The 66,427-nt window shown below is 44.5% G+C and overlaps 1 protein-coding gene across 4 annotated transcripts; it reads right to left on the bottom strand.

Annotated features, from left to right (window-relative positions):
* Positions 1–35,605: 35,605 nt before the first annotated feature.
* On the bottom strand, positions 35,606–65,886 carry LOC118936317 (dehydrogenase/reductase SDR family member on chromosome X-like). Of its 4 annotated transcripts, none has more exons than XM_036983001.1 (7): positions 65,626–65,886; positions 54,317–54,424; positions 53,785–53,853; positions 44,139–44,240; positions 42,525–42,732; positions 40,807–41,014; positions 35,606–38,163 (listed from the first exon to the last, which is right to left on the bottom strand). In XM_036983001.1, the coding sequence occupies exons 2-7, from the start codon at positions 54,369–54,371 to the stop codon at positions 38,020–38,022; spliced, it is 786 nt and encodes a 261-aa protein (XP_036838896.1). In that variant the 5' UTR covers positions 54,372–54,424; positions 65,626–65,886; the 3' UTR covers positions 35,606–38,019. The 4 variants fall into 4 exon arrangements, 3 of the variants coding, with proteins under 3 accessions (XP_036838896.1, XP_021464515.2, XP_036838897.1); XM_021608840.2 differs by lacking the exon at positions 65,626–65,886 and adding an exon at positions 58,923–59,103; XM_036983002.1 differs by lacking the exon at positions 65,626–65,886 and adding an exon at positions 58,812–58,936.
* Positions 65,887–66,427: the final 541 nt, after the last annotated feature.

Raw genomic sequence — 66,427 nt, 5'->3', positions numbered from 1 at the left:
TATGACAGTCTCTCTCCATATCTATTTATGATTCAGGTTTTAAGCCATGTCTAAATTCTTCCACTGAATCCTGTCAGACTGATAAGAAGGTCTGACAGGATCCAGTAGATCCTTGATATGTTGAATGTCATTTTACTTCTGTTCAAGCCTCAGCCTGCACATCTCCTTTGAATTACCAGTCCAATGCGTTAAATATATTGTTCGGGCGTTACCTTAATAGTCTACTCCACCTACATGACTCAAACCATGTGTTTTGGTTACCTCCAAATACAGACTTCCATCTAGTTTTCCATACCCTTGAAACACTCTTTACCACATCAATTGGTTCATAAGACCTCAAGGCCTTTGTTTTTGCACAATCCAAGGTTACTATACTCAAGAGGTTTTTATGACCTATTTTACAAATGAAACTGGTATAGTTGACATTTACAGTGAGATATAAATCTGACCTTGACTTGGTGCTTTCTGAGTAAGACACTGAACTGCTCTAGCAAGTCCACAAGGTGGCACTGAATGGCAAAGCCATTCTCTCGCTCTCTCTGCATCTCTTGCTCTCTCTTTCCCCTCTCACTCTCGGTCTCTTTCTCCCCACCCCTTCTTTCCTCTCTCTCTTCCCCCTATCCCTCTCTCTCCCTCTTTCTGTCTGTCTGCCTCTCGCCACTCTTTCTCGCTGGTTAATATCATAGATGAGATGGGAGTGTATCATAAATTCAGCGGGAGGTGTAATAAATCCTATGTGGCTTAGCCTTCACATTGTCACGGACAGTCGCTAGCTGTGTTAATGAGGACACTTAATCTGACACCGCTGGGGACTGAAATGGGATGTAGGCTACATGAATCAACCGCTCTGATGACTGTGTATCCCAAATGGCACCCTATTCCGTATATACTGCACTACTTTTGAGGGCTCTGGTCAAAAGTAGTGCACTATATGGAATAGGGTGCTATCTGGGATGTTTACTATGACCCTGACTAGACTAGACTAACTGAGCTATACCGTATATGCCCTTATTCGATTTAATCAAGTCTCTCTGATCTAAAGTAAAAATACAATTTCATTTGTTGCCGTCTACCAACGTGTACGGCTTACCATTAGGCAGACGAGTCAATTGCCTCAGGCTACACATCATTAAGGGGCCTCGTGAGCTGGGCATAAAATAAAATAATTTCTCGCCTCTTCTTGAGGCTCCCCCATGCTCCACTCGAGACATAATAAAAAAATCCCCCTCAAAATATTTTTTGTTTAAGATAGAGATATTTTTGCATGGACTGCGTCTCAATTCGCCTGCGTCGGCCTTCCGCATCTGCGGTGGAAGGTGGTAGAGCTACAGCGGTGATTGTCAGACACAGGAGGTTGGTGGCACTTTAATTGGGGAGAACGGGCTCGTGGTAATCACTAGAGCAGAATCAGTGGAATGGTTTCAAATACATCAAACACATGGTTTCCAGGTGTTTGATGTCATTCCATTTGCTCCTTCCCAGCCATTATTATGATCCATTCACCCCTCAGCAGCCTCCACTGTTGTCAAACCAGGAGATATCGCGAAAATCCGTCTTCTCACGAAAGCGATGGTGTTCTCCATTTTTCTATCTGACACCCACAAGTGTCAACCTGGAACTGGTCCGAAAAATGAATGGATGCGAAAGGGCATTACCACGTCAAAGGTGTACAGGTAATTCCAGGATAAAAACGATTTGTGCACATTTTTTTCCCTGAGCGTTCTTATATCTCTCAGATATAGGACAGACACTTCAAAACATACTTCCCTTTGACTACATGTTTGACTATCTGTTTTTCCATGTATGAATCTGTTACTGAATGCGTTTCTATGGGCTAATAGAAGCAAGGCCAAATTCAATGTCTCATCCAATATTTGTTTTATATATATATATATATTTATACCTATAGGGGTCCTGAAATTCTAAGTTATCCTTGGTATGACCATCTTAAAGCAATTCCATATGTTACTTTAGTAGGAGTCTCACATTGCCATACATCCAAAATCACAACGCTCTCACGACTCCCTTGGAGGTTTGAATGGTACACAGGCTCCCAGCAGCAAGATTATGATTGGATGTAACATTTAAAAAACCCTCCCCCCACACGCCCGTTGGTTCTTCGTAATATGTTCGTCATTGTTGTAAGACTAGAAAGGACACATTTTGCAGAGAGTTGGACCGTATGCTAGTTTGCAACATTGCAGAAAATGGAAGAAAACCTGAAGGAAAAACTGAACTGTGTTTCGTCAGACGTGTGCTCTATACACACATTCGACATTAACACATTTTGATGGGATTGTAATCAGTGATTTTCCGGTCATCCTCACCATAGACTGTCAAATGAATCGCCACGCACTGTTGCACCTACGACACTAATCCAGTGAGCACTATTGGAGCGCCGGACAAGCAAGGCATTTGATTGGTTTGGCGTGTAGCAAGGAGTCACTGATTTACACTGGGTCTACACCCTTGTTTAGCTATTTTTCTGCCATGAACATCTCCAGGCTTTCCTGTATTAGGGAAGCCTGGTTCTCGACGAGGCTAGCTTAGTAGAAACCCAGCCTCAAGGTCATTAGACTCTAGGGCAGAACCCTGCTGGTGGCCCATGGGCTGAATTTGGCCCGCGGGTGATTTTATTTGACGCCCCAAGTCTTCTGAGCAAAAAAACAAACCAACTAAAAAAGATATATATTGTAATGAAACAGGCAGGGAGCAGGTCTCGATCCCTCGACCTTCGAGCCCGAGGTCCGGTGTGTTATCGATTGTGCCGCAAAAACATGCTCGTGCGGCAGAGTCGATTTCCGCGCTTATAAACCCAGGGTCGTTACACTACTCCCTCTTTTCAAAGAGCGCGTCCTCGCGACTCTACGTCTTACAGGAACGTGCTCACCGGCCAAGCACACGCACTGTCGTGGATGCAAGGTCCGATCCCTTCTGACACCAATGTAATGAAACAGCAGGGAGCAGGTCTCGAAAGGTCCGGAGCGCTATCGACTGTGCCGCAAAAGCATGCTCGTGCGGCAAGATGCCGATTTCCGCAGTTATAAACCCAGGGTCGTTACAATATATACAGTGCATTCTGAGAGTATTCAGGCCTCTTGACTCTTTCCACATTTTGTTAAGTTACAGCCTTATTTTAAAACGTGTGACGTTTTTTGCCTCATCAGTCTACACACAATACCCCATAATGCCAAAGTGAAAACAGAAGAAACAAAGTATTCAGACCATATGCTATGAGACTCGAAATTGAGCTCAGGTGCATCCTGTTTCCATTGATCATCCTTGAGATGTTTCTACAACTTGATTGGAGTGCACCTGTGGAAAATTAAATTGATTGGACACAATTTGGAAAGTCACACACCTGTCTAAGGTCCCACAGTTGACAGTGCATGTCAAATCAAAAACCAAGACATGAGGTTGAGAAATGTCCATAGAGCTCCGAGACAGGATTGTGTCGAGGCACAGATCTGGGGAAGGGTACCAAAAAATGTCTGCAGCATTGATGTTCCCCAAGAACACAGTGGCCTCCATCATTCTTAAATGGAAGAAGTTTGGAACCACCTAGAGCTGGCCGCCTGGCCATACTGAGCAATTGGGGGGAATGGTCAGGGAGGTGACCAAGAACCCGATGGTCACTCTGACAGAGCTCCAGAGTACCTCTGTGAAGATGGGAGAACCTTCCAGAGGACAACCGTCTCTGTAGCACTCCACCAATTAGGACTTTATGGTACAGTGGCCAGATGAAAGTCACTCCTCAGTAAAAGGCACATGACAGCACGCTTGGAGTTTGCCAAAAGGTACCTAAAGGACTCTCAGACCATGAGAAACAAGATTCTCTAGTCTGATGAAACCAACATTGAACTCTTTGGCCTAAATGCCAAGCTTCCCGTCCAGGCCAATACCATCCCACGGTGAAGCATGGTGGTGGCAGCATCATGCTGTAGGGATGTTTTTCAGCGGCAATGACAGGGAGACTAGTCAGGATCGAGGGAAAGATGAATGGAGCAAAGTACAGAGAGATCCTTGATGAAAACCTGCTCCATAGTGCTCAGGATACTCCCCATCCAACCTGACAGAGCATAAGAGAATCTGTAGAGAAGAATGGGAGAAACTCTGCAAATGCAGGTGTGCCAAGCTTGTAGCATCATACCCAAGTAGACTTGAGGCTGTAATCGCTGCCAAAGGTGCTTCAACAAAGTACTGAATAAAGGTTCTGAATACTTATGTAAATGTGATATTTCAGTTTTTTATTTGTTATACATTTGCAAACATTTCTAAAAACCTGTTTTTGCTTTGTCATTATGGGTTATTGTGTGTAGATTGATGAGGGAAAAAAACAATTTAATTAATTTTAGAATAAGGCTGTAACATAACAGAATGTGGAAAAAGTCAAGGGGTCTGAGTACTTTCGGAATGCAGTGTATATACAGTACCAGTCAAACGATTGGAGACACCTACTCATTCAAGTGTTTTTCTTTATTTTTACTATTTTCTACATTGTAGAATAATAGTGACGATATCAAAATGATGAAATAACACATCTGGTATCATGTAGTAACCAAAAAAGTGTGAAACAAATCTAAATATATTTTAGATTTGAGATTCTCCCAAGTAGCCACCCATTGCCTTAATGACAGTTTGCACACTCTTGGCATTCTCTCAACCAGCTTCATGAGGTAGCCACCTGGAATGTATTTCAATTAACAGGTGTGCCTTAAAAGTTCATTTGTGGAATGGCTTTCCTTCTTAATGCATTTGAGCCAATCAGATGTGTTGTGACAAGGTATGGGGTATACAGAAGATAGCCCTATTTGGTAAAAGACCAAGTCCATATGATGACATGAACAGCTCAAATAAGTAAAGAGAAATGACAGTCCATCATTACTTTAAGACATGAAGGTCAGTCAATCCGGACAATTTCAAGAACTTTGAACGTTTCTTCAAGTGCAGTCACAAAAACCATCAAGCACCATGATGAAACTGGCTCTCGTGAGGACCACCACAGGAAAGGAAGACCCAGAGTTACCTCTGCTGCAGTGGATACTTTCATTAGAGTTACCATCCTCAGAAATTGCAGCCCAAATAAATGCTTCACAGAGTTCAAGTAACAGACACATCTCAACAGCAACTGTTCAGAGGAGACTGCGTGAATCAGGCCTTCATGGTCAAATTGCTGAAAAGAAACCACTACTAAAGTACACCAATAATAAGAAGAGACTTGCTTGGGCCAAGAAACGCGAGCAATGGGTGGAAATCTGTCCTTTGGTCTGATGAGTCCAAATGACAGATTTTTGGTTCCAACCGCCATGTCTTTGTGAGACGCAGAGTAGGTGAACGGATTATCTCCGCATGTGTAGTTCCCACCGTGAAGCATGTAGGAGGAGGTGTGATGTTGAAGGGGAGCTTTGGTGGCGACACTGTCTGTGATTTATTTCGAATTCAAGGCACACTTAACCAGCATGGCTACCACAGCATTACGCCATCCCATCTGGTTTGCGCTTTGTGGGACTATCATTTGTTTTTAAAAAGGAAAATGACCCAACACACCTCCAGGCGGTGTAAGGGATATTTCACCAAGAAGGAGAGTGATGGAGTGCTGCATCAGATGACCTGGCCTCCAGAATCACCTGACCTCAACCCAATTGAGATGGTTTGGGATGAGTTTGACAGCAGAGTGAAGGAAAAGCAGCCAACAAGAGCTCAGCATATGTGGGAACTCCTTCAAGACTGTTGGAAAAACATTCCAGGTGAAGCTGGTTGAGAGAATGCCAGGAGTGTGCAAAGCTGTCATCAAGGCAAAGGTTGGCTACTTTGAAGAATCTAAAAAACAAATCTAAAATATATTTAGATTTGTTTAACACTTTTATGATTCCATGTGTTATTTCATAGTTTTGATCTTTTCACTATTATTGTACAATGTAGAAACTAGTAAAAATAAAGAAGAAAACAATTGAATGAGTAGCTGTGTCCAAAATTTTGACTGGTACTGTATATATTTTTTTTATATTTTATTGTTGGACATTAAAGACTGTAAAAACACCAGCAAATCAGCTCCAAGTGATTGTAATTTTGGAAATCTGTTCCAAAGTATTCCCATGCATAATAAAGAGCTTTACAGTATGTAATCGTATACAATTTTATATCCGTTTAGGCTTCTTGCGGCCAATTTATAGTTGACAAATTATTAGTAATTATGGTCCGGCCCCCTGACCATCCGCTCAAGAGAAACTCGGCCCGCGGCTGAATCTAGTTGATAGTCCCTGCTCTAGGGGGATACAATACACATTTATTTTGTAAAAAGACAGGTGCTGCTGATAATACTGCCATCGTCGTCAAGGCAGAGGACATGTATGTATAACCCATGTATCTGATGCTGTCTGGCCAAAAAGAGTATGGTATGTCAGAGTATGGCATGGGTTTACATATAGTAAGACTAGGGTGCTGTTTCGCTTGCTCGGATGCTTTCTCCGGTGAGATAGTTTCAGCGGCTTGCAAATTGACAGAAAGTTGGCGGGCGCACAGTTTGGATGCTGGAATTATTTGGGATGAACGTGCGAAGGTAACCTACTCTTTTGATGTGATTTGTTTGACAATCAGATGAAAACATCATGACTCGTTGTGTTTATGGTACATTTAAAAAGGTAATACATTTTTTCCCAAAAAAATGTAGGTGGGGGGAGCTCAGATTGGCCTCCAAATCACATGGGCCTCCCTGCCCATTCATCATAGTATCAATGGGGGTCATACATGTCTAACCTAGGCTCTGTGTATGTCCATTCTGCTCAAACCAGAAATGCACAATACCATATGAAATCCACAATGAGACCAATTCTGCGTCCATGTTCATGAATTATTCCGTATCATCAGAGGCATCATCTGTTGGCTGGCACAGACTTCAATACATCCTTGACCATCCGGTGCCCCCGCACATTGACTCTGTACCCTGTACTGTATATAGCCTCGCTATTGTTATTATACTTAATTATTTGTTATTTTTATTTCTTATTTAGGTATTTTTCTTAACTGCATTGTTGGTTAAGGTCTTGAAAAGTAAGCATTTCACTACACCTGTTGTATTCGGCGCATGTGACAAATAACATTTGATTTGATCTACCATTTACCTTACCATGACCTCCCCTTAACCTTAGTTGTGAACATAATGAACGTATTGGATTATCTGTGAAATGTTCTCTGACACTGATGTTTGGCAGAAACCAGAGCCATGAGAAGGACATACACTCCTTTCCTCTAGACTTGAGAAGGTTCTGAGGCTGGTTCTGAAGCTGACTTAGGATATAAAGCCCTCAATGTGCCTGTACTGCATGTTCACTAACAGAGGGTGCTGTGGCTGTCACAGATGATGTGTACATCTATTCCCTGGATAACGACAAATCCTATTTTACAGTCTGGCCATGCCGTATTGAAATATCTGCCCGAGACACAATCCATTTCCTCTGAAAAGGCATCACAAGGGAGAGTGGTGTGTGTGTTGGAGGGGATTTCCAAGAACAGTCTTTCAGCCACAGAATAGGCTAGACCCATTTTCTACATGAGCAGATTCATTATACTGCTATTCCTTGTTGCATTACACATCTAATTAACTTTAAATAGGCCCTCTACTCAAGTATGCTAAATTGAATCCTGAGCTGACATGGTTAAGTAAATCTCCAGTGGTTCAAGAGAACATTGCATAAATTGGAAAGAGGATGCATGTGAATGGCTGTGTCAGGATTGTTTAAATTATGGCAGAGTTTGTGTAAGTAATTGTAATAGGAAACAATGTATTGTGGATGTAATTAGTGAGGCAAGAATGCTGTTTGTGCGAGTGTGCTTGTACAAAAATGACAGAGTTTTCTGTTTGAACTGAAACACATATATATAAAAAGCATAAATGTTCATGCAAAGGCATAACTTCTTACACGATCATTGATGCAGAGGCTTCTTCTATCATGCTCTTCTTTAAACACATTGGGCCTGATTCCAACCCGAGTTAAGTGCAGGTAAATGGAATGTTTTTTTTCTCTTTTTGTGCACTTGTTAATTCTGACCTTGAACTTAAGTGTGAGAACAACATGCGTGCTATTCACCCGCTATTCGTTTTGGGTGGAGATTGAATAAATAAACGAAGGTGTGGCGGATTCCATAATAATTCCACCACCTTGGCGCACGAGGAAACCATGAATGAGGTCTAGTGAACCTACCAGTTTCAAGAGAAAAAAAGCATCCACCTAATTTTTTCCAATAGAAATAACATAATTCTCCATTCCCTGTCATTTACAACTTGATAAGCGCTATCGATAAGAGCTAGGTAAATTAGTCATCTGTTTGGAGAAGGGAATTGTGAATATAAATTACACTTGTTTTTAGATATATTTGACCTTATAATCACTGGAGACGTGAAACCAGTCATATGGCAACAAACTGTAGCATATCAAAAAAAAAAAAAGTTTTCCAGTTTGAGGTGAGTAATCGCTGTTCTGACATCCAGAAGCTCTTTTCGGTCATAAGAGACAGTAGCAGGAACATTATGTACAAAATAAGTTACAAACAATGCAAAAAAAAACCTAACAAAATAAGCACAGTTGGTTAGGAGCCTGTAAAACGGCCGCCATCTCCTCCAGCGCCATTATATGATACTATCTACTATCAGTATCAACCGTCAGTAGGCCTAACCAAACATTTTCAACTGCCAATTTACTGTTAGTTCCCTTCAGTTGGTATAGCCTACATTCATTTGCTTCCTCTGTAAACGCTGTCACTGCCAGTGTGATTGTTGATGAGGATCATTAGTAAAAGTTAACAGTATAAAAAACAACATGTAGGCTTACGAAAATGAAGCGGAGCGCAGACCAATCCGTGAGAGTTTGAGCCCAATGCATGGCGCAATACTTGGCTGTCACCACACAGTTCCAGGGTTAGTGCAGGCAATAGACGAGGGTATATTCTTGCTATTATAATTCTATGTACACTCATCTTTCAACATTACCATGGGTTGAAGAACTGAATGTGCCAATTTTCTGAATGAATCAAACCAATGTTTTCTTCATTTTGTGTGTAAAGGCTCTCCGGACTTGTTTTTTTTTTATGATTCTTAATTACTTTCCTAAACCTAAATAATATACAAGAGTATCTTTTTTATCTACCAATTGGTGCTAAAACAGAGACGAATATGCGTATATTTAGATGGATTTCTTTCATTGATCCCTAATTTTCTGAACCCGTTCTCTCGATATATTCTAGTGAGTCGGTCAACACAATTCTAGCTAAAAGCTACACCATATTTAAAGGTAGGGCTTTGGATAAATGCACTGAAACCACTATTCAATGAAAACTCCCATGAGAAAATCTGTTGGCCAGCAAGTGGGAGCGTCTTCAGCAGTTGAATTCAAATTATTCAGAGCACAAAGTAGCCACACCTGCAGAGCGTGTTACTTGTCTGAATACCAAGTACTGAGAAGGGCGTAGGAAAGGCGTACATTTCCTATATCTGAATTGCCCCCCTAGTGACAGACTGTTGCCTATTGGAAACAGATCACTCATCATCACTGTCTATTAGCATTTGATCTGAGAGCTCCTCTCCCTCCTTTTTACAGAGAGGAGACAGCGAGAGAAGGAAAGAGAGAAAATGAGAGAGGGGACATGGGGGAGGAGCCCACCGTACAGACCACCCTATTGGTGGAATGACATGAGATTAGATGATGAGATTATTCATTGTTGCAATACTTTCTGATTGACCTTGAAAAGCCTTGTTGGATGTCATTGTTGGATGATAAACATTTTTAGGTCTTAATTGTATGGCCTTGAAAATGTCATTAGACCTACCTACCTACCTACCTAACTAACTAACTAACTAACAACATTTGTCAACATCTAATAGACCACAGGGAGGAAGAGGGCTTTGGTACACTTCATCATTGTGGAATTTAGCATTCACAGCCTGTTCAAAAGGGATGGATTCTCTTCCCATGACTCTAGGCTGTCTCCAACACAAAGATGTACTCAGTTGCCCTTTTTAAAAGGGGATTCATCATAATATAGATAAATTAAAGGTTCAGTCCTCAATGGATTGTACCAGTGACTCACACTACGGGCCGGAATCAGTCTGTATTGCGGAAGATCCGCATTAAAATGTAAAGGTAATTTCCGATGCAACGTTTACTGTGCAGCATTTACCGTGAATGCAGTCTCCGCAAACGCGGGAACATTGCCTTTAAATTCCAATGGAGCGATACTGATTGAATCCAGCCGTAAAACAAGTTACGGTACTGCCAGCAATGCAGATAGCAGATTGTGCATTCTCTTTTTAAATGATGGTTATTTGATTGGGTGTTTTTCCATGACAGGAAATATAATCATTGAAGCTTTTAGCACGAGCTCGTTTGAATAATCAGAACGGTAAGGTAGCTTCAAAATCCACAGGGATCTTTGTCCCAACTCGGCTTTATTTTCTGCTTGATTTTAATCTCACTCTTGCACAAATTTGAGGAATGAATCAATAAAATGCCTGAATGAATAACACAGGGTTTAATCAGCCCTATGCTCTCACTAGGACTAACATCCACTCACACACAACAGCCATATTAATAATAATTAAACCAACAGCCACACAATACATCAGTGTCCCTTTCCTGCAGTCAAATGACCTAGGGGCCTCATGGGTGGAATGTTTATATTTTTCATAATTTAATAATTCATTTAAATAAATAAAAAACGCCCCAAATCCAGTGTTTCTATGTCAAATGGTTTTGTAATATTTCAGTCTTCTGTGATGTACATAAAGTGTAATATTGGGATGCAAACTCAAAATGAAATACCCTTCAACTCTATATCTGACATGGTACAGCGGTCTTCTTTTTTTAAGCCCATGATCATGTGTGTGAGGTGTATACTTCTGTTTCAAAGCAGATTTGTTTAAGACTACCAAGAATCACTCTGTGACCCTGATTTAGCCCACTGCAGTGAAAGGTTAACAGGTTGAGCAACTCATGATAGAGTCATTACACTCTTTGCAGGTTAATTAAACTTAAACCTTAACTCAACCCTAAATTTATCCCTTACCCTAATCTTGCCATCTAGGATGAACAATGCATCTGGACTTTCCTTGAGCAAGAAACCTCACAGTAGAAGCACAGGGAAATGGAATCCCTCTCCTAACCTAACCCTAGCTTCATGTCCACATCCTGGTTCAACCCTAACCCTAGCTTCATGTCCACATCTGGTTCAACACTAACCCTAGCTTCATGTCCACATCCTGTTTCAACACTAACCCTAGCTTCATGCCCACATCCCGGTTAAACCCTAACCATGGCTTCATGTCCACATCTTGGTTCAACACTAACCCTAGCTTCATGTCCACATCCTGTTTCAACACTAACCCTAGCTTCATGTCCACATCCCGGTTCAACCCTAACCCTACCTTCATGTCCACATCCCAGTTCAACCCTAAGCCTAGCTTCATGTCCACATCCCGGTTCAACCCTAACCCTAGCTTCATGTCCACATCCTGTTTCAACACTAACCCTAGCTTCATGTCCACATCCTGGTTCAACCCTAACCCTAGCTTCATGTCCACATCCTGTTTCAACACTAACCCTAGCTTCATGCCCACATCCCAGTTCAACCCTAACTCTAGCTTCATGTCCACATCCTGGTTCAACACTAACCCTAGCTTCATGTCCACATCCTGGTTCAACCCCAACCCTAGCTTCATGTCCACATCTTGGCTCAACCCTAACCCTAGCTTCATGTCCACATCTTGGCTCAACGCTAACCCTAGCTTCATGTCCACATCCTGGTTCAACCCTAACCCTAACCCTAGCTTCATGTCCACATCTTGGCTCAACCCTAACCCTAGCTTCATGTCCACATCCCAGTTCAACCCTAACCCTAGCTTCATGTCCACATCCTGGTTCAACCCTAACCCTAGCTTCATGTCCACATCCCAGTTCAACCCTAAGCCTAGCTTCATGTCCACATCCTGTTTCAACCCTAACCCTAGCTTCATGTCCACATCTTGGCTCAACACTAACCCTAGCTTCATGTCCACATCCTGGTTCAACCCTAACCCTAACCCTAGCTTCATGTCCACATCCTGGTTCAACCCTAACCCTAGCTTCATGTCCACATCCTGGTTCAACCCTAACCCTAGCTTCATGTCCACATCCCAGTTCAACCCTAAGCCTAGCTTCATGTCCACATCCTGTTTCAACCCTACCCCTAGCTTCATGTCCACATCTTGGCTCAACACTAACCCTAGCTTCATGTCCACATCCTGTTTCAACACTAACCCTAGCTTCATGTCCACATCCTGGTTCAACCCTAACCCTAGCTTCATGTCCACATCCCAGTTCAACCCTAAGCCTAGCTTCATGCCCACATCCCAGTTCAACCCTAATTCTAGCTTCATGTCCACATCCTGGTTCAACACTAACCCTAGCTTCATGTCCACATCCTGGTTCAACCCTAACCCTAGCTTCATGTCCACATCTTGGCTCAACACTAACCCTAGCTTCATGTCCACATCCTGTTTCAACACTAACCCTAGCTTCATGTCCACATCCCAGTTCAACCCTAACCCTAGCTTCATGTCCACATCCTGGATCAACCCTAACCCTAGCTTCATGTCCACATCCCAGTTCAACCCTAACCCTAGCTTCATGTCCACATCCTGGTTCAACCCTAACCCTAGCTTCATGTCCACATCCCAGTTCAACCCTAAGCCTAGCTTCATGTCCACATCCTGTTTCAACACTAACCCTAGCTTCATGTCCACATCTTGGCTCAACACTAACCCTAGCTTCATGTCCACATCCTGTTTCAACACTAACCCTAGCTTCATGTCCACATCCTGGTTCAACCCTAACCCTAGCTTCATGTCCACATCCCAGTTCAACCCTAAGCCTAGCTTCATGTCCACATCCCGGTTCAACCCTAACCCTAGCTTCATGTCCACATCCTGGTTCAACCCTAACCCTAGCTTCATGTCCACATCCTGGTTCAACCCTAACCCTAGCTTCATGTCCACATCTTGGCTCAACCCTAACCCTAGCTTCATGTCCACATCCTGGATCAACCCTAACCCTAGCTTCATGTCCACATCCCAGTTCAACCCTAACCCTAGCTTCATGTCCACATCCTGGTTCAACCCTAACCCTAGCTTCATGTCCACATCCCAGTTCAACCCTAAGCCTAGCTTCATGTCCACATCCTGTTTCAACACTAACCCTAGCTTCATGTCCACATCTTGGCTCAACACTAACCCTAGCTTCATGTCCACATCCTGGTTCAACCCTAACCCTAACCCTAGCTTCATGTCCACATCTTGGCTCAACCCTAACCCTAGCTTCATGTCCACATCTTGGCTCAACGCTAACCATAGCTTCATGTCCACATCCTGGATCAACCCTAACCCTAGCTTCATGTCCACATCCCAGTTCAACCCTAACCCTAGCTTCATGTCCACATCCTGGTTCAACCCTAACCCTAGCTTCATGTCCACATCCCAGTTCAACCCTAAGCCTAGCTTCATGTCCACATCCTGTTTCAACCCTAACCCTAGCTTCATGTCCACATCTTGGCTCAACACTAACCCTAGCTTCATGTCCACATCCTGGTTCAACCCTAACCCTAACCCTAGCTTCATGTCCACATCCTGGTTCAACCCTAACCCTAGCTTCATGTCCACATCCTGGTTCAACCCTAACCCTAGCTTCATGTCCACATCTTGGCTCAACCCTAACCCTAGCTTCATGTCCACATCCTGGATCAACCCTAACCCTAGCTTCATGTCCACATCCCAGTTCAACCCTAACCCTAGCTTCATGTCCACATCCTGGTTCAACCCTAACCCTAGCTTCATGTCCACATCCCAGTTCAACCCTAAGCCTAGCTTCATGTCCACATCCTGTTTCAACACTAACCCTAGCTTCATGTCCACATCTTGGCTCAACACTAACCCTAGCTTCATGTCCACATCCTGGTTCAACCCTAACCCTAACCCTAGCTTCATGTCCACATCTTGGCTCAACCCTAACCCTAGCTTCATGTCCACATCTTGGCTCAACGCTAACCATAGCTTCATGTCCACATCCTGGATCAACCCTAACCCTAGCTTCATGTCCACATCCCAGTTCAACCCTAACCCTAGCTTCATGTCCACATCCTGGTTCAACCCTAACCCTAGCTTCATGTCCACATCCCAGTTCAACCCTAAGCCTAGCTTCATGTCCACATCCTGTTTCAACCCTAACCCTAGCTTCATGTCCACATCTTGGCTCAACACTAACCCTAGCTTCATGTCCACATCCTGGTTCAACCCTAACCCTAACCCTAGCTTCATGTCCACATCCTGGTTCAACCCTAACCCTAGCTTCATGTCCACATCCTGGTTCAACCCTAACCCTAGCTTCATGTCCACATCCCAGTTCAACCCTAAGCCTAGCTTCATGTTCACATCCTGTTTCAACCCTACCCCTAGCTTCATGTCCACATCTTGGCTCAACACTAACCCTAGCTTCATGTCCACATCCTGTTTCAACACTAACCCTAGCTTCATGTCCACATCCTGGTTCAACCCTAACCCTAGCTTCATGTCCACATCCCAGTTCAACCCATAAGCCTAGCTTCATGCCCACATCCCAGTTCAACCCTAACTCTAGCTTCATGTCCACATCCTGTTTCAACACTAACCCTAGCTTCATGTCCACATCCTGGTTCAACCCTAACCCTAGCTTCATGTCCACATCCCAGTTCAACCCTAAGCCTAGCTTCATGCCCACATCCCAGTTCAACCCTAACTCTAGCTTCATGTCCACATCCTGTTTCAACACTAACCCTAGCTTCATGTCCACATCCTGGTTCAACCCTAACCCTAGTTTCATGTCCACATCCCAGTTCAACCCTAACCCTAGCTTCATGTCCACATCCTGGTTCAACCCTAACCCTAGCTTCATGTCCACATCCCAGTTCAACCCTAAGCCTAGCTTCATGTCCACATCCTGTTTCAACACTAACCCTAGCTTCATGTCCACATCTTGGCTCAACACTAACCCTAGCTTCATGTCCACATCCTGGTTCAACCCTAACCCTAACCCTAGCTTCATGTCCACATCTTGGCTCAACCCTAACCCTAGCTTCATGTCCACATCTTGGCTCAACGCTAACCCTAGCTTCATGTCCACATCCTGGAACAACCCTAACCCTAGCTTCATGTCCACATCCCAGTTCAACCCTAACCCTAGCTTCATGTCCACATCCTGGTTCAACCCTAACCCTAGCTTCATGTCCACATCCCAGTTCAACCCTAAGCCTAGCTTCATGTCCACATCCTGTTTCAACCCTAACCCTAGCTTCATGTCCACATCTTGGCTCAACACTAACCCTAGCTTCATGTCCACATCCTGGTTCAACCCTAACCCTAACCCTAGCTTCATGTCCACATCCTGGTTCAACCCTAACCCTAGCTTCATGTCCACATCCTGGTTCAACCCTAACCCTAGCTTCATGTCCACATCCCAGTTCAACCCTAAGCCTAGCTTCATGTCCACATCCTGTTTCAACCCTACCCCTAGCTTCATGTCCACATCTTGGCTCAACACTAACCCTAGCTTCATGTCCACATCCTGTTTCAACACTAACCCTAGCTTCATGTCCACATCCTGGTTCAACCCTAACCCTAGCTTCATGTCCACATCCCAGTTCAACCCTAAGCCTAGCTTCATGCCCACATCCCAGTTCAACCCTAATTCTAGCTTCATGTCCACATCCTGGTTCAACACTAACCCTAGCTTCATGTCCACATCCTGGTTCAACCCTAACCCTAGCTTCATGTCCACATCTTGGCTCAACACTAACCCTAGCTTCATGTCCACATCCTGTTTCAACACTAACCCTAGCTTCATGTCCACATCCCAGTTCAACCCTAACCCTAGCTTCATGTCCACATCCTGGATCAACCCTAACCCTAGCTTCATGTCCACATCCCAGTTCAACCCTAACCCTAGCTTCATGTCCACATCCTGGTTCAACCCTAACCCTAGCTTCATGTCCACATCCTGTTTCAACACTAACCCTAGCTTCATGCCCACATCCCAGTTCAACCCTAACTCTAGCTTCATGTCCACATCCTGGTTCAACACTAACCCTAGCTTCATGTCCACATCCTGGTTCAACCCTAACCCTAGCTTCATGTCCACATCCTGGTTCAACCCCAACCCTAGCTTCATGTCCACATCTTGGCTCAACCCTAACCCTAGCTTCATGTCCACATCTTGGCTCAACGCTAACCCTAGCTTCATGTCCACATCCTGGTTCAACCCTAACCCTAACCCTAGCTTCATGTCCACATCTTGGCTCAACCCTAACCCTAGCTTCATGTCCACATCCCAGTTCAACCCTAACCCTAGCTTCATGTCCACATCCTGGTTCAACCCTAACCCTAGCTTCATGTCCACATCTTGGCTCAACACTAACCCTAGCTTCATGTCCACATCTTGGCTCAACCCTAACCCTAGCTTCATGTCCACATCCCAGTTCAACCCTAAGCCTAGCTTCATGTCCACATCCTGTTTCAACCCTAACCCTAGCTTCATGTCCACATCTTGGCTCAACACTAACCCTAGCTTCATGTCCACATCCTGGTTCAACCCTAACCCTAACTTCATGTCCACATCCTGGTTCAACCCTAACCCTAGCTTCATGTCCACATCCTGGTTCAACCCTAACCCTAGCTTCATGTCCACATCCCAGTTCAACCCTAAGCCTAGCTTCATATCCACATCCTGTTTCAACCCTACCCCTAGCTTCATGTCCACATCTTGGCTCAACACTAACCCTAGCTTCATGTCCACATCCTGTTTCAACACTAACCCTAGCTTCATGTCCACATCCTGGTTCAACCCTAACCCTAGCTTCATGTCCACATCCCAGTTCAACCCTAAGCCTAGCTTCATGCCCACATCCCAGTTCAACCCTAATTCTAGCTTCATGTCCACATCCTGGTTCAACACTAACCCTAGCTTCATGTCCACATCCTGGTTCAACCCTAACCCTAGCTTCATGTCCACATCTTGGCTCAACACTAACCCTAGCTTCATGTCCACATCCTGTTTCAACACTAACCCTAGCTTCATGTCCACATCCCAGTTCAACCCTAACCCTAGCTTCATGTCCACATCCTGGATCAACCCTAACCCTAGCTTCATGTCCACATCCCAGTTCAACCCTAACCCTAGCTTCATGTCCACATCCTGGTTCAACCCTAACCCTAGCTTCATGTCCACATCCCAGTTCAACCCTAAGCCTAGCTTCATGTCCACATCCTGTTTCAACACTAACCCTAGCTTCATGTCCACATCTTGGCTCAACACTAACCCTAGCTTCATGTCCACATCCTGTTTCAACACTAACCCTAGCTTCATGTCCACATCCTGGTTCAACCCTAACCCTAGCTTCATGTCCACATCCCAGTTCAACCCTAAGCCTAGCTTCATGTCCACATCCTGGTTCAACCCTAACCCTAGCTTCATGTCCACATCCTGGTTCAACCCTAACCCTAGCTTCATGTCCACATCTTGGCTCAACCCTAACCCTAGCTTCATGTCCACATCCTGGATCAACCCTAACCCTAGCTTCATGTCCACATCCCAGTTCAACCCTAACCCTAGCTTCATGTCCACATCCTGGTTCAACCCTAACCCTAGCTTCATGTCCACATCCCAGTTCAACCCTAAGCCTAGCTTTATGTCCACATCCTGTTTCAACACTAACCCTAGCTTCATGTCCACATCTTGGCTCAACACTAACCCTAGCTTCATGTCCACATCCTGGTTCAACCCTAACCCTAACCCTAGCTTCATGTCCACATCTTGGCTCAACCCTAACCCTAGCTTCATGTCCACATCTTGGCTCAACGCTAACCCTAGCTTCATGTCCACATCCTGGATCAACCCTAACCCTAGCTTCATGTCCACATCCCAGTTCAACCCTAACCCTAGCTTCATGTCCACATCCTGGTTCAACCCTAACCCTAGCTTCATGTCCACATCCCAGTTCAACCCTAAGCCTAGCTTCATGTCCACATCCTGTTTCAACCCTAACCCTAGCTTCATGTCCACATCTTGGCTCAACACTAACCCTAGCTTCATGTCCACATCCTGGTTCAACCCTAACCCTAACCCTAGCTTCATGTCCACATCCTGGTTCAACCCTAACCCTAGCTTCATGTCCACATCCTGGTTCAACCCTAACCCTAGCTTCATGTCCACATCCCAGTTCAACCCTAAGCCTAGCTTCATGTTCACATCCTGTTTCAACCCTACCCCTAGCTTCATGTCCACATCTTGGCTCAACACTAACCCTAGCTTCATGTCCACATCCTGTTTCAACACTAACCCTAGCTTCATGTCCACATCCTGGTTCAACCCTAACCCTAGCTTCATGTCCACATCCCAGTTCAACCCATAAGCCTAGCTTCATGCCCACATCCCAGTTCAACCCTAACTCTAGCTTCATGTCCACATCCTGTTTCAACACTAACCCTAGCTTCATGTCCACATCCTGGTTCAACCCTAACCCTAGCTTCATGTCCACATCCCAGTTCAACCCTAAGCCTAGCTTCATGCCCACATCCCAGTTCAACCCTAACTCTAGCTTCATGTCCACATCCTGTTTCAACACTAACCCTAGCTTCATGTCCACATCCTGGTTCAACCCTAACCCTAGTTTCATGTCCACATCCCAGTTCAACCCTAACCCTAGCTTCATGTCCACATCCTGGTTCAACCCTAACCCTAGCTTCATGTCCACATCCCAGTTCAACCCTAAGCCTAGCTTCATGTCCACATCCTGTTTCAACACTAACCCTAGCTTCATGTCCACATCTTGGCTCAACACTAACCCTAGCTTCATGTCCACATCCTGGTTCAACCCTAACCCTAACCCTAGCTTCATGTCCACATCTTGGCTCAACCCTAACCCTAGCTTCATGTCCACATCTTGGCTCAACGCTAACCCTAGCTTCATGTCCACATCCTGGAACAACCCTAACCCTAGCTTCATGTCCACATCCCAGTTCAACCCTAACCCTAGCTTCATGTCCACATCCTGGTTCAACCCTAACCCTAGCTTCATGTCCACATCCCAGTTCAACCCTAAGCCTAGCTTCATGTCCACATCCTGTTTCAACCCTAACCCTAGCTTCATGTCCACATCTTGGCTCAACACTAACCCTAGCTTCATGTCCACATCCTGGTTCAACCCTAACCCTAACCCTAGCTTCATGTCCACATCCTGGTTCAACCCTAACCCTAGCTTCATGTCCACATCCTGGTTCAACCCTAACCCTAGCTTCATGTCCACATCCCAGTTCAACCCTAAGCCTAGCTTCATGTCCACATCCTGTTTCAACCCTAACCCTAGCTTCATGTCCACATCTTGGCTCAACACTAACCCTAGCTTCATGTCCACATCCTGGTTCAACCCTAACCCTAACCCTAGCTTCATGTCCACATCCTGGTTCAACCCTAACCCTAGCTTCATGTCCACATCCTGGTTCAACCCTACCCCTAGCTTCATGTCCACATCTTGGCTCAACACTAACCCTAGCTTCATGTCCACATCCTGTTTCAACACTAACCCTAGCTTCATGTCCACATCCTGGTTCAACCCTAACCCTAGCTTCATGTCCACATCCCAGTTCAACCCATAAGCCTAGCTTCATGCCCACATCCCAGTTTCAACCCTAACTCTAGCTTCATGTCCACATCTTGTTTCAACACTAACCCTAGCTTCATGTCCACATCCTGGTTCAACCCTAACCCTAGCTTCATGTCCACATCCCAGTTCAACCCTAAGCCTAGCTTCATGCCCACATCCCAGTTCAACCCTAACTCTAGCTTCATGTCCACATCCTGGTTCAACACTAACCCTAGCTTCATGTCCACATCCTGGTTCAACCCTAACCCTAGCTTCATGTCCACATCCTGGTTCAACCCTAACCCTAGCTTCATGTCCACATCTTGGCTCAACCCTAACCCTAGCTTCATGTCCACATCCTGGTTCAACCCTAACCCTAGCTTCATGTCCACATCCCAGTTCAACCCTAACTACAGCTTCATGTCCACATCCTGTTTCAACACTAACCCTAGCTTCATGTCCACATCTTGGCTCTACACTAACCCTAGCTTCATGTCCACATCCTGGTTCAACCCTAACCCTAACCCTAGCTTCATGTCCACATCTTGGCTCAACCCTAACCCTAGCTTCATGTCCACATCTTGGCTCAACGCTAACCCTAGCTTCATGTCCACATCCTGGATCAACCCTAACTTCATGTCCACATCCCAGTTCAACCCTAACCCTAGCTTCATGTCCACATCCTGGTTCAACCCTAACCCTAGCTTCATGTCCACATCCCAGTTCAACCCTAACCCTAGCTTCATGTCCACATCTTGGCTCAACACTAACCCTAGCTTCATGTCCACATCCTGGTTCAACCCTAACCAAAACCCTAGCTTCATGTCCACATCCTGGTTCAACCCTAACCCTAGCTTCATTTCCACATCTTGGCTAAACCCTAACCCTAGCTTCATGTCCACATCTTGGCTCAACGCTAACCCTAGCTTCATGTCCACATCCTGGATCAACCCTAACCCTAGCTTCATGTCCACATCCCAGTTCAACCCTAACCCTAGCTTCATGTCCACATCCTGGTTCAACCCTAACCCTAGCTTCATGTCCACATCCCAGTTCAACCCTAACCCTAGCTTCATGTCCACATCTTGGCTCAACACTAACCCTAGCTTCATGTCCACATCCTGGTTCAACCCTAACCCTAACCCTAGCTTCATGTCCACATCCTGGTTCAACCCTAACCCTAGCTTCATGTCCACATCCTGGTTCAACCCTAACCCTAGCTTCATGTCCACATCCCAGTTCAACCCTAAGCCTAGCTTCAAGTCCACATCCTGTTTCAACCCTACCCCTAGCTTCATGTCCACATCTTGGCTCAACACTAACCCTAGCTTCATGTCCACATCCTGTTTCAACACTAACCCTAGCTTCATGTCCACATCCTGGTTCAACCCTAACCCTAGCTTCATGTCCACATCCCAGTTCAACCCTAAGCCTAGCTTCATGCCCACATCCCAGTTTCAACCCTAACTCTAGCTTCATGTCCACATCCTGTTTCAACACTAACCCTAGCTTCATGTCCACATCCTGGTTCAACCCTAACCCTAGCTTCATGTCCACATCCCAGTTCAACCCTAAGCCTAGCTTCATGCCCACATCCCAGTTCAACCCTAACTCTAGCTTCATGTCCACATCCTGGTTCAACACTAACCCTAGCTTCATGTCCACATCCTGGTTCAACCCTAACCCTAGCTTCATGTCCACATCTTGGCTCAACCCTAACCCTAGCTTCATGTCCACATCCTGGATCAACCCTAACCCTAGCTTCATGTCCACATCCTGTTTCAACACTAACCCTAGCTTCATGTCCACATCTTGGCTCTACACTAACCCTAGCTTCATGTCCACATCCTGGTTCAACCCTAACCCTAACCCTAGCTTCATGTCCACATCTTGGCTCAACCCTAACCCTAGCTTCATGTCCACATCTTGGCTCAACGCTAACCCTAGCTTCATGTCCACATCCTGGATCAACCCTAACCCTAGCTTCATGTCCACATCCCAGTTCAACCCTAACCCTAGCTTCATGTCCACATCCTGGTTCAACCCTAACCCTAGCTTCATGTCCACATCCCAGTTCAACCCTAACCCTAGCTTCATGTCCACATCTTGGCTCAACACTAACCCTAGCTTCATGTCCACATCCTGGTTCAACCCTAACCCTAACCCTAGCTTCATGTCCACATCCTGGTTCAACCCTAACCCTAGCTTCATGTCCACATCTTGGCTAAACCCTAACCCTAGCTTCATGTCCACATCTTGGCTCAACGCTAACCCTAGCTTCATGTCCACATCCTGGATCAACCCTAACTTCATGTCCACATCCCAGTTCAACCCTAACCCCAGCTTCATGTCCACATCCTGGTTCAACCCTAACCCTAGCTTCATGTCCACATCCCAGTTCAACCCTAACCCTAGCTTCATGTCCACATCTTGGCTCAACACTAACCCTAGCTTCATGTCCACATCCTGGTTCAACCCTAACCCTAACCCTAGCTTCATGTCCACATCCTGGTTCAACCCTAACCCTAGCTTCATGTCCACATCCTGGTTCAACCCTAACCCTAGCTTCATGTCCACATCCTGGTTCAACCCTAACCCTAGCTTCATGTCCACATCCCAGTTCAACCCTAACCCTAGCTTCATGTCCACATCCTGGTTCAACCCTAACCCTAGCTTCATGTCCACATCCCAGTTCAACCCTAAGCCTAGCTTCATGTCCACATCCTGTTTCAACCCTACCCCTAGCTTCATGTCCACATCTTGGCTCAACACTAACCCTAGCTTCATGTCCACATCCTGTTTCAACACTAACCCTAGCTTCATGTCCACATCCTGGTTCAACCCTAACCCTAGCTTCATGTCCACATCCCAGTTCAACCCTAAGCCTAGCTTCATGCCCACATCCCAGTTCAACCCTAACTCTAGCTTCATGTCCACATCCTGGTTCAACACTAACCCTAGCTTCATGTCCACATCCTGGTTCAACCCTAACCCTAGCTTCATGTCCACATCCTGGTTCAACCCTAACCCTAGCTTCATGTCCACATCTTGGCTCAACCCTAACCCTAGCTTCATGTCCACATCCTGGATCAACCCTAACCCTAGCTTCATGTCCACATCCTGTTTCAACACTAACCCTAGCTTCATGTCCACATCTTGGCTCTACACTAACCCTAGCTTCATGTCCACATCCTGGTTCAACCCTAACCCTAACCCTAGCTTCATGTCCACATCTTGGCTCAACCCTAACCCTAGCTTCATGTCCACATCTTGGCTCAACGCTAACCCTAGCTTCATGTCCACATCCTGGATCAACCCTAACCCTAGCTTCATGTCCACATCCCAGTTCAACCCTAACCCTAGCTTCATGTCCACATCCTGGTTCAACCCTAACCCTAGCTTCATGTCCACATCCCAGTTCAACACTAACCCTAGCTTCATGTCCACATCTTGGCTCAACACTAACCCTAGCTTCATGTCCACATCCTGGTTCAACCCTAACCCTAACCCTAGCTTCATGTCCACATCCTGGTTCAACCCTAACCCTAGCTTCATGTCCACATCTTGGCTAAACCCTAACCCTAGCTTCATGTCCACATCTTGGCTCAACGCTAACCCTAGCTTCATGTCCACATCCTGGATCAACCCTAACTTCATGTCCACATCCCAGTTCAACCCTAACCCCAGCTTCATGTCCACATCCTGGTTCAACCCTAACCCTAGCTTCATGTCCACATCCCAGTTCAACCCTAACCCTAGCTTCATGTCCACATCTTGGCTCAACACTAACCCTAGCTTCATGTCCACATCCTGGTTCAACCCTAACCCTAACCCTAGCTTCATGTCCACATCCTGGTTCAACCCTAACCCTAGCTTCATGTCCACATCCTGGTTCAACCCTAACCCTAGCTTCATGTCCACATCCCAGTTCAACCCTAACCCTAGCTTCATGTCCACATCCTGGTTCAACCCTAACCCTAGCTTCATGTCCACATCCCAGTTCAACCCTAAGCCTAGCTTCATGTCCACATCCTGTTTCAACCCTACCCCTAGCTTCATGTCCACATCTTGGCTCAACACTAACCCTAGCTTCATGTCCACATCCTGTTTCAACACTAACCCTAGCTTCATGTCCACATCCTGGTTCAACCCTAACCCTAGCTTCATGTCCACATCCCAGTTCAACCCTAAGCCTAGCTTCATGCCCACATCCCAGTTCAAACCTAACTCTAGCTTCATGTCCACATCCTGTTTCAACACTAACCCTAGCTTCATGTCCACATCCTGGTTCAACCCTAACCCTAGTTTCATGTCCACATCCCAGTTCAACCCTAAGCCTAGCTTCATGCCCACATCCCAGTTCAACCCTAACTCTAGCTTCATGTCCACATCCTGGTTGAACACTAACCCTAGCTTCATGTCCACATCCTGGTTCAACCCTAACCCTAGCTTCATGTCCACATCCTGGTTCAACCCTAACCCTAGCTTCATGTCCACATCTTGGCTCAACCCTAACCCTAGCTTCATGTCCACATCAAGGATCAACCCTAACCCTAGCTTCATGTCCACATCCCAGTTCAACCCTAACCCTAGCTTCATGTCCACATCCTGGTTCAACCCTAACCCTAGCTTCATGTCCACATCCCATTTAAACCCTAAGCCTAGCTTCATGTCCACATCCTGTTTCAACACTAACCCTAGCTTCATGTCCACATCTTGGCTCAACACTAACCCTAGCTTCATGTCCACATCCTGTTTCAACACTAACCCTAGCTTCATGTCCACATCCTGGTTCAACCCTAACCCTAGCTTCATGTCCACATCCCAGTTCAACCCTAAGCCTAGCTTCATGTCCACATCCCGGTTCAACCCTAACCCTAGCTTCATGTCGACATCCTGTTTCAACACTAACCCTAGCTTCATGTCCACATCATGGTTCAACACTAACCCTAGCTTCATGTCCACATCCTGGTTCAACACTAACCCTAGCTTCAGGTCCACATCCTGTTTCAACACTAACCCTAGCTTCATGCCCACATCCCAGTTCAACCCTAACTCTAGCTTCATGTCCACATCCTGGTTCAACACTAACTCTAGCTTCATGTCCACATCCTGGTTCAACCCTAACCCTAGCTTCATGTCCACATCTTGGCTCAACACTAACCCTAGCTTCATGTCCACATCCTGTTTCAACACTAACCCTAGCTTCATGTCCACATCCTGGTTCAACCCTAACCCTAGCTTCATGTCCACATCCCAGTTCAACCCTAAGCCTAGCTTCATGTCCACATCCCGGTTCAACCCTAACCCTAGCTTCATGTCCACATCCTGGTTCAACACTAACCCTAGCTTCATGTCCACATCCTGGTTCAACCCTAACCCTAGCTTCATGTCCACATCTTGGCTCAACACTAACCCTAGCTTCATGTCCACATCCCAGTTCAACCCTAACTCTAGCTTCATGTCCACATCCTGGTTCAACACTAACCCTAGCTTCATGTCCACATCCTGGTTCAACCCTAACCCTAGCTTCATGTCCACATCCTGGTTCAACCCTAACCCTAGCTTCATGTCCACATCTTGGCTCAACCCTAACCCTAGCTTCATGTCCACATCTTGGCTCAACGCTAACCCTAGCTTCATGTCCACATCCTGGTTCAACCCTAACCCTAGCTTCATGTCCACATCCCAGTTCAACCCTAACCCTAGCTTCATGTCCACATCCTGGTTCAACCCTAACCCTAGCTTCATGTCCACATCCCAGTTCAACCCTAAGCCTAGCTTCATGTCCACATCCCGGTTCAACCCTAACCCTAGCTTCATGTACACATCCTGGTTCAACCCTAACCCTAGCTTCATGTCCACATCCCAGTTCAACCCTAAGCCTAGCTTCATGTCCACATCCCGGTTCAACACTAACCCTAGCTTCATGTCCACATCCTGTTTCAACCCTAACCCTAGCTTCATGTCCACATCTTGGCTCAACACTAACCCTAGCTTCATGCCCACATCCCAGTTCAACCCTAACTCTAGCTTCATGTCCACATCCTGGTTCAACACTAACCCTAGCTTCATGTCCACATCCCGGTTCAACCCTTACCCTAGCTTCATGTCCACATCCTGTTTCAACACTAACCCTAGCTTCATGTCCACATCCTGTTTCAACCCTAACCCTCGCTTCATGTCCACATCCCAGTTCAACCCTAACCCTAGCTTCATGTCCACATCTTGGCTCAACACTAACCCTAGCTTCATGCCCACATCCCAGTTCAACCCTAACTCTAGCTTCATGTCCACATCCTGGTTCAACACTAACCCTAGCTTCATGTCCACATCCCGGTTAAACCCTAACCCTAGCTTCATGTCCACATCTTGGCTCAACACTAACCCTAGCTTCATGTCCACATCCTGGTTCAACCCTAACCCTAACCCTAGCTTCATGTCCACATCCTGGTTCAACCCTAACCCTAGCTTCATGTCCACATCCTGGTTCAACCCTAACCCTAGCTTCATGTCCACATCCCAGTTCAACCCTAAGCCTAGCTTCATGTCCACATCCTGTTTCAACCCTACCCCTAGCTTCATGTCCACATCTTGGCTCAACACTAACCCTAGCTTCATGTCCACATCCTGTTTCAACACTAACCCTAGCTTCATGTCCACATCTTGGCTCAACACTAACCCTAGCTTCATGTCCACATCCTGGTTCAACCCTAACCCTAACCCTAGCTTCATGTCCACATCCTGGTTCAACCCTAACCCTAACCCTAGCTTCATGTCCACATCCTGGTTCAACCCTAACCCTAGCTTCATGTCCACATCCCAGTTCAACCCTAAGCCTAGCTTCATGTCCACATCCTGTTTCAACCCTACCCCTAGCTTCATGTCCACATCTTGGCTCAACACTAACCCTAGCTTCATGTCCACATCCTGTTTCAACACTAACCCTAGCTTCATGTCCACATCCTGGTTCAACCCTAACCCTAGCTTCATGTCCACATCCCAGTTCAACCCTAAGCCTAGCTTCATGCCCACATCCCAGTTCAAACCTAACTCTAGCTTCATGTCCACATCCTGTTTCAACACTAACCCTAGCTTCATGTCCACATCCTGGTTCAACCCTAACCCTAGTTTCATGTCCACATCCCAGTTCAACCCTAAGCCTAGCTTCATGCCCACATCCCAGTTCAACCCTAACTCTAGCTTCATGTCCACATCCTGGTTGAACACTAACCCTAGCTTCATGTCCACATCCTGGTTCAACCCTAACCCTAGCTTTATGTCCACATCCTGGTTCAACCCTAACCCTAGCTTCATGTCCACATCTTGGCTCAACCCTAACCCTAGCTTCATGTCCACATCCTGGATCAACCCTAACCCTAGCTTCATGTCCACATCCCAGTTCAACCCTAACCCTAGCTTCATGTCCACATCCTGGTTCAACCCTAACCCTAGCTTCATGTCCACATCTTGGCTCAACACTAACCCTAGCTTCATGTCCACATCCTGTTTCAACACTAACCCTAGCTTCATGTCCACATCCTGGTTCAACCCTAACCCTAGCTTCATGTCCACATCCCAGTTCAACCCTAAGCCTAGCTTCATGTCCACATCCCGGTTCAACCCTAACCCTAGCTTCATGTCGACATCCTGTTTCAACACTAACCCTAGCTTCATGTCCACATCATGGTTCAACACTAACCCTAGCTTCATGTCCACATCCTGGTTCAACACTAACCCTAGCTTCAGGTCCACATCCTGTTTCAACACTAACCCTAGCTTCATGCCCACATCCCAGTTCAACCCTAACTCTAGCTTCATGTCCACATCCTGGTTCAACACTAACTCTAGCTTCATGTCCACATCCTGGTTCAACCCTAACCCTAGCTTCATGTCCACATCTTGGCTCAACACTAACCCTAGCTTCATGTCCACATCCTGTTTCAACACTAACCCTAGCTTCATGTCCACATCCTGGTTCAACCCTAACCCTAGCTTCATGTCCACATCCCAGTTCAACCCTAAGCCTAGCTTCATGTCCACATCCCGGTTCAACCCTAACCCTAGCTTCATGTCCACATCCTGGTTCAACACTAACCCTAGCTTCATGTCCACATCCTGGTTCAACCCTAACCCTAGCTTCATGTCCACATCTTGGCTCAACACTAACCCTAGCTTCATGTCCACATCCCAGTTCAACCCTAACTCTAGCTTCATGTCCACATCCTGGTTCAACACTAACCCTAGCTTCATGTCCACATCCTGGTTCAACCCTAACCCTAGCTTCATGTCCACATCCTGGTTCAACCCTAACCCTAGCTTCATGTCCACATCTTGGCTCAACCCTAACCCTAGCTTCATGTCCACATCTTGGCTCAACGCTAACCCTAGCTTCATGTCCACATCCTGGTTCAACCCTAACCCTAGCTTCATGTCCACATCCCAGTTCAACCCTAACCCTAGCTTCATGTCCACATCCTGGTTCAACCCTAACCCTAGCTTCATGTCCACATCCCAGTTCAACCCTAAGCCTAGCTTCATGTCCACATCCCGGTTCAACCCTAACCCTAGCTTCATGTCCACATCCTGGTTCAACCCTAACCCTAGCTTCATGTCCACATCCCAGTTCAACCCTAAGCCTAGCTTCATGTCCACATCCCGGTTCAACACTAACCCTAGCTTCATGTCCACATCCTGTTTCAACCCTAACCCTAGCTTCATGTCCACATCTTGGCTCAACACTAACCCTAGCTTCATGCCCACATCCCAGTTCAACCCTAACTCTAGCTTCATGTCCACATCCTGGTTCAACACTAACCCTAGCTTCATGTCCACATCCCGGTTCAACCCTTACCCTAGCTTCATGTCCACATCCTGTTTCAACACTAACCCTAGCTTCATGTCCACATCCTGTTTCAACCCTAACCCTCGCTTCATGTCCACATCCCAGTTCAACCCTAACCCTAGCTTCATGTCCACATCTTGGCTCAACACTAACCCTAGCTTCATGCCCACATCCCAGTTCAACCCTAACTCTAGCTTCATGTCCACATCATGGTTCAACACTAACCCTAGCTTCATGTCCACATCCTGGTTCAACACTAACCCTAGCTTCAGGTCCACATCCTGTTTCAACACTAACCCTAGCTTCATGCCCACATCCCAGTTCAACCCTAACTCTAGCTTCATGTCCACATCCTGGTTCAACACTAACTCTAGCTTCATGTCCACATCCTGGTTCAACCCTAACCCTAGCTTCATGTCCACATCTTGGCTCAACACTAACCCTAGCTTCATGTCCACATCCTGTTTCAACACTAACCCTAGCTTCATGTCCACATCCTGGTTCAACCCTAACCCTAGCTTCATGTCCACATCCCAGTTCAACCCTAAGCCTAGCTTCATGTCCACATCCCGGTTCAACCCTAACCCTAGCTTCATGTCCACATCCTGGTTCAACACTAACCCTAGCTTCATGTCCACATCCTGGTTCAACCCTAACCCTAGCTTCATGTCCACATCTTGGCTCAACACTAACCCTAGCTTCATGTCCACATCCCAGTTCAACCCTAACTCTAGCTTCATGTCCACATCCTGGTTCAACACTAACCCTAGCTTCATGTCCACATCCTGGTTCAACCCTAACCCTAGCTTCATGTCCACATCCTGGTTCAACCCTAACCCTAGCTTCATGTCCACATCTTGGCTCAACCCTAACCCTAGCTTCATGTCCACATCTTGGCTCAACGCTAACCCTAGCTTCATGTCCACATCCTGGTTCAACCCTAACCCTAGCTTCATGTCCACATCCCAGTTCAACCCTAACCCTAGCTTCATGTCCACATCCTGGTTCAACCCTAACCCTAGCTTCATGTCCACATCCCAGTTCAACCCTAAGCCTAGCTTCATGTCCACATCCCGGTTCAACCCTAACCCTAGCTTCATGTACACATCCTGGTTCAACCCTAACCCTAGCTTCATGTCCACATCCCAGTTCAACCCTAAGCCTAGCTTCATGTCCACATCCCGGTTCAACACTAACCCTAGCTTCATGTCCACATCCTGTTTCAACCCTAACCCTAGCTTCATGTCCACATCTTGGCTCAACACTAACCCTAGCTTCATGCCCACATCCCAGTTCAACCCTAACTCTAGCTTCATGTCCACATCCTGGTTCAACACTAACCCTAGCTTCATGTCCACATCCCGGTTCAACCCTTACCCTAGCTTCATGTCCACATCCTGTTTCAACACTAACCCTAGCTTCATGTCCACATCCTGTTTCAACCCTAACCCTCGCTTCATGTCCACATCCCAGTTCAACCCTAACCCTAGCTTCATGTCCACATCTTGGCTCAACACTAACCCTAGCTTCATGCCCACATCCCAGTTCAACCCTAACTCTAGCTTCATGTCCACATCCTGGTTCAACACTAACCCTAGCTTCATGTCCACATCCCGGTTAAACCCTAACCCTAGCTTCATGTCCACATCTTGGCTCAACACTAACCCTAGCTTCATGTCCACATCCTGGTTCAACCCTAACCCTAACCCTAGCTTCATGTCCACATCCTGGTTCAACCCTAACCCTAGCTTCATGTCCACATCCTGGTTCAACCCTAACCCTAGCTTCATGTCCACATCCCAGTTCAACCCTAAGCCTAGCTTCATGTCCACATCCTGTTTCAACCCTACCCCTAGCTTCATGTCCACATCTTGGCTCAACACTAACCCTAGCTTCATGTCCACATCCTGTTTCAACACTAACCCTAGCTTCATGTCCACATCTTGGCTCAACACTAACCCTAGCTTCATGTCCACATCCTGGTTCAACCCTAACCCTAACCCTAGCTTCATGTCCACATCCTGGTTCAACCCTAACCCTAACCCTAGCTTCATGTCCACATCCTGGTTCAACCCTAACCCTAGCTTCATGTCCACATCCCAGTTCAACCCTAAGCCTAGCTTCATGTCCACATCCTGTTTCAACCCTACCCCTAGCTTCATGTCCACATCTTGGCTCAACACTAACCCTAGCTTCATGTCCACATCCTGTTTCAACACTAACCCTAGCTTCATGTCCACATCCTGGTTCAACCCTAACCCTAGCTTCATGTCCACATCCCAGTTCAACCCTAAGCCTAGCTTCATGCCCACATCCCAGTTCAAACCTAACTCTAGCTTCATGTCCACATCCTGTTTCAACACTAACCCTAGCTTCATGTCCACATCCTGGTTCAACCCTAACCCTAGTTTCATGTCCACATCCCAGTTCAACCCTAAGCCTAGCTTCATGCCCACATCCCAGTTCAACCCTAACTCTAGCTTCATGTCCACATCCTGGTTGAACACTAACCCTAGCTTCATGTCCACATCCTGGTTCAACCCTAACCCTAGCTTTATGTCCACATCCTGGTTCAACCCTAACCCTAGCTTCATGTCCACATCTTGGCTCAACCCTAACCCTAGCTTCATGTCCACATCCTGGATCAACCCTAACCCTAGCTTCATGTCCACATCCCAGTTCAACCCTAACCCTAGCTTCATGTCCACATCCTGGTTCAACCCTAACCCTAGCTTCATGTCCACATCTTGGCTCAACACTAACCCTAGCTTCATGTCCACATCCTGTTTCAACACTAACCCTAGCTTCATGTCCACATCCTGGTTCAACCCTAACCCTAGCTTCATGTCCACATCCCAGTTCAACCCTAAGCCTAGCTTCATGTCCACATCCCGGTTCAACCCTAACCCTAGCTTCATGTCGACATCCTGTTTCAACACTAACCCTAGCTTCATGTCCACATCATGGTTCAACACTAACCCTAGCTTCATGTCCACATCCTGGTTCAACACTAACCCTAGCTTCAGGTCCACATCCTGTTTCAACACTAACCCTAGCTTCATGCCCACATCCCAGTTCAACCCTAACTCTAGCTTCATGTCCACATCCTGGTTCAACACTAACTCTAGCTTCATGTCCACATCCTGGTTCAACCCTAACCCTAGCTTCATGTCCACATCTTGGCTCAACACTAACCCTAGCTTCATGTCCACATCCTGTTTCAACACTAACCCTAGCTTCATGTCCACATCCTGGTTCAACCCTAACCCTAGCTTCATGTCCACATCCCAGTTCAACCCTAAGCCTAGCTTCATGTCCACATCCCGGTTCAACCCTAACCCTAGCTTCATGTCCACATCCTGGTTCAACACTAACCCTAGCTTCATGTCCACATCCTGGTTCAACCCTAACCCTAGCTTCATGTCCACATCTTGGCTCAACACTAACCCTAGCTTCATGTCCACATCCCAGTTCAACCCTAACTCTAGCTTCATGTCCACATCCTGGTTCAACACTAACCCTAGCTTCATGTCCACATCCTGGTTCAACCCTAACCCTAGCTTCATGTCCACATCCTGGTTCAACCCTAACCCTAGCTTCATGTCCACATCTTGGCTCAACCCTAACCCTAGCTTCATGTCCACATCTTGGCTCAACGCTAACCCTAGCTTCATGTCCACATCCTGGTTCAACCCTAACCCTAGCTTCATGTCCACATCCCAGTTCAACCCTAACCCTAGCTTCATGTCCACATCCTGGTTCAACCCTAACCCTAGCTTCATGTCCACATCCCAGTTCAACCCTAAGCCTAGCTTCATGTCCACATCCCGGTTCAACCCTAACCCTAGCTTCATGTCCACATCCTGGTTCAACCCTAACCCTAGCTTCATGTCCACATCCCAGTTCAACCCTAAGCCTAGCTTCATGTCCACATCCCGGTTCAACACTAACCCTAGCTTCATGTCCACATCCTGTTTCAACCCTAACCCTAGCTTCATGTCCACATCTTGGCTCAACACTAACCCTAGCTTCATGCCCACATCCCAGTTCAACCCTAACTCTAGCTTCATGTCCACATCCTGGTTCAACACTAACCCTAGCTTCATGTCCACATCCCGGTTCAACCCTTACCCTAGCTTCATGTCCACATCCTGTTTCAACACTAACCCTAGCTTCATGTCCACATCCTGTTTCAACCCTAACCCTCGCTTCATGTCCACATCCCAGTTCAACCCTAACCCTAGCTTCATGTCCACATCTTGGCTCAACACTAACCCTAGCTTCATGCCCACATCCCAGTTCAACCCTAACTCTAGCTTCATGTCCACATCCTGGTTCAACACTAACCCTACTTCATGTCCACATCCCGGTTAAACCCTAACCCTAGCTTTATGTCCACATCCTGGTTCAACACTAACCCTAGCTTCATGTCCACATCCTGTTTCAACCCGAACCCTAGCTTCATGTCCAAATCCTGTTTCAACACTTACCCTAGCTTCATGTCCACATCCTGGTTCAACACTAACCCTAGCTTCATGTCCACATCCTATTTCAACACTAACCCTAGCTTCATGTCCACATCCCGGTTCAACACTAACCCTAGCTTCATGTCCACATCCTGTTTCAACACTAACCCTAGCTTCATGTCCACATCCTGGTTCAACACTAACCCTAGCTTCATGTCCACATCCTGGTTCAACACTAACCCTAGCTTCATGTCCACATCCTGTTTCAACACTAACCCTAGCTTCATGCCCACATCCCAGTTCAACCCTAACCCTAGCTTCATGTCCACATCTTGGCTCAACGCTAACCCTAGCTTCATTTCCACATCCTGGTTCAACCCTAACCCTAGCTTCATGTCCACATCCCAGTTCAACCCTAAGCCTAGCTTCATGTCCACATCCCGGTTCAACCCTAACCCTAGCTTCATGTCCACATCCTGGTTCAACCCTAACCCTAGCTTCATGTCCACATCTTGGCTCAACGCTAACCCTAGCTTCATGTCCACATCCTGGTTCAACCCTAACCCTAGCTTCATGTCCACATCCCAGTTCAACCCTAACCCTAGCTTCATGTCCACATCCTGGTTCAACCCTAACCCTAGCTTCATGTCCACATCCCAGTTCAACCCTAAGCCTAGCTTCATGTCCACATCCCGGTTCAACACTAACCCTAGCTTCATGTCCACATCCTGTTTCAACCCTAACCCTAGCTTCATGTCCACATCTTGGCTCAACACTAACCCCAGCTTCATGTCCACATCCTGGTTTAACACTAACGCTAGCTTCGTGTCCACATCCTGTTTCAACACTAACCCTAGCTTCATGTCCACATTCTGGTTTAACACTAACCCTAGCTTCATGTCCACATCCTGGTTTAACACTAACGCTAGCTTCGTGTCCACATCTCGGTTTAATCCTAACCCTCAACTCTAGCCCTACACCAAAAGTGAAATAAGAAAATAACGTCCTTCTTAATAAACATCCGTCTTTCCGCCACATAATACTCTGGAGTTGGCAGCTATTTCAACCATGCTGTATGAGTGAAGCTGACAGAGCCAGATGTGCTTCCCTGTGGCACCGGCTACATTGCTAATGCTAACAAGCCCCCAGTGCCTAAACCCTGTCACTTACCCCCCTCCCCCCCTTTTTACTTTTTAAGGACTTCTACTCTTCTACAGTACAGTTCACAGAGGCAAGTTAACTCTGTGACTGCTAAGTAGTTAACTAGCAGACAATCTTTAGGGCCAAACGACTGGTCTCTGTGAATTAGTTTCATATTATCGTTATTCAGATACATGCCACATACTGTATGTGTATAATCCCTGCGGGACTTGAACCCACAACCCGCGGGACCACATGGAGCTATTACCTAGCTGAGGTGTCCCAGGACCCGGTCTTATCTACGCTGACTATCAGGTCTGCTGGAACGACCGCAGGGAACAAGGCGATAAGTGCTCGTCTACAGCTCCCCTGCACCACCCTGTGACAGAACAAGAGGATGTCTTTTGCATATATAACTAGAGACGGCTGACTTCCCCCAAATCACTACAGTCAATGGAATACTATTCAGTATTCACTATATATCACATAGCACACATAAACATAGAAACACATCTGAACACTGGGTTAGGGATCTTGTGGCTCTAAATCTTTAGCTGTCTGCTTGAGACTGTAATAAATTGTACTGATGCAAAATAAAAGCGCTAGGAAAGGAAGCAACCTGATGCAGAGCTACGGGTCGAAGCGTCTTCTCCGTAACACATGCATGGGATCACAATGACTTCCTTTTTGCTCAGACCTGATGCAATTCTTTCTTCTTAAAAATAAAGAGAGGAAGAAAAAGAAAAACACAAAGACCAAATAATTGACTCTTTATCCTCTGGCGATTGAGACATGGCTGTGCTGCTGAGGCCGACCCAGTATAGTTTATAGATTCACACTGATATGACTCTCCTCTCTCAGCATGGATTTATAGAAGAGCCTTACCCAATCTCAGTAATAATATGGAGACAGAGACGTGGTAAAAATCCTTGTGTAACTCGTGAATAAAACATTGGATTCCCCAACGTGTGTGTGTGTGTGTGTGTGTGGCCTACTCTACTCATGGTGCCTGAAGAGCACAGTGTTCTAAGCCGTCCTCTTTGACACACATTAGGTATGACGGGCGAGTCTGAAGAATAACAGATTGGTTTGTCAGATGCTTCGAAAAGACTGATGCCCTGCTTGCAAGCTGTAGGGGTATTACTTCCACACAGTAACATAATAAATGTCATGGCCTGTCACACACACACACACAGAGACAGAGAGAGAGAGAGAGAGAGTCCCCGTGGTTATGAGAGTAATTGGATCCTTCTTACTTACCTTTACACACAATGAATGTCCTTGAATGAATCATCTCCCATCATTCTGACAGTGCCTGTGTTTGACTTGAACAAGACACCCCCCCCCCACACACACACTATTGTCAATATGTTGAAAATTATAATACAATTTCGTCAATCATCATGCATTACTGCACATAGTAGATTTGAGATACAAGGTAAAAACAAATCGGGGATAGCAATTAATTTACAATAGATTTTTATTTAGATTTGTGTCCAATGTGGACATCCTTCTCTATGACATGAGTGAGGACAACACAGTCACATCTAAGAATCACTCAATGACTTGAAACTCAAATTAATAACTACTTAATTAATTAGTACAGTACAACTAAAGAAAACTTGGAAAACAAGGCATCGTTCACAGTGATTGTGGTAATACAATGGACAACCGAATGACTTCAGATGAAAATGTCCTACTGAAATGTTTACACCTTGGATGTATTATATCTAATGTTTACGCTGTTTATTATTTGTTATTCTTCTCTTACTTTTTTGTTGTTGTTGGTATTTTCTTAAAACGGCATGGTTGGTTAAGGGCTTGTAAGTAAGCATTTCGCAGTAAGGTCCTGTCGTATTCGGCGCATGTGACAAATACAATTTGATTTTCATTTGGTGTCTCTTATGTCTGCCTTTTATCCAGCATTAGACTCATAACACGTGTTGTATCATAACAAAAGCAGATGGAAGCTTGGAAGAGAGTCCTCTTCTCTTCAAACCTTCCACATTAGTATTCTAAAGAGCATGTAAGTATTGGCACTGTTGTTATTGAATAACTGTTGTCTTGGGGCATGTACAGAACTGAACCGTACACTGCTTAGGCATGCATACACACATACAGTACTTGAACACAAAACACCTAAGACAAAACGTCGACGATATCCTGTATGAGAATTTCGACACGCACACCTACAATGGATTGTAGACACCTAGAAGAAGTTAGATAAATGAAGATGTGCAGTCCCTATTAACCATCGCAATTAAAAAAGATGTCATAGCAAGTGTTTGTGATTCCAGCAGCCATCGAACACGAGCACAAATTACAGGCAGCGCCCAAGTTAGAACTCTCCACACTAGAGACCTCTTATCATGAGAATCACTTACAGTAATTTAAAGATTCAGAATCTAAGACTGAGAATGGCGTGTCTGAAAATACGATCCACCAACCATTAACATGTTATTACTGTTTCAGAACACTTAAAGATAAGCATCATTTTGTCATCACAGTATGCCACAGAGACATCAAAAATCACGACAACATTTCACATCAGTCACAGTGAAGTGGAGATAGCAGGGCAGAACATCCCCTCTGGGCACAGTAAGTCAAACAAGGCAAAGGCATCTACTGTACTATGAGGAAGCTCGTTGTCAGTTTTTTTCCTGGATGACGACAACAACAAGGATTGGACACACGCATTAAATGAGGCAAGTGCAAATTAAGCGGGAATAAGGCTAACCAAGTTTGAGTCTCATGGTGGTCATTGTTAGCCCTTCACCAAAGCATATTTGATATGATATTTTTGATCACAGCTATGAGGCAGTACATCTACAGATATTTGGTCCAGTCCTTGATGGGAGTCAGGGGTGGACTAGGACCAGAAATGGCCTCTGGCATTATTCTAACACAACATAATTTTTTTCCCTTTTGGCCCCCATTATTAGCCAGATAATGAGCATTTTGTTTAAAAAAAAAGATTTACACAGGCCCACTAGGATAAAAATGGACCAGCCCATCTGGCATTTACCCGAAATGCCAGATGGCCAGTCCGCCCCTGATGGGAGTCCAAGTACGAGAAAAAGAATGGACAGGGGGTCCAATTTTAGACAGAAAAAAAGATGGGTCTGTTTCGAAGAGATATTAGTAGCTCCGATGTTGTTCTTTGTGTTCTTCAATGTTTTGTTATCTGCGATTCCAGAAGAGGGAGCTACAGACCAAAGCTTAATACATTTGGCAGCAGAACTTGTATTGCAATATAAAAAACATCAATTCCATCACTCAATGTGCAGTTCAGCATGTGTTTAATAGAGCTTGTCGCATGGTAGAATGGGTGTCTTCAGAACTGTTGTTGCGGAGGAGGAGCTATGTTAGAAGATATGAAATGCTGAAGAGTCGATTCCATTGCTGGTGTGTTACGCAGTACTATGAGGACAGAGGTCAAGAGAGGACAGTTACTGTAGAGGCAACACAACCAAGGTTTGTGCTGTAGCTAGATGTTGCTAAGTAATCAGGAAGCCTAAGTCCACAGGCTGTCGCTGTATGTAGTGCTGGCTGGGGCTGACTTGGGCTGTATCCCGACACTACTAAAATATGCACTTGTGCTCTCCTCCCCATGAATTTAAAAGCATTGGATTGGTGTCAGCCTAGGCTAGAAGGAGTTGCACCATATTTCCTATACCAGTGCTTTTAAATCCATGAAGGGAAGGGAACAAGTGCACACTTGGGGCCGAAGGGAAGGCTTGAGAATTGGGACGCAGCTTGGTTGTTGTTGACGCTGGAGGGAGGTGTCATGCCACTGATCTTGGCATACTTCTAAGATCATGGTTCCTGGTTCCTCCTCTAGGACTCCCGAAGACCAACCAGCGCACAGCTCTGTTGCTACAGCTCAGCCCTCACGTTGTGATCGTAAGTAATGTCAGCGGATTCAGTTCTCTCCCCGTTATAGAAGTAGCAGCCTCCGACCCCCTCCAGCTGCGACGCAGTGGCAGCCAGGATAGATGTAGACGCTCCCTCGGCTGGGGTCTGGAGATGACACAGAAATAACACTTTAAAAAAGAATGGACAGGCAGGGACAGGCTTGTTCTTCAGAAACATAGTGGTCCTCTGTTCCATTTTCAAAATTGTAAACTGAAGCCCAGTTCTATCAATCATTCGAACCGGCAACATCAACGCTTTCATAAACAGGATGGTGTCCCCTGTTCCATTTTCACAATGTAAAATACATTTCACAGCTGAATTGCTAAGCAGCTTCAGTTAGTTACACCTTGTCCCCAATTGCTGGAGAGGCGGCTGGGCGGACGAGATTAGAATTAGGCTATTTAGATATATGACAAACAGTTGTTACAGCAATCTAAGGCGTCTGTGAGCTCTCAGGTGAACTAACACGTCTGTCTGGCAGCAGCAGCCTGTGGTGAGTGATGTGCAGCAGGCCGGGCAGCAGCAGGCAGGTTAAGTGGAGGAGGTTAGAGAGGAGGAAGCAGAGCCAGACTGATCTATTGCAGGCCATGCCTACTGCTCTGGAAAGCCAGGAGCTTATATAAGGCGCATATGGCGGCTCCTAAATGGGCCCACTGCACTGGAGGAGAAACAAACGCCAACACAGAGCTTTTAAACACTACACTCGCTGCCCGTGGGAATCTGAATTCACGTCCCTTTTTTAAACACACAAACACAATCAACAACACATAGAGTGTGAGTGAGTGTCTTTGCTAATGGGGACTTGAATGGAATGTCCCTTGAATGGAAAATGTGAATGAAGACACTGGCAGACAGGCCGGCTTGATTTCCAAACAGCAGATATGAAATAGCCCCTAATAAAATACGTCAACAGTCCAGAAATGTGTATATAAAACGAATATTCGCCTTAGACAGCACACATACGTCTCACTTATAAAATAAATACTTGTAGAGAAAGGAAAAGTGACGAACATCGAACGAAACAATATTTCATGCAGGTCCATATTTCTTAGGGTGATCATCACTTGTAATATGGACAAAGGATTGAGCAACCATCTGTGGCCAGTCGGCATCACATAGCTGCCATCCATACTGCAGTTAGTTGGCCAAACAAGTGCTGCAATACTAAATGCTGCAATACTTGGCAATCCAAACCTCAGTGGATATGAGACATCTTTCCAAACACACAAAACCCGAACAATCAGACAGATAATGAAATACGATTCGGCGCTAGACCCCAGGTCCAAGATAAAAGCCTCCAAAAAGGAAATTATGACGGAGATAAATATCAATGTCTGACAATATCAACTCACTATCTTTGTGGAATATGAGTATTGAGGAAATGAAATCCAGATGTTTTGCAGGCTATCTTTATATTGTCACCCTTGAAATACTGTATATTTTTTTTAAACTCTTAAAGCCCAACTAGCTTAATTTCCCAGCACATTTCTCTGTGTTAAAAAGGACAGTCATCTAAATCTATTCAGGCAAAAAAGCAAAATTGTCTACATTGTCCCTATTAGAATGCCATAATACAGAATGAATCTGTGAACATGCAATGTGACGTTTTAGAAGCAGATTCAAGGGTGATTTAAATAACTAGGAAATAAACTAAATTACCATTACTGCCACATGCATTTTGCTTGCAGCTAATTTGTTGTTTGCCGCTAAATTTTATAAGCAGGTTGACGTTTATTGGGACGAGTCTTGTCTTAAAGGCAGAACTGAGCGATTTTGCAAAGTTGCAAAGCCAAAATTGGATTTATTGTAAAAATTCATGAAAACAAAAAGTACATTTTTGTTCTTAATTTAAGGTTAGGGTTAGGCATTAGGTTTTAAATGATTTGATGATTTTGTGCCAGCTAGTGACGACTCTGCAGAGCTGCCTTCAGAACAAGATTCATGACGAAAAATCCTAAATTGCTAATTATAATGGGGATTATTTGCACGTTTCTCACAAATTGCGATGTAGTTTTCATGAATACACACACCCTCTCACCAGTGGAGGCTGCTGGAATGGAATGGCATCAAACACATGGCATTAAAAGCACCTGTAAACCATGTTTGATGCATTTGATCCCATTCCACCTATTACGCTACAGTCATTACCACGAGCCCGTCCTCCGCAATTACGGTGCCACCAACCTCCTGTGCCTCTCACTCACCTGTGGTTCGGAATAAATTGACCACCCCATTTAACACACCCTTTGATGCGACTATAATTCACATGCTTTTACTATCTCAGAACCCCAAGAATGCAATTATAAACCTTTTTAAAACACAGGGATTCCACGGCAATATGATCAACAGAAAAAGTCATTATGAAGCCTGAGCAGTAAAAGCCTGGACCATTCCACATGTGTTGCACCTTATTAGTATTCACATCAATCACCGCTGTTAAGCATTGGTCAAGCGTAGAAGCTTCACCTAATTACCATATCTATCTTCGGTGCATTTTCTCCTCAAGTATGCCAAATTCCAAAGTAATTGTAAAGGTCGTTTACCGTACCCTTAACAGTCTTATAGAACTGTCAACCTATAGGGAAGTATAAGACAGTTAGGTGAAACACTATGACACTGTTGTTAGTTTTGAGATGGAATGTGGCCCATATCTACAGTGTATTTGATGCATTTTTCCCCCTCAGGTTCCTAACCCTTGGGTGGCCTTTAAATATTCAAATGGTCATCTAGATTAAGATTCTACTTTACCCTAAACAGCATTTTGGCAACAGGTTTCTTGGCTGCCTGGGCTGGAATGCAGAGGTTGTTGTACAGGTCAGTGTCCACCATGCCTGGGTCTACTGCGTTGGATGTTACTGGGAACCCTCCTGCTGTTATCTTCTCCTGCAGATGGTACGTGAAGAGAACCAGAGCCAGTTTACTCTGAGAGTACGCACCATGCGCACTGTAGCAGGACCTGGAGGGAGGGAGAGAGAGGGATGGGGAGAGAAATGGAGAAAGAGGGAGAGGACGAGAGACCCTTTATCTCGGGTTAAGCCATGCTTTATAATACGATAATTTGGCAGTTTAGTTTGTCCAAAAAAACCTAAGCGAATTAACATACATAACGTACTTATTCAGCATGTTGTCTACAGCCTTGTTGTTCTCAATCCAATGCCCCCTACTAAGCTATCTGCATGACTAAACCCAATGTCTATTATACAGTGTCTGTACTGTACTGAATAGATGGACTTATTGTTAACACCTTAAACACTGTTCAAAAGCAAAGCAACCTCTCTGTACAAACGCACTGTGAAGGTCATAAGAGCATCGGACTGTGAAATACCCAATCTATAACGTGTGTGTGTGTGTGTGTCCCCGTTTCTTTTCCTTACAGTGTGAGATTGTTTCTAGATGGCACCGTTGCAGCTAGCCCTTGTAGCCAGCAGCATCATCCACTCATTTCTCCCAGATGTGACGAAGCCATCTGTCACATCTAAATTCGCAGGCGAGAAAGAGAGAGACACCGCTGTTCTGCCCTTGAGGCAAGGAGCCTCTCAAAACAGACTGTATAATAATGGTTTATCACACAACACTATCTGTCATCAAAACTAATAATGTTGTCCTGGTAAGAACATTTAAAGAAATGTTAGCGTTTTTATTGAGGTAAAATATTTTACGAGTATCAAAAAAGGTTATGGGAAAAAAAGGTTATGGGAAAAAAAGGTCAGGGGAATCAAGAGGCTTTGTCGGCCAATGAGATTCATTGGATATAGCTTGTATCTTGAATTGAGAATGACATTCACCCGTAGCCACCAGATAAACACTACTACCACAGTGGTAATGGTTTTAAATGTGCTACTTGATTGTCCATCAACCATGACTAATACCAAAGAGATGACAATACCACGTCGGGATTTTGATTTCGAGAGATTGTGTCACGCCCTGGTCTTAGTATTCTGTGTTTTCTTTATTATTTTGGTTAGGCCAGGGTGTGACATGGGTTTTGTAAGTGGTGTGTTTTGTCTTTGGGTTTTTCGTAGGTATTGGGATTGTGGCTTAGTGGGGTTTTCTAGCTTAGTCTATGGCTGTCTGGAGTGGTTCTCAATCAGAGGCAGGTGTTTATCGTTGTCTCTGATTGGGAACCATATTTAGGCAGCCATATTCTTTGAGTGTTTCGTGGGTGATTGTTCCTGTCTCTGTGTTAGTTTGCACCAGATAGGCTGTATAGGTTTTCACGTTACGTTTTTGTATTGTTAGTTTTTTCGTCGTCATTAAACATGTATCAAGAATACCACGCTGCATTTTGGTCCGACTCTCCTTCACCTCAAGAAAACCTTAACAGATTGATTCAATTTCAGCAATCAATTGACACCTGAGAACAATGTTGGAAGCCATATACCAAATAATCTGGGTCTGTATTCATGAAGCGTCTCAGGGTAGGAGTGCTGGGATCATGAATACAGACGCAGGTCCTGGTCCCCTACCTGCCCTGTAGGTCTTCCATATCGAGTCTTCCAACGTAGTGTGTGGCGGAGGACATGGTGACGACGCGGGAGCAGGCGTCGTGTCTCCCAGACCTCTTCAGTTTGTCCAGGAGGAGGTTTGTCAACAGGAAGTGTCCTAGATAGTTCAGACCAAAGTGCAGCTCGAAACCCTCCTCGGCCGTTCCTTCGGGAACCAGCATGACACCGGCTACGAAGGACAAGCAATATGACATTTCAATCAAAGTGCTTTACAGATACCCAGGCTAAAACCCCAAAGAGCAATGCAATGCAGAGGCAGAAGCATAGCGGCTAGAAAAAACACCCTAGAAATATTAAATCGATATGGCGACAAGATATAACAGCCGTCTATGCTGATATACTGTAACTGACACTTCTGTTGAGTGATTGTGAAAGGAGAAATACATGGTACTGCTAAGGCCGTGGGTTTGATTCTTGAAGAGATCACACATGGTACACATGCTTAAAGTGTGTACTCACTGTAAGACATACAGTACAGTGAGGGCATACATTTTTTATTTGTGTAGGCCTAAATTCCTCTGGATACGTGGCATATATTCTTAATAAGTTATTATTAAAAACACTATAGACGCCACACCTCTTTGTGTGCTATAACACTTGCAGACGATGGTCAACAAGACCTGTCTGCAGATCAGTCTATCAGTCTATGGTCTCTCAAGCAGACACCTTCCCCTAATGCAGACTGAAACGGCTCATTACTCGAACTTAAACACCATTGACTACATGGTAATGGAGATTACAACGATTCGTTTGTCAATAACACTATTCGACACGCAATTAGACGTCGAAAGTGAAAGAGACACAAGGTGGCATTAGGCCTTGCTTTGCTTACTAAAGCATAGGGCATAGACAGAGAGAACTCACGGCGTGACGACAACTCTACTGACGGGGGGAATTCAGGGAAATCAGAATGCTATAGGAGCCTACGTGCCAAACGGCACCCTATTCCGTATCTAGTGCAGAACTTTTGACCAGAGCCCTACGGGTCCTGGTCGAAAGTAGCACACTATACAGAGAATAAGGTGCTGTTTGGGACACATCCGGGGTCTGTGTAGCGATGACCTTTCCCTATCATTACTCTCTAAATGGGGTGGCACTAACGTCTGCACTACGTCCTTCCTTCGGCATCTACCATCCATTATCCATCAGCCGGGTGTGATAAGTGATGTTAGCTGCTGAGAGAATCTTGCAGACTGGTGAATTATTAATTCAGCCCGTTTGTGAGCAGAGAGTGGCTGACTGCTACCACAGCATGGAGCCCCCCAAGCCAGTCAGTACCGGAGTCTCCAAAGACCTTCTCTCAATAAAAGCTATTTTGTTCAAACAAACTGCCACGGAGGACTACCCAATAGGGCTTCGCCTGAAATGGCACCATATTCCTATAGCAGAGCACTACCTCATAGTGCTCTGGTTAAAAGTGGTGCGCTAAAAGGAATAGGGTGCCATTTCAGAGGCCTCCGAGGACCCGGAGACAGGAGGCTAAGATTTTTCAGATGAAATAACTACGCTGTGATTCCCTTTAAAAGGTGAATGTTGTGGTATATTGAATAACGAGGTTGTTTGGTGTATAAGTACCATTGTTGACAAGGACGTGAAGTGGTAGAGCCCTGGCTTTAAACCTGTGGACAAACTGCCGTACCGACTTCAGGGAACACAGGTGCAGGAACAGAAACTCCACTGTGTACAGAGCACAAAACATACAAACAACATTAACACTCTTCTATGCCTAAATACAGTTGAAGTCGGAAGTTTACATACACTTATGGTTGGAGTCATTAAAACTTGTTTTTCAACCACTCCACAAATTTCTTGTTAACAAACTATAGTTTTGGCATGTCGGTTAGGACATCTATCTACATTGTGCAAGTAATTTTTCCAACAATTGTTTACAGACAGATTATTTGACTTATTGAATCACAATTCCAGTGGGTCAGAAGTCTACATACTAAGTTGACTGTGCCTTTAAACAGCTTGGAAAATTCCAGACAATGATGTCATGGCTTTAGAAGGCTAATTGACACCATTTGAGTCAATTGAAGGTGTACTTGTGGATGTATTTCAAGGCCTACCTTCAAACTTAGTGCCTCTTTGCTTGACATCATGAGAAAATCAAAAGAAATCAACCAATCTCCACAAGTCTGGTACATCTTTTGTTGCAATTTCCAAACGCCTGAAGTTACCACGTTCATCTGTACAAACAATAATATGCAAGTATAAACACCATGGGACCACGCAGCCGTCATTCCGCTCAAGAAGGAGACGCATTGTCTCCTAGAGATGAACGTACTTTGGTGTGAAAAGTGCAAATCAATCCCAGAACAACAGCAAAGGACCTTGTGAAGATGCTGGAGGAAACAGGTAAAAAAGTATCTATATCCACAGTAAAACAAGTCCTATATCGACATAACCTGAAAGGCTGCTCTGCTCCAAAACCGACATAAAAAAGCCAGACTACAGTTTTCAACTGCACATGGGGAGAAAGATCGTACTTTTTGGATAAATGTCCTCTGGTCTGATGAAACAAAAATATGACTGTTTGGCCATAATGACCATTGTTATGTTTGGAGGAAAAAGGGGGAATCTTGCAAGCAAAAGAACACCATCCCAACCGTGAAGCACAGGGGTGGCAGCATCATGTTGTGGGGGTGCTTTGCTGCAGGAGGGACTGGTGCACTTCACAAAATAGATGGCATCATGAAGGAGGAAATGTATATGGATATATTGAAGCAACATCTGAAGACATCAAGCATACGTTGAGAGTTGTGGCAAAATGGCTTAAGGACAACAAAGTCAAGGTATTGGAGTGGCCATCACAAAGCCCTGACCTCATTCCCATAGAAAATTTGTGGTCATAACTGAAAAAGCATGTGCGAGCAAGGAGGATTACAAACCTGACTCAGTTACACCAGCTCTGACAGCAGGAATAGGCAAAAATTCACCCAATTTATTGTGGGAAGCTTGTGGAAAGCTACCCAAAACATGTGACCCAAGTTAAACAATTTAAAGGCAATGCTACCAAATACCTATTGAGTGTATGTAAACTTCTGACCCACTGGGAATGTGATGAAAGAAATAAAAGCTGAAATAAATCATTCTCTCTACTATTATTCTGACATTTCACATTCTTAAATAAAGTGGTGATCCTAACTGCCCTAAGACAATTAATTTTTACAAGGATTAAATGTCAGGAATTGTGAAAAACTGAGTTTAAATGTATTTGGCTAAGGTGTATGTAAACTTCCGACTTCAACTGTATACAGGCATCAACAAATTACAAACAAACATTACAATTTTCCTATGCTATAATACATTTTTTTATTTAATTTTTGATTTCACCTTTATTTAACCAGGTAGGCCAGTTGAGAACAAGTTTTCATTTACAACTGCGACCTGGCCAAGAAAAAGCAAAGCAGTGTGACAAAAAACAACAACACAGAGTTACACATGGAATAAACAAGAGAACAGTCAATAACAATAGAAACAGCTATATACAGTGTGTGCAAATGGAGTAAGGACGTAAGGCAATAAATAGGCCATAGTAGTGAAGTAATTACAATTTAGCAAATTAACACTGGAGTGATAGATGTGCAGATGATGATGTGCAAGTAGAAATACTGGTGTGCAAAAGAGCAAAAAAAGTCAATGAAAACAATATGGGGATGAGGTAGTTGGATGGGCTATTTACAGATGGGCTGTGTACAGCTTCAGCGATCGGTGAGCTGCTCAGATAGCTGATGCTTAAAGTTAGTGAGGGAGATACAACCCTAACCCTTTTTCTCCCTTTTTTAAAAAACCTTTATTTAACTAGGTTAAGTTTTCGAGGAACAGTGGGTTAACTGCCTTGTTCAGGGGCAGAATGACAGATTTTTACCTTGTCAGCTCTGGGATTCGATCTTGGAACCTTTCGGTTACTAGTCCAACGCTCTAACCACTATAGGCTACCTTCCGCCCCAACCCTAACCCTAACATAGACGTCTGCTTAGCTACAGTGGTACTAACACAGGTCAGGACAAGACGTCCTCCTTTAATTTAGCTTTACATCAACCATTGACGTACCAGTCCATATATGGCAAGACAGCTTATTGCAAAGGCTTTCAATGAGTAGAAACTTCTAAGTAAATGTTATATGCATAAAGTCCTCTCTCCTCATACACATAAAGCACCCTCCTTGCATGTAACATCTCAGGAATCCTAATTATGCAAATCCTAATCTTATACTTCCTTTCCCCCTGAAGGATAAACAGCTGTATGATAAGCCATGGTCTCATTCAGTAGTACACAATAAACCGTGAGACTAAAACGGAACAACGAGGTAGATTACATTATGGCAATACACTCAGTGACCTGGCATGGTTTAAACATGATCTCATCAGCAGTGTAATAAAAGAGCACAAAGCACATGTAGATGTATATCCAATATGCCCTGGTATGGAAACTATAACCGACGAAACGTTACAAGAAAAGGTGGAGAGTTAATTGTGTACGCAGGAATCATTCTGATGGGCCAAATGACAGCGCGTTTCTTTCCATCACCCACAGGAAGAGACAGAGTGGACAGAGAGCTTCACTGAACTTTACTCATCTGCATAACAGTGCAAGGCAAATAGATACCGTTTGTATCTTGATAACTGCTCCAACGTTTCAAAAAAAAAAGAAGAAGAAAAAAGGGCCACATTAAATCCTAATTAAATGAAGTCAAAGCATTTTAAAAGTCAACGCTATAATGAGACAGGAACAAGAATGTCATGACTGAAGCTCGCTCCATGGCTAGAAATTCAGGGTTTTACACAATAGTATTGAGTAATGACATTAGCCCCACACACACACACACACACACGCACACGCACACGAATCAGAATGTCATATCTCTGAACCACTTGGTACAGCTTGTGGCGTCCCCGAACCAAGTGCTCAAGCACATAATTAAACAAATTACTGTCCAATAATTACTCTGCATTACACTAATCACGGGACTCTTCCCCACTGAGTGTAAAGAGTGAACAGTGTTTCAAGCATTGTTGAGCTGACGTATAAATGGCTCCATAAAATAAGAGTAGAGAAAGCTAGAGAAATCCACGATAAAAGTAGATGTTCTGTTGGGAATGAGTACTACAGATTAAAAGATATTCAGCAACTCTTGGTAGGAAAATTGAAGTTTGCTTCCAAAATCAACCTTTTATTGTTAAAGTCTTTCTGTAAATGGCTTCATAAGGGTACTAGGAAAGACCCATAGGAGATGTGTGTGTGTGTGTGTGTGTGTGTGTGTGTGTGTGTATACTAACGACCCATAACTGTACTGAACAAATTTGTGCAAAGCGAGGGGTCAAAGAGGTCAATTGACAGCCATGTAGCTGTAGAGAGGAAAGGACAGAGGACATCTCTCTGTAATAATCAGTGTGTCACAGTGAGTCAACAAAGGCCTTGCTAGCTAACGATGTCGTATCTTAAGTGGGAGATAACAAAGCATTCGCCCGACTAATGGCTTGTATAAGGTCATCCCAAGAGACCGTGATTTACAAAGAGTAGAAATTGTCCCTTGTATGACTAACTATATGGTGGTTATATGCTTTAGAAATCATTGCAGTGGAACTCATCTAACACCGTACAGATATCCAAAACGAACGCATAATTATTCCCTTTCTCCTCCTTCCTTTCTTCTACTCCAACACTTAAACTCTCGTAAATATCAAGCTCTTAGGATTTTACTGTGCATTTATCCTCCAAAAAAATGAACATAGCCATACAAAATGTAATAACTCCACTGAGAATGTGTGATCCCCAATAAGCTATCTCTATTCTAAATCACAGTCCAATATTGACCAATATTTGCATAGATTACAATAATTAATTGGAAAAAATACCCATGCTGTAGTAAACATTGTTCCAGTTCATCTCTAGTGCCAGCGCTTTGTCATGGTGCCAGATCTGTCATGAAGGAATGAAGGGTATCCTCCAGACTAGTCACAGTGCCAAATAGCCAGCTGGAGGGCACAGACTAGAAGGCGTCGTGCCATCTGGAAAATCAACAAAGATGTCTCATCCAAAGACGTGTTGAAATACTGAATTACATTCTCTCTCTGACCAGTTCTGACCGCTGCTGTACGTAGACAAACTGACCAGCTGATGTCCAATAACAGGACAGAGGAAAGGCAACAGGCTGGCTGCTAGTTTGACCATCCAGCTGCAACTCGGATAAGAGATTGATCATCCACAATTTCGAGGAGCTTATAGGATAGATTGATGCTGCTCAGAAAAAGGAGAAGGCAGATTGGATGGCAAATTTCGCAGGATGTCCCATTGGCATGAGATTCATCTCTCACTCTCCGTTGCAGAAAGGTGGTATGGAAGTCAGGAAGTCGTTAAAGGAGATGGATGCAGCCACTGGTGTCGCAAACTAAAACGCTGGGCTGTCTATGACACTTAAAAAAAAAAATAATGTCACCAACTTTCATTGCCGAGACCCTGCAGATGCTGTACGTTTCCAGATGACCGTAAATAACAGGTTGACTGTACAGTAGTACAGCGGTTGCGGTCCCACAGTATCACAGCAAAACGTGTTGAATGGACAAAGGCTCAGACACGGCGACGGCAAACAGACAATCGTTTGGCCACGTCGCGGTGTGTTATAGCATTCACCTGCTGGGGTTTCAACGAGATCTGGCTGTTTTTGCTGGTTTGTACAATCAGCGGGGGAATTGACTGTTGATATTCTGGTCAATGACACACGGCCGTCCATAGTTCTGGGCCCGGCTTCCCAAAAACCATTTTGAGGTTGAATTCATCGTTAGAACTTTGTCGGATCACCTTTAAATCTCGGCACTGTTTTACAAAACCGTCGGCACTACAGTTGCCCTTGAAAAACGCGTGTTATGTAATGGCTGTCTCAGACCATTCGTAGAACAGACGAAGTCATTGTTTTTTTGACCGTCCGCGTCACTTCATACACAGAAGATCTCAGCTAACACAAAATCAACTTGTTTATCTGTCTTTCTGTGACCGCAGATAACTTCAGGACGAATACAAATACAAAGTCGCCAATGTCTTCGCAATTGTTAAGGTTATTGTTAATGTTCATTCAATTTAGTTTTATTTAGCTATTTGTAGGCTACGCTACTGTCTGTAATGTTTGCCTCAATATATTTACTAATGTGTAGCCTAACATGTGCGCAATGATGTGCCAAATCTTGATTTAGTGTTTTGTTAAACTAGGCAAGTCAGTTAAGAACAAATTCTTATTTACAATGACGGCCTACCAAAAGGCAAAAGGCCTCCTGCGGGGACGGGGCCCTGGGTTTAAAAGTACAAATACATTTGATAAAAACAAAACACACATCACGACAAGAGAGACAACACAACACTACATAAAGAGAGACCTAACACAACAACATAGCATGGCAGCAACACATGACAACACAGCATGGTAGCAAGACAACAACATGGTAGCAACACAACTTAGCAGCAGCACAACATGGTAGCAACACAAAACAGGGTACACACATTATTGGGCACAGACAACAGCACAGAGGGCAAGAAGGTAGAGACAACCATACATCACGCAAAGCAGTCACAACTGTCAGTAAGAGTGTCCATGATTGAGTCTTTGAATGAAAAGATTGAGATAAAACTGTCCAGTTGAAGTGTTTGTTGCAACTCGTTCCAGTCGCTAGCTGCAGCGAACTGAAAATACGAGCGACCCAGGGATGTGTGTGCTTTGGGGACCTTTAACAGAATGTGACTGGCAGAACGGGTGTTGTATGTGGAAGATGAGGGCTGCAGTAAATAACTCAGATAGGGGGGAGTGGGTCCTAAGAGTGTTTTATAAATAAGCATCAACCAGTGGGTCTTGCGACGGGTACAGAGATTACCAGTTTACAGAGGAGTATAGAATGCAGTGGTGTGTCCTATAAGGAGCATTGGTGGTAAATCTCATGGCCGAATGGTAAAGAACATCTTACCGCTCAAGAGCACCCTTACCTGCCGATCTATAAATTATGTCTCCGTAATCTAGCATGGGTAGGTAGGTCATCTGAATCAGGGTTTGGCAGCTGGGGTGAAAGAGGAGCGATTACGATAGAGGAAACCAAGTCTAGATTTAACCTTAGCCTGCAGCTGAAAAAAGGACAGTGTACCGTCTAGCCATACTCCCAAGTACTTGTATGAGGTGACTACCTCAAGCTCTAAACCCTCAGAGGTAGTAATCACACCTGTGGGGAGAGCGGCATTCTTCTTACCAAACCACATGACCTTTGTTTTGGAGGAGTTCAGAACAAGGTTAAGGGCAGAGAAAGCTTGTTGAACACTAAGAAAGCTTTGTTGTTGAACATTTAACACAAAATCCAGGGAGGGGCCAGCTGAGTATAAGACTATCATCTGCATATAAATGGATGAGAGAGCTTCCTACTGCCTGAGCTATGTTGTTGATGTAAATTGAGAAGAGCACGGGGCCTAGGATCGAGCCTTGGGGTACACCCTTGGTGACAGGCAGTGGCTGAGACAGCAGATGTTCTGACTTTATACACTGCACTCTTTGAGAGAGGTAGTTAGCAAACCATGCCAAAGACCCCTTAGAGACATAAATACTCCTTAGCACACAATAATGGAATAGTCAACCATATCAAAAGCTTTGGCCAAGTCAATGAAAATAGCAGCACAACATTGCTTAGAATCAAGGGCAATGGTGACATAATTGAGGACCTTTAAGGCTGCAGTGAAAGCAGATTGCAAACCAGAGAGAATACGAAGGCATCAAGAAAGCCAGTGAGATGATTATTGAGTTATTAAGTTAAGTTAAGTTTTTCCAACACTTTTGATAAACAGGGCAAAATGGAAACAGCCCTATAACGGTTAGGATCAGCTTGATCTCCCCCTTTAAATAAAGGACAAACCGTGGCTGCCTTCCAAGCAATGGGAACCTCCCCAGAGAGGAGAGACAGGTTAAAAAGGTCAGATAGGCTTGGCAATGATAGGGTCAGCAATCTTAAAGAAGAAAGGGTCTAAACCATCTGACCCAGATGTTTTTTTTTGTTTAAGTTTAAGGAGCTCTTTTAGCACCTCAGACTCAGTGACTGTCTGCAGGGGAAAACTTTGTAGCGGGGCAGGGGAAAAAGAGGGAGGAGCATCAGGGCTAGTCGCATTAGAAGGGGTGGAAGTTGAGGAAATGTTGGACAGTCAAGGATGCATGGTTGAGTCAAAAATAAATCCTGACTTAATGAAGTGGTGATTTAAAGAGCTCGGCTATGTGCTTCTTGTCAGAAACCACATCATCAACTTTAAGGGACACGGGCAGCTGTGAGGAGTGTTTATTCTCCAGGTCTTTTCCAGAACCGTTTTCCAGAACTTCTTGGGGTTAGACCCACAGAGAGAGAACTGCTTTTTAAAGTAACTAACTTTGGCCTTCCGGATAGCCTGAGTGCACTTATTTCTCATTTGCCTTGAACAAGAGTCAGTCAGCCTGAGTATGCGTGTGCCAAGCCTTTCGCCAAATGCAATTCTTGAGGTTGAGTAACTCTGCATAGATTATATAGGGTAAGCATTAGAATAAGCCGGCTAATTATTTGTTGCTATAGGTCAGGGTTCAACTAGATTTTTCCTTGAGTGGATGGCCGTAGGCCAGAACATAATTACAAATCATTTGAAGGCTACAAATTGACCGCAAGAAGCCCAAACAGATATATTTGACTAAACATAATCATTTCAAACCGTGCTTACATTTGTATACCATCATGTGTCTCTCTATTATGAGTGGGAATACTTGGGAACAGATTTTCTTAATTAAAATCCCCTGGAGCTGATACATTCCATCTCTATGGGAAACCGGGCCCTGGTTGGTTTCCCCTCTTATGTAGACGTCTCTGAAGCGGTCAGTCTTGAATAGGGAACAAGGTTAAACTGTGGAGGGGGCTGAATAAATGAGGCTTAATAGGACCTGAAGCTACTGTCTCTAAACATTGTCTTGCCTGGCTGGTGATTTAGCAAACACATTCTGACAACACACAAATCTGTTCTATTGTCTCCGTATGCTGCTGATGAAGCAAGGTTAGACATTCTGGCCCTACAAAGGTCAGAGGAGAATTCCTGGTGACATGCCACACCAACATTTCCTCAACCATCCAATCTTAGACAGCAAACAAACACAGTGGTATGGAGTGATTATGTGTTGGGTGACGAGGACAAACTCCGACATATAGAGCTAATACCAAACGTGCTCAGATATAGGAGAGGGCATGAAATACACATACAAAAATGAGCTAAGAAATGCATCTATATGGCAGACATTGTTATTGGCTCTCAGGCCGACTAGAACACACTATATAAGACAACCAGATATCCCTGTTCATGTAGGAACTCTTACCGTTTTGCCTCCCACATAACTTGTTAAGAGGTTTGCTAAACACTGCTTGCCTGACAGTACATGCCAGGGCTGGGCGGAGAGGGGGAGAAGAGGGGGATTCCAGATACCAGGGGGACATTTCTTGTTTTTAATACAAACAAGCCCATTTCTCATTTCCACGTCTGTCATCATTATTCTGTGGCGCAGGGCGTACATGACAATTGTGTTACCCTGGCTGACTGGAGCTGTGCTACGATCATTGTCATCTTAGCACCAGCAAGGAAGGGAAGAGAGAAGCTGCCTGCTTGGGATCAAAAGATGCTGTCTTCCCTGCTCCTTTCCAAACAGCCTCTTTTTAAATCACATCTGCATGACAATGAATCTGAGACTGGTTGGCAGCAGTTCGCTTTCCTCCTCGTACTCATCAAACACAAGCACAGACAAACAAACATCTCCCTCGCCTTTCCCCTGCTCCCATTCGTGTGACACGGCTTTGCTTTTATCAAAATAAATGGAAAAGGTACATTTAAGGGAATATTTAGAGAAAACCTGCAGCCTTTAGGTAATTGCCTTTGGAATGGACTCTGGCGTCCAAACCTCCTCTGACAAGGGGCAGGTGGACAGACATCCTCCCTCGGTTACAAAGCAGGAGAAGTAGTTTACTCTTACCAATGTGCACCCACATTTTTACCCGGGAAACACAGCTAAAAGCCAGGGCACTCATGTACATAGGCCTATGTCTGAATAGCTTTACTGCCTGTGTATAGGAGCGGACCTATTTGAGAGGTAGCCTATTTATTCTGTAATGGCTGTGTGGAAACGATAGAGACAGAGGGAGAGAGACAGAGCGGGAGAGAGAGGCTATAAGGGAAATTGTTATGAGGAAATTACCTTTCCCCTCGCTGCCCTCTTCGTGGATCTTCTTCACAGCTTGCAGGCCTTCCTCTTCAGAGTTCCCAGCTGGAGGAGAGAGGAATGATGAGGGGGGAAAAAGAGGATGGAGGGAGGGATGAATGAATGGGGGTACTCTGGAGCAGCAGGTATCCTCCCCTCATCATAGGGACCAGGGAGAGCCAAGTGAAAGACTAAACCTACACTTCTGATTTGGGTTTCATTGATTAATTGAAGCAGTGACACTTACATTAATAATGATTTCCTTGCAATACCCTATTACATTTGATTGAAGAGTCAGATTTGATTAGGTTAGGAAATAACTGCCTTAGGCAGGGATGTGTTAGCAATGTTTCGAAGATTCCCTTATGGACTGTAGTGAAAATCAGTGCAACAGCATTACTCAAGCTACAATTGAACAAAACATGAACCTAAGGATGTTAAGCACACAGGCTTCAACTATGTTGGATTGAGCATTTTAGAATGATTTGGGAGATTACTGAGTCATGACCAAAGGGTGTGTGTACAATACCTATAACCACATGCATGCCAAGCCTGGCCAGGTGTCTTGCAGTCTCATAACCCATTCCTCGGGCACCCCCCGTCACTATGGCAACCCTTCCATTTTGTGTGGGCAAAACTGTGTGAGGAAGAGAAAGAAAACTAAGGTCCATACGTTGCCATTGCCTTGCAATACAATGGAACATCTATGGGTTGATACAAACAGGCGTATTTATTCCATCCAGTCCAACATATCACTGAGAACAACTCAATTACGAGCAATCAAAGCATAATTCCGCTAACTGAGTTCATTTTGTTTCGCCCATTATAAAACACACAGTACTTCCATTTTGGGGCAATTTGTGTTGGAACAGAGATTACATTGAATTATAATCTGCAGTTATTGAAGTGTACAGTGTGGGGTCGGACTGAAGTTGAGTGAGTCACAGGTAAATATGTCCGTAACGACCTCTAGTCCTGAAACACGCAGGGAGGTAGAACCCTTCAATATCGATGCCAAATAGATCCATTCGGCTTGACAACAGTTCCTGCCCCTGAAGATAAAACGACCTTGCGCAACAAGCACACAAAGCACAGCCTGCAGCGGCCAGACAGTTTAGCATGACTAAAATTAGAGCCGCAGTGCGTATCTATGCACTGAGGGTAATCAGGATGGTTGAGATTTCAACTCTATTACATTTCTCCCCATCAGATTTGCATCACATTTTCGAGTGGCGGCTGGTGGGTGGTTAAATGGGCAGTTCGTTGCTGATTTCCTTTCCCGAAACAACTGTAACACAGAGGAGAAGCCTATCAATGCAATTTGATACCTTAGTAGTCCCATCGGGACTCATCTGAGGAAATTGTATTGGACACATTGAACACAAAATGAACACGAGCAAGCGGAGATTCAAATGACATAGGTTATACTTTATGTTTTTCTGAGAGTTCAGTACAGATAACAAAGCTTGGCACGTCAAAAGCTTATCTCAAACGTACTGTAAAGACATCTTAAACAGTCTAAGGACTTCAAAGAGCAAAGCAAACAAGGACTCAGAAATGACTTGAACATTTGGGACATTAAAAGACATTTAGCCCTACATCAAAAAAAATTGCAGCATGATCAGAAATTGAAAATTCACCAGATGTTACACTCACATAAATCCTTTTTGCTAGTAGACAACATAAGAATATATGCTGAGGACATTTAGTTAAGTATTTCCTTTAGGATTAGGGTATTGTAATTGTTTGGTAGTGGGCAGCGGCCTGCCCAGTTATTCCATGGTCTGACACAGAGTCCTGCTCCAGTCCCAAGCCCCATTCCCCTGAGTCATCCTCAATAGGTTCAGATTCATGGCAGCGCCGTGAGTTTTCATAGAGAAACACCTGTTGGTCTACATGTGCCCGGGTGAGGTAATTCCTCTTACCACAGAAGAAAGTCCCTGAGGAGCTGAATAGTCTGTGGGAGGGGACACTAGTGGCGGGGACACACCAGTACTTCTGGAGCACCTTGGGGAGAGTAGGGAATAAGCCCATACGGTCCGACCACCAATGGAGAGGGTCTTCGTTGAGACCCAGGAGCTTCTGGGATTGAAGTTGCTAAGCTCTTCCACGACCTGAGCGTGTAGCTCCTCTTGGTTCTCGTCATTGCCTGACTGGCAAAATATCACAGCCAAAGGGTTGCCTGCATTGCTACATGAAGGAAACGGTTTGTCAAGAGTCTGTTTTTTGTTGGGTGGCTCATCAGAAAGAAGAGCCAATTCATCTGTGACCACATTCTCATTCCTCTGTTTCTCAAGAATGGCTTTGGCCTCCTCAATGACTTTACTCTCCACTTGGGAGCGGTCATGGGGGGACAGGAAAGGAAGACTCTTGTGACGGGGATCCAGGAAAGTGCCGACGTTGAGAAATGTTGCAATCTCAGACGTCTGCGGGTAGGTGCTGGACAAAACCTTGGAGATTACCTCTTTGGCCATGCCAACCTCTTTTGTGTCCCCTTCTTTGGCCTTGAGGGTTGTGTTCAGCAACATGTGAAGAACTGTCCTCACCATACTAAATGGTAGGATATCTACAGTCTGTTATCATGTCAGCTACCAGTTTGAAAGGTTGCAGAACTCCAATCAATCCCTCAACCATGTTCCATTCACTGTCCTTGAAACTCAGCTGATGGTTGTCACTGTCCTCCATGAGTACCACACTGATAATGGCCTGCAGCTCTTTCAGGCGCTGGAGCATAGTCAGCGTGGACACCCAGGATCAGACTCTGTCTCTGATGAGGACACACTGGGCTAGGCCTTGCTGCCTCTGCTTCTCTCACAGCAGATACATAGCCATCATGGACTGCTGGAAATAATCAAAAAGTTTGCGGCAACGTCCCAGAAGTCTGTTAACAGCTGAAAGGCCTCGTCCATCCCTCAATTTATAGTGTGGCAAAGGCAAGGCATCTGCACGGATAGATCCAGAAGAGAGCAAGCTTTCACAATGTCCAATGAACCGTTAATGGTGGCACCGTTGACTTTGTGAGTTATCCCCCATTCAACAAAGGCTTCGTACAATGCTCCGGTAATATTCTCAGCTGTATTGTCCTCTGGAACTTCAAAAGTTTTCAGGCACCTGGAACTCATGGAGAAACCGGAACCTAGTCCGTTTTGGTTCAGAGAGTGCATGGACAGGGAGATGTAGGTCCTGTTCTGGGTTTGGCTTTGGGTCCTGTTCTGGGTTTGGCTTTGCCAAAGGTCAGTTGAGACATCGCAGTTCACCTCACCCAGCACTGCACCTCGGATCTGATTGTACCTCTGTGGTAGGGCCTTCTCATTGCCACGTCGATTCTGCTAGGGGGCAAGTACCTTGGATCTGCAGTCCTTAAAAGGGCCTGAAACTGGATTATTCCACCACAGACACAGGGTACATCCCTTCACAGACAAAGCTGAAGATCGCAGATGTCAGATCATTATGCCGTCGGTTGATATTTTCAAATGCTGGGCTCTGCTTCAGGATGGCTCCCTGCTGCATAGGTTCAGTCTTTATCTTGGAGTAGGCTGTTGCGACTGCCTCACGCATCTGCTCTGTGTTGCTCCTCACAAATTCACAGAACTCAAATGGGTGGTTCTTCTCCAGGTGGTACGAGAGATTGGAGGTGTTGCTGGAATATGCTATTTTTTTACATTTTAGTACAGCGCCCTTAACCACTGCGCCACCCGGGAGGCCCGGAATATGCTCTTTTGAGTCATACATATGCGACAGAAGATCCTCCTCCAGTGTAGTATACACCCGGTGTAAAAGCCGAAATAACTCCATACTTTACTTTTTGCCTTTGGATGTGCGACAAAGTGAGGAAACACCTTTGGCCTCCATTTTGTTCCTTTGACAAATATAATTTTAGGTGCCTTCACTAATTACTGAGTACCTAACAAAGGCAGTGAGATAAAGGTAGCGTGAGATAACAAAAGAAAACGTCAGACAGGGATTTTAACGCAGTAATTAATAGGCTATAACTAAAAATGTTCTTATTTGTAATTCAACCTATTCTCTGAATAAATTATTCTAAGAGCCAGTACAGAATTGAGCTTGCCTCTCCCATGCTGTGGAGGACATTGTGTATAAATCTAGGGGACACAATGCAATCTGCTTTGAGTATTGACAATTTTGTTTATCCAATCATCTCTCTAATTACTAGCCGGTCTTATCTTGATTGGGATACAAAAAATTGCCTGACTCTGTCTCTCACCATAAAGCATAGGGCCCAATTACACAAGCATCTTTTGCCAAGGCTAAAACTAACTTCAGTACAGCTTAGGCTCTAAATGACATCACTGAATTCTTAGCATGCTTTGGTATGATGGGGGGGGGGGTCAAGGCTAATTGGTATTTTCTATAACGAGACAGAATACAACATTGCTATTGTGTCAGTGCATAGGCTAGACTACAGGTTCACATTTGCATTTCAACATTCAGCCATGAGGTGAATAAGGGGAAATATGGGATAAAGGTCATTGATTACCCCTATCCACCCAAATGCACTATAGTTCACACAAGGCAATGAAGATATGTAGTGAGATTATCATGACATGTGATTCACCTTACAAGGAATGGTATTATGGCATACTATGAATTCTGAAAATGTGCATAGGAATATATATTTTTTTAAACATTCCCATTACAGCTCTTTTTGTAGAATCAGTGAGCATACAAACACTATACTCAAATTTAGGGTTAAAGTACCCTAGGTCTGTGTATGGGGTTGTGTGCATTTGTGAAAATAGAATGTTGATATGAATTCATATGTTGTGCTTGAAAATACTGGATATGGAAATTAGATCATATGTCCTAACAACAAAGGCTATAGGTACAGTAGTGGTGGACTACCACATAACACTTGCAGCATGATTTAAGACAGATCGTTATATTAATTCCTCGACAATTTGTTTAACAGTGGTTGCATTTAACATTAATTCGTTAGCTAGTCAATTTCTCAGTCAATTTGGCTATTGTTGTTGAAAGCCTTCATTAGCTAGCTATGTAGTTACCGTTAACAGGCAGCTCTAGCCAGCAGCTAACGTTACAGGCTAGGAGAAGTGATCACCACTCCTGCTGCATTCAATATCTGTAATGAATACGGGGATGAATAGAAGTCTAACCTGGTAACGTAAAAGACTTGTTGAACAGTTGATACAGAAGAACTTTAACTCCCACTAAATACAACCTCAAAATTGGTAAAATGAAAGACAGTAGCCACATATCTGTGCCAGGTCTCTCCGTGTGTTTCAGTCCTTGGATTCCGTGCTACTCTGCACACTTGTGCCTCGCTAAATTCCTCCTGCCCTGTGAGTACGCCGAAGCGCGCTCCGCCCCTTGACATTAGTTTTGGCGCCTCAAATCTGCATCACGAGTAGGGCACGCAACTGGCAGGAGGCATGGAGATGTGAGGGGAGAGAAGAAAAAAAAGGCCTAATCTTATCCTCATGAATCTCATCTCACTGTCTGTACAGTGCGTCAAATATAATATTATCCGTTGTTTTTTTTAGACTTCTTAATTCACAAATCCAGTTATAACATTTTAGCCAGATACATTTTTATATATAATTTCAAATTAAGCATTGGCTTTGATTGTAAGGCTTTGACTAGTCGAAAATAGTTGAGGTTCACTTCTGTTATAGGGGAGGGTGGGATAAATTGAGCCAAAAGGGGTAAGTTGAGCCACTTGTTTCTAGGAAACCATACACAACGTTTATAATTTGACCAAATATTAAGGAAGAGGTCATCATTTCATAGAGTTTGCGAAGGAAGAAACCTCAAGAAACCTCAAAATATTTTCTCCAAGTCAAATTAATGTATTGTGTTAGAGGTTTCATGATGCTTGTACTGTATCTAAACCCAATTAGATCATTTTAAAAGATTGTTCTATACATCAGTTGAGTTCTCTATAAGCTTCAATATGAGGTCCTAAACCTAGCATGAAAGTGCATCCTTGAAGCTGTGTGGGCTAATATGTTCAAATTGAGCCAATGGTTGAGCCAATGGCAATTTGAGCAAATTGAAGTGTTTTCTTCCCAAGCGTAATGCAAGGCATTATCGCTGGGATGTAAGGTAATAACAGGGCCTGGCCTAGGTTAAAAGTGTTTTAAAAAAGTACAAAGTGTTTGTTAGGTATTAAGCCTGTGTTAAAAAATTATTTAAATGCTTAAAAGTTTAAAAAGTGATTGTGTTGAATTGTTTTGGGGAAATAAAGATAGACATGGTTTTAAAAATGTAGTGGTAATATTTAATTCAGTAAAGAAATTTGTAGGCGGATTAATTTATCCTGTCCCTTCAATTTACCCCCGGGGTAAGTTGTGCCAAGAGACCACTTTCTATGTACAAGCTATGTTTTCAAAATTGTTGTGTTTACATTAATTCTGATTATTTCCAGTGATACAAACATTCTGAAATATATGTAGATATCTTTGTTAGAAAGAATACTATATTTCCTTGGCGGTGTGATGCTGAGAAAAAAAAGTGCTCAACTTACTATCATCTAAGGAAGGATGAATGTACATAATAACTCCAAGATTTAGGCTTTTGCTCAGTGCAACAAAGTCTTGAGTGAAGCAAATGACCCGGACTGATAGACCCTGTCGATGCTTGCATTGGTGCCGAGATCACACAGGAGTCTATCAGTTTATCCCAGCTTTCCCAAACTAAGGGTCGCGATCTCATGTGGGGTTGCCTTATTTGAAAATGGGGTCGCGAGAGAAACTCTGAAATACATTTTTTAATCATTGTGCATGGTTCATAGAACCGGGGTTACGTCAGTAACCTCTGGTAGCCGCTAGATGCAGTTGTAATAAACAGAGCCGGGTCTTTTTTACTTGATACAAATGTGTCTCTATATTATGTGTCTTCTGTTTCCCTCAACAATGCCCACAAGCCGAGCAGGACTCATTAGAACAGAGTGGACAAGACCAGGCACTAAATCCGACTGGGGGGAAAATACATTATCAATTAAAGCAGGAAGCACCTGTGACTCGGTCTACAAAAAAAGTGGTCAGATGAAGCAGATGCTAAACTACAGGACTGTTTTGCTAGCACAGACTGGAATATGATCCGGGATTATTCCGATGGCACTGAGGACGTCATCCCCACAGTGACTGTATGTACATACCCCAACCAGAAGCCATGGATTACAGGCAACATTCGCATTGAGCTAAAGGGTAGAGCTGCCGCTTTCAAGGAGCGGGACTCTAACCCGGAAACTTATAAGAAATCCCACTATGCCCTCTGACGAACCATCAAACAGGCAAAGCATCAATACAAGAATAAGATCGAATCGTACTACACCGGCTCCGATGCTCGTTGGATGTGGCAGGGCTTGCAAACTATTACAGACTACAAAGGGAAGCACAGCTGAGAACTGTCCAGTGACACAAGCATACCAGACGAGCTAAATAACTTCTATGCTTGCTTTGAGGCAAGTAACACTGAAACATGCATGAGAGCATCAGCTGTTCCGGACGACTGTGTGATCACGCTCTCCGCAGCCAATGTGAATAAGAACTTTTAACAGGTCAACGTTCACAAGGCCGCTTGGGCCAGACGGATTACCAGGACGTGTACTCCGAGCATGCGCTGGACAACTGGCAAGTGTCTTCATTGACATTTTCACCCTCTCCCTGTCTGAGTCTGTAATACCAACATGTTTCAAGCAGACCACCATAGTCCCTGTGCCCAAGAACACTAAGGTAACCTGCCTAAATGACTACCGACCCGTAGCACTCACGTCTGTAGCCAGGAAATGCTTTGAAAGGCTGGTCATGGCTCACATCCACACCATTATCCCAGAAACCCAAGACCCACACCAATTTGCATACTGTACCAACAGATCCACAGATGATGCTATCTCTATTGCACTCCACACTGCCCTTTCCCACCTATGTGAGAATGCAATTCATTGACTACAGCTACAGCGTTCAACACCAAAGTGCCCTCAAAGTTCATCACTAAGCTAAGGACCCTGGGACTAAACACCTCCCTCTGCAATTGGATTCTGGACTTCCTGACGGGCCCCCAGGTGTTAAGGGTAGGTAAGAACACATCCGCCACGCTGATCCTCAACACGGGGGCCCCTAAGGGGTGTGTGCTCAGTCCTCTCCTGTATTCCCTGTTCACTCATGACTGCACGGCCAGGCATGACTCCAACACCATCCTTAAGCTTGCTGATGACACAACAGTGTTAGGCCTGATCACCGACAACGATGAGACAGCCTATAGGGGGGAGGTCAGAAACCTGACCATGTGGTGCAAGGACAACAACCTCTCCCTCAACCTGATCAAGACTATGGAGATGATTGTGGACAACAGGAAAAGGAGGACCGAGCACGCCCCCATTCTCATCGACGGGGCTGTAGTGGAGCAGCTTCAAGTTCCTTGGCGTCCACATCACCAACAAACTAACATGGTCCAAGCACACCAAGACATTTGTGAAGAGAGCACGACAAAACCTATTCCCCCTCAGGAGACTGAAAACATTTGGCATGGGTCATCAGATCCTCAAAAGGTTTTACAGCTGCACCATCGAGAGCATCCTGACAGGTTGCATCACTGCCTGGTATGGCATCTGCTCGGCCTCCGACCGCAAAGCACTACAGAGGGTAGTGCTTACGGCCCAGTACATCACCGGGGGCCAAGCTTCCTGCCATCCAGGACCTCTATACCAGGCAGTGTCAGAGATTGTGAAATGACTCCAGCCACCCTAGGCAGATAACCCACTGTTCCCCGGGCGCCATGGATGTTGATTATGGCAGCCCCCTGCACCTCTCTGATTCAGAGGAATTGGGTTAAATACAGAAGACACATTTCATTAGAATGCATTCAGTTGTACAGCTGACTAGGTATCCCCTTTTCCCAAATTGCATCCTATTCCCTACATAAAAACTCTGGTCAAAAGTAGTGCACTACATAGGGAATAGGGTGCCATTTTGGATGCAGTTAGTTCAGACTGCACTCTTAAAAATAAAGGTGCAACTTGGAACCAAATAAGGTTCTTGAGAGCGATGCCGTAAGGAAACCATTTTAGGGTCTCTGAAGAACCATAAATGAGATGGTTCTTTGAAAAGAAAATAGAAATGGCTCGTCCCTCCAGGACCGGAATTGAATAGCCCTACTGTATGGTTTTATGCCTGACCTGCATATTTCCCAGGGTGCCTTTCAAGTAATTTTTTTTAGCAAGTGACAGAGACATAGGGATTGCATTCTTTCACATTAAGTCCTGTGGCCTTCATAAAGTGAAATCCTAAGTGAATATCTTGTCATTAAAATTACATACTTTAAAGATGCGCTATGCAGAAATGGCCATTTCCTGATTGCTAAAATTCGAATAGGTTGCCTAATTTCAGTTAATGTGACAAAACAAGCAAGTATATCGTAGAGAATCATTGTACCATCTAAATCGTTGTGAAATATTTTTTCCACAACCAAAAATATTGTCTTTTCAGCTGTTTAAAGCTGGTATACAAAACCAAAAGTAAAATACGCAAAAACGAAACATAAGTATGGGAAGCATAGAAATAGTGCACATAGAACAGATCAAACTGGAAGAACCATTTCACTAACAGGTGTAATAAGTCCAAGTAACATATTATAAAAGTTTAGTGTATGTTATTTATATTTGAGTAGCATAAGAATAACTAGTTAATCAATGTACATGCAAGAACATAGATATTGAAACAAAGAATTCTAAAACTCAACCAGCAATAGAGCATGCTGGGAAATACACTATATATACAAAAGTATGTGGACACCCCTTCAAATTAGTGAATTCGGCTATTTCAGCAACACCCGTTGCTGTCACGTGTATAAAATTGAGCACAAAGCCATGCGATCTCCATAGACAAACATTAGCAGTAGAACATCGTTACTGAAGAGCTCAGTGACTTTCAATTTGGCACCATCATAGGATGCCACCTTTCCAACAAGTCTGTTTGTCCAATTTCTGCACCACTAGAGCTACCCCAGTCAACTGTAAGTGCTGTTATTGTGACTTGGAAACATCTAGGAGCAACAACGGCTCAGCCACGAAGTGGTAGGCCACAGAAGCAACGTCAGCACAATAACTGTTTGTCGCAAGCTTTATGAAATGGGTTTCCATGGCCAAGCAGCCGTGCACAAGCCTAAGATCACCATGCGCAATGTAAGTGGTGTAAAGCTTGCCACCATTGGACTCTGTGGCAGTGGAAAAGCATTCTCTGGAGTGATGAATTACTTTTCACCATCTGGCCGACGGACAAATCTGGGTTTGGTGGATGCCAGTAGAACGCTACCTGCACCAATGCATAGGGACAACTGTAAAGTTTGGTGGATGTGGAATATTGGTCTAGGCCCCTTAGTTGCAGTGAAATCTTAATGCTACAACATACAATGACATTCTCTGCGATTCTGTGCTTCCAACTTTGTGGCAACAGTTTGGGGAATGTTTCAGCATAACAATGCCTCCGTGCATAAAGCGAGGTCCATACAGAAATGGTTTGTCGAGATCGATGTGGAAGAACTTGATTAGCCTGCACAGAGCCCTGACCTCCACCCAGTCGAACACCTTTGGGATGAATTGGAATGCCAAGTGCAAGCCAGGCCTAATCGCCTAATGCTCTTGTGGCTGATTGGAGGCAAGCAGCAATGTTCCAACATCTAGTGGAGGGGGGGGGGGGGCAACTCCATATTAATGCCCATGATTTTGGAATGAGATGTTCGACGAGAAGGTGTCCATATACTTTTGGTCCTGTAATGCATAGTTTTGGTAAAACTCGGGTTATTAACACCAACACTGGGGTCATTTTACACAACTGAGTATTAATTTAACTCTAATTTAAATGTATGCAGGCTTCCATTTATTTCAAGAAGCTTTTAGAATTCTGAAGAACAGTAGATCCACATCAAGAACCCCACACTTAAGTCAATGTTTCTTTATCCAGGCAAGAGTTATCCAAGGAACCTTAAAAGCTGAGGAAGAACCATTTAAGAACCTTGTTCTTAAACGGTTCAGACTGAGTTGGATTGTTAAATAATCATTGTTATTTATTGTAGAATAGACTACTGGGGAAGTAGGCCTAAATTATTATCCAACAATATGAATAGGTTATATGCTGAGTGTCTGTATCAAAAAGCTTTCTCTTTGAGTTCAATTCAGATATTTATAGAGATGGTTGGGATTTTGTTATAGAAATGTTTTTACATCTAATGTTGAATACACAGGACACCGTATAAGGTCAAATGAACTAAGATATAAAATCAGAGCTGTTTTAAAGGTTAGAATGTACAGGAAATTCCGCAGAATTTAAATATATTCATTGAATAAAATCAGTCCCAAAATCAGAATCAGAACCAGAATGATTCAATAGATTTTCAAGTGTTATTGATGCCTCATCATGTCTCTGAATTGTCAAAGGTGTTTTTGTTGGATGACCAGTAACCGGACATTTGCGAGGGGTATAAGGGTGACACGGATGTTTCAAAAACGTGTAGCCTGAACCTCCTTCCCGCCTTCTTTGTCACACTATAGCAGCTTTCCCACAAATATACGTTTTACTGAATTATAAAATATTATTATGACATTTGCCTAGAATGAATGCCAATAGAAATTAAGGGAAATTTATCCTGATTTGCAATAGCCTCATGCTAACACGAATGTGGCGCAACACGTTGGAGATATAATTGAATAGGCTATTCAGCCTACACGACACACATAAAAAGGAACTGCACATATTTTACTCAACATGAGCAACATATACAAACGAATTCCATGATACCGTTGGTTAAATGATGCACCTTGAGCTCATGATCAGAGCGGTCAAGACGCGCCGGTGGACTTACCAAAGGGTCACCCTGGCGCGTCTCCGTATAAGCCAAAGTCAGGGTATCGTCTGCTTTTCTCACGACAAGCGTCAGATACCGTGGTCGCAATCCACGTCTCGGCATATATACCATAGTATTACATAAAGAATGAGTAAAATGGCAAAAATAAACAAAGCCACTAAGATCGCCTTGTTAAATGGAGACAAGAAAGAATGCATGTCAGCAGCGAAGCAAAAGAGGAGGAATAAGCGGGCTCTGTTGCTCCAGCTCTTATGAATGAAATGATGGACACGTTCTCTGCACTCTAAAGCACCCGAACTAGTCGTCCTTGGCATCTGCATTGATGCGTGCCAACTTGAAGAGTCAGACTGGCCGGCATCCGCTGGCCTGCACATTTGTCCTTAGAGACCTCAACATTCACTGAAGCAACACAAATATGATTATAAATCATTATAGATAGACTGCACTGGCCATGATTCCATAATCCTCAAATGTTGATAAACAGAGACGATTTCAAATCACAGTTCATCTTTTTTTTATACTAAGGCAAACATTATTTCAAAATCGTGCTCTGTTATTCGATGTTGGATATTTCCCTAATATAGACTATGCATTACATCGATTAGGCCATAGCCTACTACACACTCTTTTACAAGACGAGAGGTTGTAGTATAGCTTCCAACTGCATTATTTCTCATTACCATTTTCACCATGGCCAGTTGCCACATTTTCTTCGCTTTTACGCGCACCGCACAAAATTGATAGGCACGTTACAAATTAAAGTGAAAACCATGACAACTCGCTAGATGGCACAATCGCC

The sequence above is a fragment of the Oncorhynchus mykiss genome, chromosome 7, assembly GCF_013265735.2.
Source record: "Oncorhynchus mykiss isolate Arlee chromosome 7, USDA_OmykA_1.1, whole genome shotgun sequence".
Lineage (NCBI taxonomy): Eukaryota > Metazoa > Chordata > Actinopteri > Salmoniformes > Salmonidae > Oncorhynchus > Oncorhynchus mykiss.
Note: the sequence above shows the minus strand (reverse complement) of the source record. Positions and strands in the feature narration are given on the sequence as shown.

Excerpts from the sequence above, each read along its gene's own strand:
- LOC118936317 (XM_021608840.2), bottom strand. The coding sequence starts at position 59,022 with ATGTGGCTACTGTCTTTCATTTTACCAATTTTGAGGTTGTATTTAGTG. Across the intron at positions 44,241-53,784 it reads AGAGGGCAGCGAGGGGAAAG|TGGAGTTTCTGTTCCTGCAC; the intron begins GTAATTTCCTCA and ends CTCTGTACACAG. Across the intron at positions 38,164-40,806 it reads TTGCCAAAATGCTGTTTAGG|ACCCCAGCCGAGGGAGCGTC; the intron begins GTAAAGTAGAAT and ends TGTCATCTCCAG.